This window comes from Dermacentor silvarum, chromosome 10 (assembly GCF_013339745.2).
Source record: "Dermacentor silvarum isolate Dsil-2018 chromosome 10, BIME_Dsil_1.4, whole genome shotgun sequence".
Classification (NCBI taxonomy): domain Eukaryota; kingdom Metazoa; phylum Arthropoda; class Arachnida; order Ixodida; family Ixodidae; genus Dermacentor; species Dermacentor silvarum.
In genome coordinates, this window is record NC_051163.1 from 12,498,735 (window position 1) to 12,570,823 (window position 72,089).

Genomic DNA, 72,089 nt, shown 5'->3' on the forward strand with positions numbered 1-72,089 from the left:
CTGATCTCGCTTCGAAAAGTAAAGAGCTTCCCTGTGAGTAATCACAACTTGTTTCTTTCCTGATTGCGTTTTTACCTCTTCGGTAGTTACACATAGCCGGTTTCTTTTCCATTGACTGAAGTTATTATAAAATTTGCTATCGCAGGGCAAAGCTGGGGGATGATGATGATTTATTGGCATCCCCTTTGAAACGCGGCGGTGACAAATAGTCACATAGCTTGTGTCAGTTATTCATCTATGCTATGCATGCTTTTCATTCTATCAGTATTGTATGCATCTCCGTAATATATTTTCTCTCCCTCAATATTTCTCTATATGCGCACGTTGTACCGCTACCTATGCGTGTAACAAATCCGATCGGATCAATTTCCTCCCTGCTTTTTTCCCCCCAATACTCTAAACGTCTCTTGCTTATCTCGACTGCTGACCGGTTGATGCTTCCGTCCACTTTAAATCCAAGCGCTTCTGGAAGGTGTGCGCTACCTACGGGTATCACTGGGTGAATAAGACAACGACACTTGGTCTCTGGAGACACAGCTGGACAATACCCGATGGTGGCAGGCGGACTTGGTCAGGCCGTACCCGCTTCACCTAGTGCGTTGTCTCATCAGGGCGTGTTGCGTGTCCCATGAAGAGACGAGTAAGTACATGGTTTCGATTTAACAGCAAGTCAAGTCAGGCAATATAAATATCTCGGCGTATACATAAATGAAGGAAATACTTTTTCAGGCATCCATAAAGATAATCTCAAACTAAAGGGGAAACGCAATTCAGCCAAATGAGCACTTTGGGGCAACAATAAATATGAAGTGGTGCCTGGAATCTGGAAAGAAGTAATGGTGCCAGCGCTAACGTTCGCAAATGCCATTATACGCTTAAAATCGGATATCTTGTCGGGGTTGGAACTTAAAGATCGGTAGGCCGGTTCACTGTGGGAGCCAACCGTAAATCCACAAATGAGGCAGTGCACGGTGACAGAAAAGCGTAGAGTAAAAGTAGTTTTGAAAAAAAAAAAACTCAGACACATGGATGAAAATAAAGGGGCGGCTAAGTACCTGTACCTGAAAAGCGTGGACACAGAATGGAGGAAGAGGTCAAAAAAGTTGGCAACCAAATACAGGATAACGCAAACTGTAAATAGACAACGAGGAGTCATCAGAAAGAAAGTGCGAGAAATGGAGACAGTGAATGCGATGCAAAGAAGGGAAACAAAAAAGAAGAAAGAAATTGGAATAGAAGGGAAAATCTGTACGATGACACAAAGGGCAGTGCCTTGCTATTTGAGGCTCGAGCTGGTTGCCTAAGGACAAAAAATACCGGAGCAAATATTAGCAACTAGATGAGGCATGTGTATGCTGTATCAAAAATCCGGAGAGCACTGAGCACGTCCTAATGAAATGAAAAGGGATATACAAATAAGAATTATGCCTTAACGGCAAGTCTTTATCGCAATAAAAAAGGAAAAGAAAAAGGGATTCGACAAGTGAGAACCGTAGGTAACGTACACCTTGCAGACGAGCTTGGATTTAAAGTGGATGGAAGCATCAAGCGGTCAGCAGTCGAAATAAGCAAGAGGCGGTTAGTGTATTGGTGGAAAAAGAGCAGGGAAGAGATTGATATGACCGGATCTGTTACAGTCATAGGTAGCGCGGTAAGGTAGATTACGAAAAAAATGTAAGGAGCTGTATACAAAAGTGCTAGAGAAAAAAAAAACACCTACAGCATACCTGATTAAATCAAGCAGGCAATAGTGACTATTTGTCATCGCTCCGTTTCAAAGGGGATGTCATTAAATCATCATCGTCATGCTTGTCTTAAGTTTCGCTTCGCCTATGGAGGATTTTATATATTGTGCCTCCATTTATATATATACGAGAGGTTGGCAAAGGAAATGATCGTTGTCGTCATCAACGTCACTGCCATCGTCTGTTATGTCGCACTACAGCACGAATGCTTCTCCATTCGGTCTCCAGTTACACTTAGTCCTGCAACAGCCTACTTTATTGCCACGATAACAAATGTCACAATTTCTCCGGACTATCTAATCCGCTCTCGCTTTCGATTGCCTCACCCTTCTCTTGCCACCCGTTCTGCTGCTTTCACAGGCCCCTGGTTGCCTGCTCTACGCAAATAATGACATTCAACTTCGCCTTTTTGTTCTTCATCCCAAATTTCGCGTGTCCTGTTTAATGTACACGTTTCTCTCCTAATGTTAAGAGACAAACTCCCTGCCTCTTAGTATTAAGAATATGATTTCCCACTCGATCGTTCATCAGAAGACATTATCACCATCATTCATTTTGTTAGTTACATCAACACCTAGTAGTGTCATACATATGTGATTTCACGCCCCGTTGCCAATGATCGAAAGTCAACCCGCGTTGATGGTACCTTTAACGGGGGAAACATTTCGACCTGACTATGAGTGAGGGATCTCGACAACATAAAACACAGCAGCTACACTTTTTCGGTATGCAAGACACTTGTCTGGGCGACTGAGATACAATGAGACGACGTCCTTCGACGTGACTGCCAAAAGAAGTTTGTTCGAAATCTTGACAATTTCTCGGACTCCTTTCTTCCGCAGGAAGCATACATGTCACGTATTTCGGTGATCCTTCTTCTTTTAGAGATAGGAATAAAAACAGGCCGAAATTTTGATTTTGCGAAACCAGAGTAACTTACGGCTGCAGCGTACAAATGAGCTTGTGAAATGATTCACGCTTGAAGAAATCGAAGACCTTACGCAAGACTGAATTTCAGGTTCTTTTAACATTCGTGAGTTCAGCTTTGTTTATCGCCTTCGATATTTTACTAGCAGACGCAAAAACGATTTGTAGGTTGTATCGAATTTATCGAGGAGCTTGCGTTTTGAAAGCGTCGATGTTGACTTGAAGTATTTCATTGGTTTGAATTCTTAATTCTTTCGAATTGATTGAAGTGGATTCATCGACGATATAAAGCTTGATGGTAGTATTAGAACATGGGACAATTGTTACAACGAAAAAAAAAGTCGCAGTTGGGCCCAAAAGGCGAAGCATCAATTCCGATTGCAAACTAGTTGACAGCTATATGAAGTAAGGATAGTAGTTTTGTCGGCCGTACAAACTCGTAAACATAGGCATACTAACTAAATTAACAAGCATGGTGTCACGCGCGCACAAGCAAGCAAGAACGCGTCTCACTCGATGACCGCGGAATCTCGCTGTCAAAACGCTGTAGTGAGTAAGCGCGGCAGCAGCAGCTATCGAATTGACCCTCGTCCCACCGCTCGCATCAACGCGAACAAAGCCGCGAAAACACAGCGCAGGGAGGAAGTACTCTACCCCCGCCGCAGATGGCTTTCAAGATACAGCTGCCCGGGTGGAAGCGCGCGGCGTATAGTACGCAGCCTCCCCCCCTCCCTGCTCTCACCCCGGAGCCTTGCAGCCCGGCGGGTGCGCTCGGTCGCTTAGGCGGCGCGCAGTAATCCCCCCACCCACACACCCTGCGGAGCGTTGCGCGCGACTGGAAGACGGCGCGCTTCCTTTCCGCCTCGCTCTCTTGCGTGCGTGACAGAGACGCGATCGCCGGCTCACCCTCGCAAGCTATCACTCGTACATACAGAATACGGCGCACGGCGACGATTCTATCGCCCTTGGACTTTATACGGAACCTCACGGCGATGGCGACGGCAGAAATGAGCTCGGAGTGTCCTTATAATTGCTATCGCAATAATAAGCGGTAGAGTTCTGACAAAGGCTTGCCGCGAAGGTAGAAGCAGCTAAGAATTGAAAACAATAACTGTCATGTATGACAACCAGACTCCTAGAGGATGACCGGAAAATAATTATTACATCCTATTTGAATGAGGATCTAATAACGCAAATGTTTTTCCAGCAGCTTCTTTGCATGAGAAACACGGGAAAACAAGTACATTGGAACTCAGATGTTCATCCACAATTTCTGAATTTATAAAGATCATTGAGCAATGTACCGATTAACAAGCAATAAAATGTCGTGTCAGGTATCCTAGTAAATATGAGCACTTTCTCGTAAAATGGCTATGGTGCGGGACCTAAGGTTGCTGGTGGGAGAAGGAAAATTAATATGCTGGTTTACTTTATTTAACGCCGCTTACACTTGATATGAAACTGAAGCCTTTTCATAAATAGTTCTTGCCCCTAGGTACCTGGTTATGCAGATTACGTAATGCATACCATCCTGTGTGTGGCGTGTCCTGTTACACATTGATATAATTTGTTTTTGTAAATACAAATGAAAAACTTGTATTAATAATCATGTTTCAGCATGAAATGTTATTCCGCCATATTTACTTACGTGCGGTTTCATAGGGACCATTCGAAAACACAGAAAGCTACTTTAAATCCGGAGGGATTGAAAAGGGCAAGCCAGTGAATCCAATTAAACTTGCTGCAGCTCGCATCTTCGATAGAAATCATGTAACACGCACATAACGGCAGCGCTTATGCGCCTCGACTACGTCATGAACGGGGCCACGTGGGAAGAAATAGATATGGACATAGATGTCTGTTTTGCGATAAGCAGCGCTCGTTTGTGGTGGATGTACACAAAGAGTAGGAACAAAGCCTAGTACAAATGGGGCCACAGTTGGTTTGGTCTGACTTCTCATAAAAGAACGTAACAGCACGTAAAAACGGTAAGCAACGGTCATCTGTAGCAGACAAGATTAGAGTTGTAATATACGATTGGACCTAGTTAGTCTGACTTCTTAGAAGAAAATGACAACGTAAAGAAAGAACAAATGGTAAAAAGACAAACGCAAGCGCATCGTTTGCGTTTGTCTTACGATCGAGAGTCTTGTTAGGTTGTGTGTAGGTAGGAGGATCCCAGCTGGGTGTCGGTTACAAGCATTTGTTTCTTTCGAGTGATACGGTAGCTTAGGGAAGGAACGTCGTTAATGTGTGGTCTTGCAAGCCACGCGCCATTGCACGACCTGGATATTTGAGTGAGTAACAAGTCGACCCTGCAGGGAAGCAGCCTGTGTGCCTGGTATCCGGGAACACTAGGGGAGTGGCAAGAAAACAGGATCTTTCTTTCGTTCTTTCTTTCTCTCTTTCTATATTTCATTATTTCTCTCTCTTGCTCTTGTATTCTTTTTTTCTTTTCCTACATTCCTTATTTCTTTCCTTTTCTCTTTCTTTTTTCATTATTTTCAGTGACGCACACATAAACTATAGAGCAAGATGTGCTTGGCTGTGTTTACAGGACACCACCCCGCATTCAAAAGCCTCGTTAGAGTTAAAACCGGATTATATGCACTTCTATGTGGTGAAACAATCAAATATAAAAACTGGTAGCCAAAGGTAGAAAATGACCATGGTTAATAAACAAGAAAAGGGTAGTAAAAATAAAATTCACAAGCCGTTTAGGGCTCAGATGGAGGGACCGGAACGGCTTGGGAGGATTTTTTTTCTTTTTAATCTCTTATGTGGTCGACGTTCAGTTTTGCCTTTGGCTAGCTATGTTAACCTTGACAAGTTGAGCTATCGTGACGTTCTCGACTATAAAATATGATGCTAAATTGCTCCGCAGCAAGCTACAGCTTTTCATGCTTTAGATATAAATGGTAGCCAGTGCACGCACTAATTGTGTTATTCATTGGAACGGTGTGGTGAAACCATGGTAATGGCTCACATTGCTTACTCCATCATCATTGTTAAGTTGTAGATTTTTTCATCATTTTTTTTTGCTTTCTTTCTTTTATTGGTGGCACAACTAACCAGGCCGTTCTGAATATGCTAAGAAAATGTATTTCTTGATTGACATATCTGTCTCTTCATTATAGACGTCTTAACCATATCAGTGAAAAAATACGTGAATGCATGTAGGAGTGCATAATCGGGACTGGTGCTTCTCTTCGCTATATCCATTAGTTCACTTTTATTGCGACAGCAATTATATGGACACTTTAACCGGATTTCTGCCGTCGCCGTCGCCGTCGCCGTGAGGTTCCCTATAGATAAAATCTTCGCCGCGCGCCGTATGCCCGAGCCGAAGCGTGCGGGGACGCGCGCTATCACGGAGAGCGAACGCACTCAATCTCCCACGCGCAAGCAAGGAAGCGGGAAGCCAGCGCCGGAGGGAGCGGAGGGGGGGGGGGGGGGGGGGCGGGGGCGCACTTCCACTCTGCCAACAACCGCACTCGTCGCGCGCTCGCACCGTCGCTTATCTCCACACGGCTCTGACCTTTATGCGCCGTGCATTCGCCGCTCAGTTTCCGTTGAAGCGATAGACCGCACGTACCTTCGCCCGTTGGTGCGGCGTATGCGCTTGCTGCCAGCGTTTTGACAGTCGTTGTCTGCAGTCATTCAGTGTGATCTATTCAAGTTTGTTTGTGCGCGCTCACACCACGCTTGTTCAATCAGTTAGTAATAGTCGGGCCACATTTTCCAATGCACGCTACACATGCAATGCTGCCCGGGTCGGCAGTGCAGCGCTACAGGTGTGTCCCTTCGCACGCGCTGCCCACGGGAAGCGCTTCTCATCAACACCACCGTTTCACACGCGCCTTCTCGTGGTCATCGAGTCTCTCTTCATGTCGGTCTACTTACGTCGCAGCACACCTGCTTACTCAATCAGCTCATGTTTACTACAATTCATATTGCTACCAAAGCCGCTCACCTTACTTCGTATGACATTGCTGTGTTGCTATCGCATTCATTGCTTCGCCCTTAGGGCGAAACTGTGACATTTTTTTTCTTGGTTCACTATAGAGAGGGTCTACTCTGCATTATTCATGAAGAACAACTAATGTGATCTTTATGTCAGTGATCGCAATCTCGAAAACTCTCAGACGGTGATTCATAGAAAGCGATCATTTTACGCAGCGTCATTTTTTAATTACTTTGCCTTTCAGAGGTCGGATCTACAAAGGACTTCGAGTGCGCCTACCAGTCTTTGGCCGCTACGTGTACATCCATATGGTCGGCGGAGAAGGAACATCGTCACTCTGCGCAGTCATGGTTTTCACAGTGCAAAGTAAGGATTTGCTAACAACTTGCTTGATCGATTTGTTTTCTTTCCCAGAGCACCTCACTGTGTTTCGATGAAAATAAAAAAAGGAGATCTGTGTTTCCCCACGCGATGGCAGACATTCGCAATTGCGAACCACCTGACTACATCTGATCTTTTCTGATCGGAGGAAGTCGCGTTGGTGAGTATCACACTTGTATGATTTGCTCAGCTGGGCACGCATTAACAAGGGGCCGACCTTTAACCCGAGTGATCGATTTTGTTATGACCGCTATTAATTAAGGCGAAAGCATTATATGCCCCGTTACACGAAACTTTTGTACATTTCGGTCTGTGCGGGAATCTAACCCGGGCCTCCGGGGTGCGAGACGCTTCCCCGAAGCTACGGCGGCTCCACAGTTCTGGCTGACTAAAGGTGTGCCTAGTGCGTGCGTCACTGCACACGTCACGTCGTAGCCATCTGGCTGACTAAAGGTTTCACCAAAGGGACTGTAATGCTTTCGAATTCCCACACGTAAGCAGTGTTGTTTCTCTGGCGAATTTTTATTTATTTATTTATTTATTTATTTATTTATTTATTTATTTATTTATTTATTTATTTATTTATTTATTTATTTATTTATTTATTTATTTATTTATTTATATTAAACGTTAGTGCGCACGTACCACTTGAGTTCAAAGTGGTGAACCCCGCTCCTGAATCTTCGCATTATGCGCTTTAGTATTACTTCCATTTTTTTATACTGAATTATTTTAGGCACGCGTTTGCACAATTGTACACTTCGAAGCTGCTTGTACGGTGCACGCATCTGCGCTCAGCTGCTGTGCTCCGCCGCTCCAACCAACTGCGCGCGACTTCACCTCACTGGGTGAGCACCACGCACAGCCAATCTAGAGGAGGGTATGCGATCTACGCTGACCCAAAATTATCGCCCTTAGTCACTCAGCAGGCGCGACCCTTCGTAGACATGTTAAATCAGGCTATGTTACTGGCCAGACCATGAGACGAACTTTTCGTGGATAATGCCACGTGAAAGGGGCTATTACAAGTATGACTGCGTCAGCGGGACAGGGCCAATAGTACAATGCGAGTACAGCAGGACCAACGCGACGAGACCAATAGTACAGAACAAGTGCAGCAGGACCCGCGCACGTATTGTGGTGCGGGTTTTCAGTCTTGTACTCCGCGTTCCTTTCGCGCTGCTTCACGATGCCGTCAAAGTGAACTATCGTGCCTGTTATCACTATTGTAGAGGAAGTCTTGAGCTGCTACAGCGGTTACGGGCTACCTTTCGGCATCACTGAAACGCTGCTTTTGTGCCGCGACTCTCTTTGACTTTAACGCTCTAATGTACACGCGCAATTCAAGAAGGAAAATTACCACAACCTTTTGACTTTCATTTCTGGCCGTGGAGAGTGCACTTATAGCATAAAAGAAGCAAATGATACTTGAACTCAAACTTTATTAGCATAGTAATTTATTGCTAGTAGTTAGTTTACTGAACTATCTACAACTGAGAACTCTCTTCAGATTATCAAAAACACATCTATGGGCTATGCGTTAAAATGTCTGTGCGTGAATCAGATTTTTCAGCTGTGAAACTCAGCGTAGGATCACTTTGTACAAACTGCGCGACACGACGGCAGACAAAGTAAAATAGGGAACACCTTGCATACATTTCTTACCTTGTATCCCGTCTAATCGCGTAGCTTGTATCAATGCACACGTACCAACTAGTCCAGCTATATCAACCCTACTAACGTAGCATTTAGTATAACACCTTGGGCATTAGAGGGCTAAGAGCAGTCGGGACACGCATGCGGGCTGCTCTGTCCTCAGTGGCGGTGCGGTGCCACACAACACACAGTGATTTGCGATAGCGTGCGAGCTAAGGTAAAATTTGACTTAGCCGTGCAACATTTCTGTTATTTAAATAGACTTTCGCACTCTTAGTAATGTTTCTTCTCTGATCAATGCCTTCTCCTTCTCAGTTGTCTTCCCAATTCCTCCCATTCCCCGTGCTGTGGCTTTAGATAAACATTAACTCTTAAGAGAACGAAGCGAGTGTTTCATTTGCGTATATAGTTATGTGACATGTGTTGTAGCCGTAGCTGGCATGTCGGCATATGTGCCTGTAGCAGACGTGCCACTACCGTCCTGTTGCTAATGGAATCCTAGGAAACGGATTGAGCGCTTGCGTGGGATTGGTTTGGTACCTATTTATAGCTTATTGAGGGCCACGGTTTTTTTTTTTCGGCGTTTCTGTGATGGGAGGTCGGCGCAACAACGTATTCGGATTTCTCTAGGGAGCATCGTGGATTGTATTTATAGTACCGAGGACATGTTCCAAGGTAGACTTCTGTTCACCGGTGGTATACGTGTAGTGCACCAGAGAAAAATGTCGTCCACATAAATGGCGCGATTAAGGTAGGAAGTTTTGTCGAGCTCACGCGGTAATTCTCGCATAGCGAAGTATAAAAATCGTAGGTGAAAGTATTGTACCTTGCGGAGTTTCACGCAGAATCACAAATGCGTCGGAAGGTGCTCCATCTGGCTGAAGCATGAGAATGGTGTGCTCTGAAAGAAAATTCTCTACGTAACGGAGCATGCGAGTACGTGGTTTTGTTTGCCGCGGCGTGAAGGCTGCTGCAACACTGTTCACTGTTTCCCCACAGCCGTGAAACGCCCCGTCCCGTCACCGTCACGGCACCGGCGTCTATCAAGAGAAAGCGTTTCCTCGCCGGTTTCTCTTAAAAAATAGCACGCCGGTGATATGGAGCGATGCTCTTAATTAAAGATGCTCTTAGTTTGTGCAAAGAAACCGGCGAACGTACGCGGTATCATGAGAGACGCCGGTGCCGTGAAGGTGACATGATGCGGTATTTGACGGCTGTCTAAATCAAGCTTAAATGCCCTTGCAAATGTTGTGCGCACCAGTATCTAGTAAGGCTGGTGCGCACTTGTGTGCGCAAATTCTCAGAACTCGCCTTCCAAATGATTTGTGAAGCAACTCACAACTTGCAGGACCTAATAAATGTTTTCCTTCCTTCCTTCCAAATGATTGACCACTGGGCGGAACGTGAGTTAATTAAGGTAGCCGATGTTCAAAATCTTCACGTTACTTTTTTTTGCGCTCACATTTTTTTCTGAATTATCCCTGCGTGACACACTTTCGTTGTTGGTTGCTTCTTCACAACAGAAAAGCTATTATTCGGCAACAATGTTGAGTTATTCATTTGCTTGAAATGAGTGACAGTGTCCCATGATGTGCGTTGGGTAAGAGTATCGTCACATAAAACGTCGTACACATGCGTGTGTTGAGAGCCAACAGTACACATAATCGTTTGTCTAATTATTCTTTCACGCTTTCGTTTTTTTTATTATGAATATGGAGCATCTCGGAATTTCATTCAGAAACACTGTGCAAAAATAAGCGAGAAAAAAGAACGGGGGATAGGCTCAAGTAAAGAAGGGCAACAAACACTGGACTGGAACTAAGCTGTCTAACCAGAAGAGCACGCAGTTAGCCTTTAGCTAAAGGCTCTTTTATTGCGCACACAGAAAGCTGTGGAGAGCATGAAAAGGTGCGAAATATTAAAGGGACAATCGATAACCATGAAGAGAAAACGCATATAGTCCCGGGATTCAGCGCCATTTCAATCTCACCTCAGTATAAAATGTGTGTTGGACTTCTGGCAAAAGTGAACTCGGCAGTAGAAAGCAGGATATATAGATAGATTTTATTGATAGGAAAGGCGGAGAGGTCGACCTGAGCTAGTGCGCTCTAGTCTGCTGCTCTGTGCTGGGGAAAAGAGAAGAGGAGTTAAAACAAGAAGACTCAGAGAATTGAACGAGCTGTCACGGACGCAGCAATAAACGATTTATGAAGAATTCCACGGTTCCTTGAAAAGTACACCAGCCTGCACTTTGGCTGTGAGTGCGAAAAGATGTGCGCCTCAGCGTGTCTGCTGCTGACGGCCTGCCCTCCCACCCCTATGCTTTTAGGGCCAAGGGCGACCGATGACACCGGTCGCCCTTGGCAATTCACGTCGTTTTCAATACCTGACTACAACAGATGCCTTGTGTACTGCGAGGAAGTGCTAGAAAGCACAGAACATATCGAGGCCCAAGAATAGAAGAGAAGAAAACTCAAAGAGAACTGCAGAAATGCGAGAACATTTTTGAAAATGTTCGAATATAGGCGTACATTTTTTACGCAATGTGTTAGAAAAAACATACGGTCCACTTAGACTCTTGGAATCTAAACCGAATTTGACGAGTCTGTGTGAGGATGCGCTTTGGGAATTTATGAACCAGCGAGACAGCGTGAATGCCTAATGGCATCTGAAGAGGTTAGCCTAGCAGCAGGCTTGGTATATGTTACTGCAGGTGAGAGTGTGAGGGAGTGAGATAAAGATCAAAACAAAGTACATGCACTCTCTTTGTCACGTCTAGAATGCCATGTCCTGTCGGAAGTCAACTCGCGAAACACGCCAGGTTGCGGTTTCCTTCGTCCACCCACAGTTGAGTATTACTCAGAATCATACTTCTTGCCGGTGTCCTCGTCATGTGACATTAAAACCATGTGTCCCTCTTAGCTTGCTTCCAGGCACGCGCCGGCCTGATGGTACACAGCGTGGACGACCTTACGCTTCCTTTCATCTCGGCTGAGCTAGAGAGATGTCGGCAGAAACCGAAGACCAATTTGGTCTGGATGGGCGCGCAGCGACGCACCGGCATTGCGCAAGGAAAGAGAGGCTGGTTCAGGTTCAGCGGTGAGCAACTTCGTGTCCTTCTTTCTTCCCCTCAATTAGGTGTCTTTACGAAACGGTAACAACAGCTCTAAAAACTAAGTCACGAGGAAAGAAACAGGCACGGCAGAAGCAAGCGCTGAGAAGCGGTTGAGTTTCTATTTCTCGCAAGAGAACCATCATAAGGAGAACAGTATGCTTAGCCGCGCGTGCTTTACACCGGTGTTAAACAAGAAACGACAATAAAAGCACTACGGCCGCTACTTTTTATTGCGGTAGCAACTATATGAAGACTCCAAACGGATTTCTGCCGTCGCCGTCGCCGTGAGGTTCGGTATAAAGCCCAAGGGCGATAAAATCGTCGCCGCGCACCGTATGCTGTATACGTGCGAGTGAAATCGTGCGAGGGACGTGCCCTTACACGGAGAGCGAACGCGCGGCGGAGAGCGAACGCCACTGTCGCGCGAAAGGCTGCGGGAGGGGGGGGGGCGACGTCGTGCTGCGGCACCAACGGCGCAAGGGGAACTGGCGAGTCAGTCTCGCACGCTAAATGAGGAAAGCGGGAAGGCAACGCGGGAGGGAGGGGGTGCGGCTTGTACTTTGCGCGGCTGCGGCCGGTCGCCCGCACCGTATCTTGAAAGCGATCTGCAGAAGGTTCATAGCTTTGTATGCGCTGTGCTTTCGCCGCTGAATTTCCGTTAAAGCGATAGACAGCACGAACCTTCGCTCGCTGCTGCTGCTGCGCTTGCTCACCCCAGCGTTTTTACAGCGGTTGTCTGCGGTCGTCGAGTGGGATCTATTCATGTTTGCTTGTGCGCGCTGACACCATGCTTGTTAATTCAGTTAGTAAGCGAATGGTTCCAAGTTTATACAGCCGATAAAACTACTATCCTTATTCCGTATAGCTCTCTACTAATTTGCTATCACAATTGATGCTTCGCCTTTCGGGCGAAACTGCGACCTTTTTCTTTGTCACAGAACATAAACAGGGCATGCGATGTGAGCGGGCAATGGTAGAAAGTACCATTTTTATGAGAATCCTGTTCCGTGAATGCCTTTTTTTTATCATGCACAAAAACGATAACTTTTGATTTGCTCGGTAAAAACAATGATCTCGGCACATTCTGCCCATTATATCACCTCAACTTTACTTATAATTGGGTTTAATGTTGATTTATATATTTATAACTGATTTCCAGGAAAGATGCATCTACCAATTATTTATTTTTAGTTAGCGAGTTCCAAGAAGCTTTGTGGCTGATAAAACAGATTCCATCGTGTTCCTCCACTTTATATTACATGCGTCTTTACAGGTGGTCCTGCGCGAGAGTTCCTGTGGGCTGAGGACCAGCCCAACAATTACAACAGCCAGCAAAACTGTGTTGTCAACGATAGAATGACGTAACTTGTGATGTGGACTAACTGCCTTGGATCTGCCAGAACATTATGTTGTTCTCATCAGGGTTCCCAATGGTTCGGGGTTATAAGTGAAGCAGAGCGTGGAAGCTTTTTCTTATCGGTATGATCAATATGTGCACAGGAATAAAGAAAGACACGGCGCTTACTACTGTGACAAATAGTTGCGGTTTTCTAGCAAGCACGTTTTGCCGTGTGTGTAAGAACAGCTTAAGCCGGGCGTACTAGCCTGGGCGGTGCTAATGAGCTAATTAGCCATGCTTTGAGCGTATTTCATGAGAATAATATCCGAGCAGCTACTGCGCCTGCGTACACTGATTTTATAAGTTTATTTGTCAAGTAAATTTTGTTTCTTGGAGCCACTTGTGCATTTTTAGAGAGCTGTTAGTGTTATTTGATGGTCTTCAGTGGTTCTTATGACTGTCCTACGGGATTTATAACGTCCAGCTTAATTTTTGGTGCTTTCATATTTACAAGAAGGTCTTGGTGCAAGGACACAACTTTTCCTTGTGTTTCCTTGTGTTGTGCCCTTCTCGCGCCGACAATTATGCTAACAAATCTTCTGCGATGAACGATATTTGTCGTAACGACGATGACTCAGCCACTTGTTTCCATGCTCATAGATGCAAACGCTTTGCCCAGCTGAGCGGAACATGATGACCGCCCAACTTTCTGTATTTAGCCGCGCGCAAAGCGACAATGCAGTCATGAGTGCAGCGCAGATTCTTTGGGAATATGTTTCTGCTTACGCCCGATCGTGCAGACCTTTCGAATTGCGGAAGCCCGGACCGGGAAGAAAACTCCACCACGACGGGTCGGGACCACCGGGTGGGACAGGAAGTGGTCTACGATTGCCCCACCGGAAACCTGCTGGTCGGAAGTGGCTCCCGGAAGTGCGCCACATCTGGCCTTTGGACCGGTAGTGCTCCGTCGTGCAAGTCTGAGTCGGCGGCAGCGTTCTCACGTTTATCTCCAAGCAAGTATCGACGGCGAGTTTCCTCTTGCTTATTCTTAGGATTGCAGCTACAACACCATGTGCTCATTAAGTTCTTGCGATGGCTGATATAGGGTGATAGATTTGTTTCATGGCTGGTTACAAGAACCATTTGCAATGTGTTTGGTTAGTAAACATTGCGTTACGAGACAGTGACTGCAAGCGATTTGCGCCCGCAGGTTGGGCAAACCTGCGTCAGTGGGTCAGTTCCCGGCAGCGAGAATACAAAATGCGAGAAAACGAGATGGAAACCTGAACATAACAAAGAAAAAAGCGCTGATGATTTGCGTAGGACGCACTTGTGTCTAGAGAAAAGACCAGAATTCAGTCGTAATTACCAAAGTTATAATTTACAACCGTATAGCTGGTTGAATCAGAGCTCAGCCGGCCATTATCGGGTTGCTGGCTTTCAAAGAGTAGCCGTTATAGAAAGTCGCGGAAATAAGAGTGCTACATATCTAAATAAGAAAGAAAAAGACAATATTTAAGAACGTTTGTCTTTAAAGGAGCTTGTGTTCACTGAAAATGGGCACGTATGGCTAAATGTATATTCATACGTAACGATATACCTATACATTACACACTATAGTGCGATAATCAATAAGCATCAATAGATTTTGCTTAATTCGGAATGTTAACAAAAAGAATTGCGAACCTTGAACCATGAACCTTGAATGAAAATTTATAGTTGTTTGTGCTTATGATGACACAATAGTTAGCACGCGACTGGATACAAAAAAAAACCCAGTATGTGTCCTAATTCGGCTGCAGTTGTACTACTGAATTTGCTGTTATCGCTGTTCAAGTAACACACACACCGCGAACGTGTTTACACGGACGACTGCATAAACTTATGATCTCTATATGTGCAACGCGTAAGGCTATATAATTGAGAGCTGATAACTAGACCATCTGTTACGCCAATGCTAGCATAATAAGCTACAAAAAAATAACACAGGAACTCCTCTGGGAGTTCTCTAATTAAGCGTAAACATTGTGCCACCTGCTCATCTCAACGCAGTCCTGTGTCGTTATCAATGTTACCCGCCGTGGTGGCTCAGCTAGCTAAGGCGTGGCGCTGCTGAGCACGAGGTCGCGGGATCGAATCCCGGCCGCGGCGGCCGCATTTCAATGGAAGCGAAATGCAAAAATGTTCGTGTGCTTGCGTTGTAGTGCGCGTTAAAGAACTCCAGGTGGTCAAAATTAATTCGGAGCCCTCCACTACGGCGTGCCTCATAATCACAACTGGTTTTGGCACGTAAAACCACAGAAAGAAGAAGTTATGAAACTTGATCCGACCAGTATAAACAACAACGCTGCGGTTACATGAATTGCTGCGGACAGCGGCGCATGGTGAATTGATCACGCAAGCAAACTACTACAGGTGGCGGCGCCAGGTGTGCTGATGACGTTCCGATCATTATACCCCATTATCGTTGTTTAGAGCTTTATCCATCCGCGTCGAACCATTATGAACCGTGATCAACCCTATTCCGGCGTCGACTGCATATGGCGTGGCCGCGTGGGCCCTATCTTGAAAGCGATCTGCGATGGAGATAGAGTGCGCCAGTGCTGATAACTTCGTGTGCGCTGAGTTCTCGCCCCTTAGTCCGCGTTGAAGCGAGAGGCAGGACGAAGGTCAGTTCGCTCACTGCTGCTGCCCTATCTTGAAAGCGATCATCTTACGTGATGGACGGACGGACGGATTTCCTCGTTAGGTAGGCACAGAAATGCTTACGCATTTAAAAATTTGGGCATCCAATCCACGCGGTGAAGGTGGTTGGTCAGCGAAGCTGCGGTATCACTTGATCCGATAAACCAATGTGACGTATAGGCTTGAACTGGGTGCTGCCTAGCCTGAGCCACGACGCCGTTGTGCATACTGACGTTGCGGTTCCCGTCGCCGCTCATCGTGTTCACGCTGCTCTTCGGGAGTACAAACTATGCGTGGCCTTTCCATAACGCTATCACAACACAAATAAAATCCGTTGTTGGGCAGCTTCTTTTTTTTTTTTACAAATGAAAGTGTATTAACGTCACTCCCTGCTTCGTATGCTACAGTTGCCGCTTCCCGGCAACTGCAGCATATACAATCGTAATATTTATTTACCGGTAAACACTTGCGGCGAACACTGTGCGCGCGAAGGCAAGCTTTCTTGCAATTTTTTTTCTTTTTTTCCCGCGGGGCCGGCGCCGCCGCTGCCGTGGATGCGCGGAGGCAAGCGCCATCTGGAGGTGCAGGCAAGGAACCCAGCGGCGCACGTGGCGCGTGCCTTCCGTTGTGTTTGGTTGAATTGACTGTCGACGGAGACGAAGAAATCCCGGGATCCTAGTCATACACAGATTCGCGCTCAAAGAAAGTGAGGGAGAGTAAACAGGACCCATAGAATTGGAAATATTGTTCACCATTTCTACCCGTCCGCTATCTCAGACTTTTGCAACGCCGCACGTTTTTCAAGCGAATAGCTTTCTTTGGCTCGTTTGCCCGTTTTCGTGGGCGCTGGTCGGAGGTCGGTGGCGCATGGATAGACTTTCACCGCTGATACAAAGGCGCCGACGCAAAAGGTGCCTGCTATCCCGTAACTAAGTGGCGGGGCCGAACACCAACTATTTTAGCGCTTTGAGACGCACGTGCTGTCACGCGAGATTATTTATTTGCAATGCCTAAAATACCCCCGTTGGACAGTTTTTACATCAACTGTGGGCGCGTACACAAATTAGGGGCAACACGCAGTAACCTACGTAACGCAGAAATCAAGGAAATCAGTTACAAAAACAGCAAGAGAAATAAAAAGAAAACACAAATGCTCAAATACAAAGCTTGTACATAAAAAAAGACAAGGTATGAAATCTACAAGTCGGCAAACAATGAATTGAACTTGTAGTAAAGGAGCGGTAAATATCCATAGGTATAGAGAACCTCGTTAGTAAAAAGGCGCAGAAATTATTCTGTGGCAGAAATTATTCTATGGCAGACTAAAAGTGCGCACGATCAGCATGAACAATGACGCTGACTGGACGATAATTAAATTCTATGGTTGCTTAAGAGGGAATGAATATGCGCTGTTGTCCATGCATGTGGTGATTAATCAGCTTTATGATGGCTCATACGGCTTGAAAGACGGTATGCTGGTTTGATAAAAGGTATGTCTGGTAAGAGGCTTTGGTACACTTTGTGATAAAGGGAAAACCTGAATGTTTTATAACGCCTATCTAGTGACCTGGGAAGGTCAGCTTTCGATTTTATTTGAGTGACACTTGTATGATATTAGTGGTCTGAAAAGATTAATGCAACCTCACGGTTTCGTGCCACTCGAGGTTGTTGCTAAGTTTACGTTAATAAGGGTGCCAGACCACGCTGTAATATTCTAGATTTAGTCTTGTAAGACTTTGATAGCCTAATAACTTCATGAATGCCCGAAAAATGGCGATATTACACGCTTATTACCTCGTACGCATACGACTAATTGTCTCATATGTATAGCCACCTCTACTTCCACTGCAGGTGTGTTGGTTAGCGGCTCTATTGTTTACGGAATTGTGAAATGAAACAACAAAATATCCGTAAATACTAACTGCAACAAATTAGGCCTTCAAGCGCATCACGCTTTTAAAACGCGAATAGCTTACTAGAAGGATTTGACCTTTCGTTTACACCGACAGCCATCATCGATGGTTTCTGTCGAATTTGTTTTTATGCAGTAGTCTGTAAAGGTCAAGCATTAGATTGTCGACTGTAATAAAATTTAAGATCTTTGTAGATCATATTGAGAAATTGCCAAAGTAAAAAAGTTGTGGAAATCGGGCTGTTCTATATCGACCTGCGCGTGAGACTAGCATGGATTTCCGCGGAATTACAGAGCTATTTACTCCGAAAACCGAAGCTCAAACATACACAAATGACCACGCTACGGACCATCTACCACAACTCAAAGAACGAACCTATTCCCGGTTGGCTAGCGATAGATAATGTGTACAGAAAAGCCGCTCTTCTTCCCACTTAATTAAAATCAATACTTCCTTGAGTATGCTTCTTCTTGGTATTTCACATCTCGATTTCGGGTGCATCTCGCATCGATAAGCGTAAGCAGGGACGGAATTTTATTCGAGGAAGTGAAATGGGGGTGCATTGCATCGTGAAGTCAGCCCAATGAGAAAGCGAAAAAGACAGCGTAAGTGCACCATCGAACCTTATGAATTCAAAGGAGGTACCGCGAGGCGGCTCTCTTTTGATCGGGAGCTGAATTTTTTCGCCCTCGAGGATGGCTTGACGAACGCGATAGCGGCGTACTGCATTCAAGTTGGGAACTTAATGCTCTACGTAAAGCAAATGCTGAGAGTGCAGCTCTAAAGGGAGGTTCGACTTGAAGATGAATGTGGAATCTGTGCGATAAATTGGGTAAAAAGCACATGTTTTTTATTGTGTGTGTGTGTGAGTAGGGGCCCATTTAAATGTTTTCTGTCTCGCCACATTTTTTCGTGTTGGCATGTTTATTATTAATATTATTGTTATTATTATTATTATTTATATTATTATTACACCCACCTTGATAGAAGGCGTTCCTCATTTTTGTGTACTGTCTTTCATGAGAACATAATGGAAAACTATAAGCTTCTGGAATTTTGTGCAGGCAGAAGAAATAACTATAGCACAACGGGAAAGTGACTTACTAAAATTTTTGGAAGTTTCACAGCTGTTTTTTCTATTTTTCTCATACTATAGAAATAATTTATTGTTGACCGTTCGAATACCGCTCATCAAGCGAATGCGTTTAGAAGAAATCATTTCACAGGGGTATAAACAATAAACTTTCCTTTCACAGAAGTGCGTGTATTCCTTAATTGTGTATTTCCGACTACTTAACATGCCATAAGATTCCTTCTTACGTACAGATTCCGTACAGAAGGATAAAATTTGGTTGGAGTGCAAACGGCAGGCATTGCCGAATACTCACTGGGAGCTTACCACTGTCGTTGAAAAGAAAAGTGTACAATCATTGCATTCTACCAGTGCTAACATAAGGGGCAGAATCTTGGAGGTTAACAAGGAAGTTCGAGAACAAGTTAAGCACAAGAACCGATGGAAGAAACATGTTAGGCCTAACGTTAAGAGACAGGAGGAGAGCGGTGTGGATCAGAGAACAAACTGGGATAGCCGACGTTATAATAGGTCATTAAGAGAAAAAAATGGAGCTGGCCAAGCCACGTAATGCGTAGGATGGATAACCGGTGGATCATTAGAGTTACAGAATGGATACCAAGATAAGGGAAGCGCTGTCGAGGACGGCAGAGAACTAGGTGGGATGATGAAGTTAGGAAATTTGCAGGCGCAAGTTGGAATCGGCTAGCGCAAGACAGGGGTATTTGGAGATCGCAGGGAGAGTCCTTCCTGCAGTGGACATAAATATAGGCTCATGATGATGATGATGATGATGATCAATATTTCTTCTGCTTACTGTGAGTTGTCTAATAATTGGGTCTCACGCTGTCTGTTGGTTGGCCTAAAGCTTATCTGAGTACGAAAGTGTGTCGCTGTACTATAGAGGTATAATGCCTTGCTTGATTCTCAAGCAAGGGCTGATTTTTAGTCAACTGCCAATTTGCATTCCATGAAGCTCACCTGGATTCTTTTCTGTCTAGCTTTTCTCTGCATACAGAATTGACATAAATTATTATTTCGAATGTCGTTACACCCTTCGGCAAAATGTAACTGTTGTTTTCTTGGCGTTTATTTGTCCGCAAAAATGTCAACGTTCACCGGCGTCTGCCTACATATCTTTCTGCTTATCAGAGAAGCCAACGCCACCGAATCGTTCGTAATTTCTTTTAATGTTAAATCACGGGGACGATACAAGTCCCACATAAGCATATTTTTTTCTGTACAGTAGATATCGGTCATTCACAACATTGATAATCAATGGTCTTAAGCACCACGATGCCATTGAAGGAATGGCGTAGCTGGTAATTTGGGAGATCAAATATACTCCCACTGCTACTCTCAATATTGTGTTACTATTATTATCATTCTTGTGCGAGTTGTGTGTCAGACATCCGATGATAAAGAAGAAATTTGGGAAAGCGCTGGCATGCCGTGTTGAGCGCCGCTGATATGCAGCTTATTACTTGCCACTATAGTCTATTAAATTACTTCGCCATGGATCTGGTATTCCTGCATCATCATCATCAACAAGAATTGTTTACTGCTCTTCATTTAGGGTGCATTTTTAGCTGTACCACATTTTAAAAAATACAGGCAAGTTTGCACTCGGTCGTGCAAAGCTTAGGCACAGCGAAAGTGTTAATCCTCAAGTCTTACTGGCTGTTACTGCTAGGTATTAACTTGGTTGCTGCTAGGTCTTAACTTGGTTTAACTTAACTACGCATGTAGGGAAGGTATTCGAGAGCGATCATTTTCGGAGGTACCTTCTCTTTCGCGACATTTCGCGTGACTAGCGCTGGACGCGTCGGCGCCTACAAGCGACAGCGTTCCTGGCATGACACAAACGCCGGCAGGCAGGCAGGAGCCGTGTCTGTGTCGGGCGAAGCGAGCGCGCGCCTGCGCCGGCGGTTACTAGGCAACGCGAGGTGACGTCATCGCTACTGCTTCGGCGCATGCGCGGCTAGGCAACGCGGGTGGCGTCTGCAGCAGCTCTGCGCGTTGCCTCGTTGGTGTTGCTACAATTTCTTTCTCTCTCTATCTCGCTATCATTTTCTCTTTCTCTCTTCCGAGCATTGCGCGCGCCGCGCGCATGCTTTCCCTCCCTCTCCTTAACGGCCCATGTCAATGCAACATGTGGATGGCACGGAGAGGGGCGAGGCACACGCCGCTCCGCGAGGTGCTTGCTAGACAACGTAGAGACGTCATAGCTCGGCGAGGTTTTGCGACAGCAGGCACTGTTAGCGTTGCAAACAATGGCGCTGTTAGTGTTGCGGCTTCCACGGACTTCTCAAGCGTTCTAATATGTCGCAAACTGTAGTAATACGTTGATTTAAAGGCTAAGACTCTCTATTAGGCAATTCCTTGGAAATTTCCTTATTAGTCAAAAAGGCTAGTTTTAAAGGCGACACTGTACTTCCTTTCGCAGACAAATAAACCTTCTCGACAATTATTACACAACTCATTAGGGGAGTGCCAATTAACTTCTGGGTACGATCGAGTCATCGTAGAAGAACCTGATTTTAATTGGACCGATAGGTTTTACCACTGGGAAAGTAAATGTGTACTCTTTAGCAGTAACACAAATAGACTCCCATGACTCGTTGTTTTGACAAAATGTCACCAGTAGGAAATCGTTTCAAGATATATAAAGGATGAAGTATGAGCAAAAGGGCACGTGAAAGAGCCTATGTAGAAACATGAGCTACGCTTCCGTGCCACGTTTCGTCTTCGAATCTCCGGTCTATGCTCATCGGTAACGCGAACGTTTGGCGAATACAGAAGTGGGCAGCGTCTTTTAAAGACGAATTTTCATGGGGCTCACGTTTCTCGTAGGGGGTTCAAATGCTCCAATTTTGAAAATTTTGGTCCTCAAAGCGTCCCGCAAAAGTGAAAGCAATCTTATAATGGACCCAGTCTTCTGACATTTTTTGTTGTCCGTTTTGAGACTGTTGCGCACTGAGAAACGTGAGCCGGCAGAAAACCCTAATTCATATATTGAATTTAGCCGTATGCCAGCGCTGATAATGTTCCACGACGAAGGGCTTCGTTGCACGCTTTTCGCATAAAATGACCTCTTGCGGTCGGCACAGCTGACGTACGTGCTAATGGTGATCAATTTGCAGCTTCACTATGGATTGCTGTAGCATACAGCCTTAATTTACGGACAGGACGCATATATACGTAAACGAGGACTCACGACACATCCGTATGTCGCCTTGCCTTCTTTATGTTTCATTCGTGATTTAAAGCTGTGCGCTATTCATTTGTTTATTCAATCATTTGTTTACTTATTTATTTAGACGATATCATGGTCCTCCCGAAGGGGCTTTCAGTGAAGGGGAATACAAACCAAGAAAGCAAAAATACGTAATCGGAGAATAACTCAACCAAAGCATCAAAATTGCATCAAGATTTTTGTTTTTGCTGGTGTTGTTGCACAACGAATATCCAGAATAGTGCACGAATAGGTGGAGCCTTTGACTTTGCTTCGGTGCGGTATTTGGCATTCATTCGGTGAACGGCTTTTGCCTGAGAAACGCCGAGAATGACTCCAATGTTGATAACCACCCTATGAACGCGAACCAGCTATGTTGTGTGAGCACAGTGCGTTCTGTTGACTCTGAAATACGTGCAGGGATGCCATCAACCTGCGAGTGTGTGCCGCTCACGCTACGAACCAATGGTTTGTGTAACGTTGCTACGAACCCAGCTGTACTCAGTGGATAACGTGTCTTGCTTAGGAAAATCGCCCTTTCTTTTTTTCGTTGTCTGTTATGTCTGTGCTTTCTGGCATGGAATTCTGATAGATTGATTTATGGCATTCGGTATGGTATTGTGGCCTATCTCTATAATATTTTGATTATTTGTAGAACTCGGGAAACGGCGCTTTATGTAGTACAATCAGCCTATTAGTTGTGTATTCCAACGCGGCAACACAGTGCTTGTGCTGCCTTGCTTCCTTCTTGCTGCACCGTTTGACAATTCACGAGCTGTATAATCAAAATTTTTGTGACCCCTTTATTCCAGTATGCAACAGATGCGCCAGGTAAAATAGATATAACGTCCTTAAGTAAAGCGGATTAAAATGCGCAAACAGTGAGGCTCTTTCTGTCTTTCCATGCCTTGTTTTAAATCCCTAAGCATTTCTATGCTTAGCCAATAAGAAAAACCGTCGGTCGTCCGTCCGCCCGTCCCTCTGGCCGTCCGTCCAGTAAGACGACCTATTTCTAAATAGTGCCCTCAGCAGGGAGCAAATTCACCTTCGTACTGCCTCTCGCTTTAATGTTAACTAATCAGCGATAACACCGCGCACAGGAAGCTGACAGCACTCGCCGCAGTGTGCCCCCATCACAGATCTCTTTCAAGATATGGGCCCGCGCGTTTTTCTTCAACGCGAACTTAGCGGCGCGAACACAAAAATCACGAAGCTGTCAGCACTCGGCGCTCTCTGTCGCCATCGCCGATCGCTGTCAAAATACGCACGCGCGATCGCACCAGATGCTGCCACCGCCCCAGTACGGTTTATCACGGTTAGTATTGATTGGTTCGACGCTGATGGAGAATGTCGTGAAGAGTGATATCGGCTTATAATAATCGGAATGTCACCAGCGCACCTGGCGTCGGCACCTGCAGTAGTTTGCTTGCGTCATCAATGCACCTTGCGCCGCCGTCGGCTGCAGTTCGTGTCGCCGCAGCGCTGTCGTTTCTACTGGTCAGATAAAGTTTCATAACATTGATAGTGACACCGGGCTGCGTGGAGATGAGCAAGTGGCATAATGCTTGCGTATACTTAGACAACTCCCAGAGGACTCTCTGCGTACATTTTATTGCGATAGTAACTATATAGACACTCCAAGCTGATTTCTGCCGTCGACATCACCGTGAGGTTCCGTGTAAAGTCCAAGGGCGATAAAATCGTCGCCGCGCGGCATATGCTGTATGTGCGAGGGACGCACCTACAGCGCGCGAGGGACGCGCGCTTTCACCGAGAGCGAACGCACGGCGGAGAGCAAACGCGACGTCTCCGTCGCGCGAAAGGCCGTGGGGGGATGGAAGCGAGGGAGGGAGGGGGGCGCCGTTGTGCTCCAGAACCAAGTGCGCATTTAGCGACCCGGCGCAAGGGGATCTGGCAATTCAAACTCCCGCGCGAAAGGAGCAAAGTGGGAAGGCAGCGTGGAAGCGAGGAGGTACGGCTTCTACTGTGCCGGCAACTGCGCACTTGTACTTTGTCGGGCTGCGAGCGGTCGCGCGCACCGTATCTTGAAAGCGATCTGCACACAGCTCCTACCTTTTTATGCGCTGTACTTTCGCCTCTCATTTTCCGTTGAAGCGATAGACCGCACAAACCTTCGCTCGCTGATGGCGCGCTTGCTCACGCCAGCGTTTTGACAGCAGTTGTCTGCGGTCATCGGGAGTGTGATCTATTTATGTTTGCTTGGACTCGCTGAGAGATAAGAAACAACTTTATTATGTAAATCCGGCTTTGGAGAGGCGTCCTCATTCCAGAATGCCCTGAGCTCGGGCCGCGTCCTGGGCCCTCGCTGACACCATGCTTGCTAATTCAGTTATAAACGAATGTGTCCAAGTTTATACAGCCGATAAAACTACTATCCTTACTAGGTATAGCCCTCTACTAATTTGCTATCGCAATTGATGCTTCGCCTTTCGAGCGAAACTGCGACTTTTTTATTATCGCTGACCTTGACGTCAGAGAGCTACTGCACGGCGCTGTCTCCGGTGCCGAGCTCCAGCCTGGACGTGCAGTGACACCGGTACGATGAGGGGGCGCATTACAAGTGCGACAGCGGGCACGAGCTCATCCGCAACGACAGCCACTACTGCCAGCTCGGAGGGACGTGGAGCGGAGACGAGCCCACCTGCAAATGTGAGCACATGTTCCTGTGGTCCGCACGCGATAATAGTTTAATAGGTTGTAGAATAAGAAGAACCGGGGAACACGATTTTTTATGCTTACAACCAGTATGAAGCAAACAGAAAATGAAGCCAGAGAAATAACACATGAAATTAACGGTGATAAATAATGGAAGTGAAGAAATAGCACGGGAAAGAGAAATGGACGAAAGGACATCCTGCCTCAGGTAGGAGGGAAACCCACGTCTGTCACATTGCGGCTCACTACCTCCTACATTACAAGAGATGATATCGTGCTTTCTAAGAACGTCTGGTTTGTACGGGCGCCTTTGACTCTGTAGTACTGTTCGTGCATGTCTCTATAGCCCTCTCTCTCTCTGCCTTCTTTCTCTTCCCCTTCTCCCTTCCTGCAGCGTAGGGTAGCCAACAGGAGTCTTAACTGGTTAACATCCCTGCATTCCTTACATCCTTTTTTCTGTCTCTCGGCTTCTATGAGCTACTACCGAGGGGGTCCCCCCGTCAACTTTCTAGGATTTTCTGTATGCATGCAAAACAATTCTGATGATGATGTGTATTATTATCATCATGGTTATGATGATGATTATGATTTACTGGCATTTCCTTTTAAACGGGGCGATGACAAATAATCACGTAGACTGCTTGAGGTTATCAGGTATGCTATCCATGCTTTTCATTCTTGCATTTTTGTTCACATCTGCGAAATCTTCTTTCTCTTCCTCAAAACATCTCCACCAGCTTGTACGGCTACATATGCCTGTAATCTATTGGGTTGTATAAATCGTTTCCCTGCTTTCTTTTTCATCAATACTCTAAACGTCTCTTGCTTATCTCGACTGCTGACCAGTTGATGCTTTCGTCCACTTTCAATCTAAGCGTTTCTGGAAGGTGTATGTTACCTACGTGTGTCACTAGGGTGAATACCTTCACACTCCCCGGATTTTTGTTGCAGCAGACACATGCCTTATCTTGTTGCGAATATTTGCTCCAGTATGTATTTGTCCTTAGGCAACCAGCTCCAGCCTCAATAGCAAGGCACTGCAATTTGTGTTATTGTACAGATGTTCCCTTCTAATTTCTTTCTTGCCATTCTTGTAAATCTCCATGGTCTTGTTTTTTTTTCATTCTTTGCATACAGTTCACTGTCTCTGTATTGCTCCCTTTCCTTTTTGATGACTCCTGGTTGTTCATTTACAATTTCAGTTACCCAGTATTTAGTTGCCAACGTTCTTGAAGTCTTCCTACTTTCTATGACCAAGCTTTTCAGGTACAGCTACTTGTGCGCTGGCTAACACCCTTAGAGGTCTTAGCAAGCGTCATTCAAAGCCGTGGCGCCAGATGTGGAACATCCCTTTTAACCACGGGCATTGCGTAGTACGTAGAGGCAGGTAACTGACCAATCGTATACTTCCTCATCGCATCAAGGCGGCCAAATTCGAGACCCTCGAAATATGTGCGAGAGGCTGTCTTTAAGGAACATTGCGTATTTCGTCACTGGTTGTTTCTGGCAGCTGTTGTAGGGTATCGTTAAAACGGTAAGCTTATTTCAACAGGCGTTTTGTTGTAGGCACTTTTGACGCTCTAATTACCATTTAAGTAGAACTAACTCACCATTTACTGAAAATTCGAGCACGTGCGCAGCACGTTATGCTTGTTTGAGAACGAGGAGTGGCATACTGGCGCTCTTTGGCCATACATGGTCCTTGTGCCATAAAACGCTAGATTCATCATGATCAGGAGTGGCATCGCAGCAAAACCAATGAGGGACTTCTGAGGTGGGTGGTGCGTAAAACTATTCAATAGTTTTACTGACCGATCAGTCCGTGTAAAACCGTTCTCACGGGTCTGGCTGAAGCACGTGTAGATCATTTGTCAGGATAAAAGTTGCTTATCAGGCTTGTGTAAACAATAGCAGGTCAACGTGACGTCACGGCACAGTTACTTCTTGGAAAGAAATTGGTTGTAGGAAAGCTATTATAGTGAATTACATAGGATGCTCAGAGGCTTGTCAGTATTTCTTCTCTGGCTTAGAGGTCTAAGACTTTCGTCAAACAAGAAAATAGAGTCACAAATATCTTTTCAGTACGCCTTTAACTTGGTTGTTTGTAGAAAGAAGAACAAGGCGCAAGTCAGAAGACCGCTGTCAGAATAACGACAGCAGGAAACCTCAGAAATAAAATATAATTGTCGCACTGAAAGAAACAAGCACATACAGTCAATAAAAAAACGTTTATGGACAACGGGATCTCAGAAAACGTCCAATTTCCGAGCAGCTCCGGAACGCAGTCTATGGTATTCGCATTTAGAGCTTCTACGAGTATATTTGAACTACTTTGTGATGTTTGGTTTTACTGACTAATATTGTAGGCTGCCTGGAAATCGGACATTTTCTGAGATCCCGTGGTCCGTACACTTTTTTGGTTGACGGTACATATAAGCAGACACGCCCACTATTAACACAGCTTTTCTTGCTGTCAGGTTCAATTCGATTCGAATCAATTCATTTTAGTTCCAAGCAATCATCCGTGTAGTCACATAACCGTAGATGATACCTTGCCCTCGCTACCGCACATCGCCTCAAGCCACTTTTTTAAAGCTCGTGTAGAAAATAGAGTCACACTATTGCTTCGCCTGTGGAGCACGGAGTGTATTGATATATGTGGCCATTTCTTCCTGGACAATTTTGCGGCAGGCTCAATTGCTTTTGCTGCCTTTTGTCGCGCGTCACTGGGTGTTTTTACCTCCACTTCCTGATCTCCTCCTCCTATCCTTACAACCAATCATTTATATATTACAGTCGTCTTACACCTACAACGTGTGTACCAACCTTGCCATGAAACTTTAATTCACGAGACCACCTACCGGCCGCCGCTTACTATGGTGACTTAAGGAACGCCGTTTGTTTATTGAAAGTCAGAGTTGCAGAGCTCTCTCTGAAGCGTTTCATCTTTCGCCAATACTACCGCTGCACGTCGTTCCCGTCCCCCAAGGAGTCGCCCATCAATGCGGCACTTGTGTGGGAAAGCGCTCTTCGCTCGCCGGCTCCTTCGCCCTTTCGAATCCCTTCACCCAGCCTCTCGAAAGACTGACGCGGCCGGAGATATTACGCTGCGATCTCGCGCCGTAGCCCTGGCTGGTCATCCGCGTATGCGTTATTTGCGTCCTTGTGCTGTATACCATGCCTTTATGCCCTCCAAATCTTGCTTGCCTAGCCTGCTTTTCTATATTCCAGTCCGCGAGAAGTGCGCAACACCGCAAACTATTTCGCTATTTCTCCCACTTTTTTTCTCTGTTTCTTTCCCATCAAATTCGTAATCTTTTCTTGGTTGCTTCGCTTCAGCTTTTATATATATATATATATATATATTCTTTTTTTTTGCAGTGACCGCTGACTCGAAATTTCCTTCACGTAACCCGCGATGTTTTCTCCAATCCCCACCTCGGCTTTTTTTTCCTACTGGATGGGTCTCGAGCCTCGACTAACTTTCTTTTTTTTTTCTCAGGCCACTCCATTCACCGAAGACAGCTTGCGTGATCCATTACGTACATCCGGTATTCTGCACCGCGCGCCTGATACGAATGCATAATAAAAAAAAAAGCAGGTGCCAGCCCCACGTTCATATGCACCAGGCGCACCGTGAGATAGTATACAGGGTGTCCCAGCTATCACGCAGCACAATTCAAAAAAAAAAAAAAAAGAGGAACGGCATTACGCGAAGCAAACGTAGTGCGTATTGTTTCCAGTACAGTGGTGTAGCCGCCAGTAATTTTTTCGGTACTGAGATTTAATTACGTATTTGTAATTACTTATCTAGCTCGAGAAGTACAGTCCTAATTATCAAAGTGTCAATGAGAAAAGTGTAGAGCGCCATGAAAAACTACCGATACAGCTTGCTGTTTCTCAATACGTGGTACATAAATGTGTTTTTCCGAACGTGAAAGAAGCCCGCGAATATACGCAGAATTGCCGCGCGACTGGCCGCTCAAAGCACTTTGCCAATAATATATACATATATTGTGAAGACGAAGTGAATTTGGCCTCGGGCGCTGGGGAAGAAGACGAGGAGGACGAGGGGAGAATATAGAATGGCCGGCCCAGGAACGGGTGGTGTCTCTGTGTCTCTCCTTTATAATGGCGCAGTCGACGAACGCCCAGTCTTAAGGCCTTCAGCTCCGTGCTGTGGAGGCCTTTCGTCCTCCGGCATCTCGCCGTCCAGGGTCCGTCTGGCGAGGGAACGCCGTCAACGCTTCCCTTGGCATGGCTGCCGTACCTAGGACTAATACCTTGATCTCCGAGCTGCCAAGGCATGCCGTTCACGCTGCCTTGGACATGAATTCGCGCCGTCCTGGGTGCCTCCTGCGGCTAGGGAATGCCGTCCACGCTTCCCATGCCCTGGATGTCTGCCCCACGACACCATCGACAACTAAGCCAGCAAGGGATGCCGTTCACGCTCCCCTGGCCATGCTTTCGGCTACAGTGAGTACCGCGACCGCCACCAGCCTTGGCTCAACGTATGCCGTGCACGCTCCCTTGGCCACTGTTCTGGCTGGCCCGAGTACTGCGGCCGCTTCCGCCGCCTCAGGGTGCGCGGATTCCGCCCTTGGCTCAACGCACGGCTCAGCCGGCAGCTTTTCCGACGTCATGCGAGCCATCTCGCTGCTGTCACAGCAGCTGGACTACTTAGTTTCAGCCACTTCCGGTTTACCTCCAGCAGCCTCTTCATCACCTGCTGCCTCGGAACTACCGGAGTTCCACGGATTTCCGAGTGACCCTATTCTGTGGGTGCAAGCGACCAACGCGCTCGGGGCACGCCATGCCTGGCCCGACAACACGACATGGCTGGTTGCCGCGGGGCGACTTCGAGGTGCCGCCAGGGCATGGGAGAACTACGAGGGTATGAAACAGCGGTCCTGGCCTAAATGGAGTGCAGCTCTGATCGCTGCTTTCGCCCCGCTCACTTGTGCGTGCGACGAGCGCGTACAGCACTGCTCAGCGACCGGAGCTCGTGAGATACCCCGCTTTGACTTACCAGTCGTACCCAGTAACGCCTCGCCAGGGAGGCCCGCAGGCTGCCCCGCCGCAGAAGCCGGCTGCCCGAGTGTCGTCGTCGGCCCCATCGCAGACGATGGAACCGACGGGAAGCGCACGGCGACTACCGCTCCCGCTTCGAGTCACCACCGAGCGGTAGATCCCAAACCGGTATCATCGGCTCCACCACAGCCCATAAACATAAGGCAGACCACGTCAACTGCGCTGCTGCGACGACAACCCCGCGACGCTCGGAAGCAGCACCATCTCGCAGCTGCAGCTTCACCCGGCAAGGCTTTAGTAGGCGGGTTCCCAGCCTGCTCTGTGGTAGACCGCAGATGCGAGTCAATTTTTCCACCGCGGGTCTCGGTCTCTGCGGCAGCGTCCGGCACTACACCATCACTCCTTAGAGACCGTGACCACTTTGCGTCCACAGCAGTCGGTGAAGCGGCTCCCGAATTCATCAATGCCGGAACACATGGAGGCACCGGCTGCTGTTGTGCTCGAGCAGCTAGCCCTGCAGAAACCCGATATGTCCACGGATTGCAGCAAGCAGAACCGTCCGGACACGCCAGGTGCTCGAATTTCAACGCAGTCATTGGCCGAATGCGTGGCTGTTGGCTCCGCGCTGAGTGAGGCCTCGCTGAAGGGACCGAAGGCGCGTAACACGGCTGACGTCAACCTCATCGAAGAACTACCCGTACGCGAAAAACACGAAAGACGCACACCACACGCAAGAGACCATCGCAAGGTACCATCGCAAGATACCGCAAGGGACACGCAAGGAAGCAGATGCGCAAGCAACCATCGGCTTCAAAGCGCACTACCCTTACACCACCAACAGTGCAAAGACGCACGCAACAGCTGAGCAGAGCTGCTGTGCATTGGACAGAATATCCTTCGATACGTGCCCATCGGCGACGGGATAATCGTCGACAAAACCTGCGACCCTCGCGCATTAGTCAGTGCCGCCCACCAGAACTTGCAGCTGGTTACGCAATGGATGGCTTACCAACGACGACCGCACTCCCTGGACAAGTTTCCTCGATATTAAAGTGCGTGGTTACAAAAGCGCCTTATACTTGCAGCCTGGCCGAGTGTGAAGACGAAGTGAAATTGGCCTCGGGCGCTCGCAAGGCGGGCGCTGGGGAAGAAGACGAGGAGGACGAGGGGAGAATATAGAACAGCCGGCCGAGGAACGGGTGGTGTCTGTGTCTCTCCTTTAGAATATATATATATATATATATATATATATATATATATATATATATATATATAGGAACTTGGAGGTTGAGGACGCACGTACGAAAAAAAAACGATACGTTATTTCCAACGTCACGGCCGGGATCCGGCCTTCGTCAGGGATTCCCTGAATTCCTGACGACCGCACTCCCTGGACAAGTTTCCTCGATATTTCCCCGGCCGAAACTTTGGACATAAAGTATCGTGTTTTTTCTTTCGTACGTGCGTCCTCAACCTCCAAGTTCCTGTTCAACTACCGGATCCCGGCATAACCTCACTTCATATATATATATAAAGACAAAATTGGGAAAATGCCAAGTAAATCATCGAAATAAAGACCAAATCAGAAAAAGCCGAACGCGTTTGTGCGAGTCAGATTTACTGCGATTGTTTATTGTCAAACGTTATCTTGCTATATACTAGGTGTCCTTGCAAACGACAAAAATGTTATTTTCTCTCGCAGGAAGATGGTGACGTGTACCTAGTCAACGGCACCTCGACTTACCAGAGCGTGGCCCGTTACTCGTGCGGCGAGAACTTCACAACGCACGGTGTGGACATGAGGACGTGCCTAGAGACAGGTGTTTGGAGAGAGATAAACAACTTTATTGAAATAAAGATCGTGCTTGGTTACTGTGGGTGGAGCCCCTCTTCCAGGGCCCCACTATAGCTACTGCGGCGCGCCGGGCCTGGTCGAGGGTTGCCAATTGGCTTCCCAAGTCCAGTTCGGAGAGTCGCGACGTGGAGCCCACCTGCGAAAGTGAGCCTCTCTGCCCAATAAGTGACGCGACGACAACCGCTGCGCTCGGGCCCGCGGTCGTCAACGTGACCGAGTCCGTCGGGAACTCCGCTGCGCCTCAGAAGACGCATCTTTAGGATCCCAGCGGTGGCATCGATCGTTGTTTTGTTTGCCAAGCGGTCGCTTGAGACGCAGCTTACGCTTTCAGCGTTTGTGCTCTGCATACGGGCTGTTTTCTTTAGGCTCGCTCAGGCTGATGCTATACGGGTACAGGCCGCCCATTGTTTTTTTGTTTTTTTGTTTTTTGAGGTATTGCTGGTGTGCGTGGAGATGCGCTGTCTGCGATGGACATTATTCTTAAGATCTGCCGTAAACGTACTATGCGTAGCCACCCGAAATGAGGAGGCAGTAATACGTAGTGAAACAACGTTTAGAACAAATAAAATAGAAAACATTGAAAACTTGCTAAGACAAAATACCTCATCTGCGAGATGTCACAGGATTAAAAACCTTTCTTTCGCGGGAGAGAAAAAAACGAAAACTTTCTCTTGTATTATTCGATTCTTTATTTTTTACATACATGGCTGCAGTCTACGATATTTGGGAAAGTTGCCACTCATTAGTAAGCGATGAACAAAACAGAATCAATCAATCAATCAAGTAATGAAAGCTGATGGTCCGAAGTCATTTACATACTTTCACAACGCCATTGTAGACCATAAGCAAGTAGAAGTCTGGGAAATAAAAAGGGCCAATGTGTATGTAGTGCTGTAATAGAAAATGCAACAAATTACAGTATTGATGCAATAGTAGAGGCAATAACACTGTAATAGTATAAAATAGCTAAGGATGCGCCGTGTAATGAAAATTGGCAGCCGATCCACGAAGTGAATGCTGATGATGGAGCGAAGCTCCTTGGACGATTACGGCTGCTGCTCAAGCTTTCGCTTGGGGGTCTTGCTGCCGTTGCCGGCGTGCTGCTGCTTCTCGTGCTCGTAGCTAGCTTCGCGGCGTTGCCGTTGGGCTGCCACGTGTCGTTCTCGAAGTGTAGGATAAGAGTCACGACGTCTGCGCTTACGTTCGCGCTCCTCCACACTGCAGTGCTAAGTGTAGCGACAGCGGCGCGGCGCCGGCGCAACACCTGCGCGCGGTCGGTATGCGCGCTGCGTGCGCTCTGCGAACAGTTCTGCGCGTGACGTCGTGCGCTTGCTCCGAGAGAGGTTTCGGATCTGCGCCGGCGCAGCGCCACACCTGTGCGCGGTCGGTATGCGCGCTGCGTGCGCGACGGGGAGCTACGACGACGACGGCGACAACGGACATCGTGAGAGCCTAAGAAGCTTCGCTCCTAAAAACCTCAGGTAATAAGGTGATGATTGTTGACAACGTTCCGACAAAAGTTTTGCTTTAATGTAATTTGTTGTTGTAGTGCTATCATATTACATCTATTCTCTCGATCATCTCTCCATCGCATGCGGGGAACCGGAGATTCCTTTTGGGGGCTACGTGGTTGAAGAGAACTTCCAGGTCCACGACACAGTGCACTGCAAGTGCTATCCGGGACACGCATCCGGGACACATCACGGGCGCGGCGGAGTCGAAGAAGTGCCTTTGAAATGGATAGAGATGCGACATCGCACCAACTTGCCAGTGAGTTGAACCAGCGTTTGCTGGCAACAAAACAAGTGTCGTCTTTGAGATATTCTGAGACCACACAGGCAGTAACACTCACCGTTCAAAACACTTTTGGCGCACTGCACAGGAACCTTAACTTGCAGCACCAAAACATTCCCACAAATATGGTTCATGTGAAACATAATACATTGCTTTAGTAGTTATCTGTAACTCTTGATGTTCCAAATGTCTTGCATGGTAGCAAATGGCACGCAGAAAATGCACATGATAGTAAAAAATAACTGTACAGTACTCTGCATCCCGCCAGTTTGGTGGTGCTGACTTGTTATTGTGCTAGTCAGCCGAGAAACGAATATTGGAGGTAGATTCGGTTATGCCTGTTTCTTCCTTCGGAGCACATATGAGGGGAGAGTTTCTTTTCTGTGAACAATAATGAAAACGACGCGGATGCACAGGTTACGCAACCATAGTAACATCGCTATAGCAGAACATTTCGGGGAGCTTACTGCGACTTCCATGTTGAAAATAGTGTCATCTCACATGGCACTCATATATGCTAATGTTTGCAGTAATCTTTCTAAGGCAATATTGATTTTGGGGGATAAATTTTGCTAGCCCAGAGTTGTGCAGCTTGCTTATGTACGTCAGCTGCTTCATAGCGACTGTCGTGTCTTTCCTTGACAAACAAAGGCTTTAGTATGTGCACAAATGTATACGGCCTCAGAGGCTTAGGCTCAATCCTGCGTTGGGTGATTTGACGCTGGTCCTGGCCAAGATTGCAGTCCGTATATCCTTGCGCACGTGCCAAATCACACTCGCGCACGACTTTAGCGCTTACTATGTTTCCCGCGGCGGCGGCTGATCCAGAATGAATGCGTCGACGTAAAGGGCGTAACCAATTTCCCCGACGTATCACCACGGTGCACACGCTGGTCGCCCGCTGCAGTCCGCGTGACTAAGCCGGCTTTCGTATGTTTCTGCATTCGACATAAAGCTGAGTTTACTGGTCGATTACCTACAGGGACAGCCACGCCAGAATTAAAAGAGCTGATGAAAGGAGGTGGCCGCTGCCGCTGCATTTCTTTTTCTTTTTTTTTTCCAAGCTGCTACCTTACGACCTTGATACGACTTCTTACGGCTTCTTACAGACACCTATCACCTATTAAGGCCTCTTACGGCCTGGTTCGGCCTTGCAGACTTGAGTGATCGTTGTGACGACTCGAGCATCAGAGAAATGCGTTGGAAGGGCTCACTTTGTGGCATTCTGTTGCTGAGGACGACTCCAAACGTTCGACACCCAGAAGTGGCGGCCGCATTTTGATGCGGGTGAAATGCGAAGACGCTTGTGTACTTGTCTTTTTGACCGTCGACAGTTGATTAAACCTTTAGTTTTCAGATGGCATCACATTTGTAGTGTATTGGTATTTTTGTTCGTAAGCTTATTGCGTTCCATACGCTTAATAACTTTCATTTAAAGTGAACTAGAGGTATATGATGACTGGCTGCTTGTCAGCTATTTCGTGAATTGGTACCGACAACGTTATCCGAGAAAACGTTCAATTTATGAGCACTTTGTAACCACAGCCAGTAAAACCGTACAACACTGTGTTTGCATATATTAGTAGCAACTTGGAAAGACGGATAATAAGTCACGCGCCCCGGCTGTGGTAAATTTTTTTCCCGCCAGTTCCACGATCAGTAGACTTTTGACATCGACTGTACATATGACAAGCAGCCAGTCTGAAAGATGTACTACATAAAGAAGAGGTGTAATTCAGGCTGCACATCTGTTCGACCCTGTTCCAACTCGTGGTGCACACAGAACAAAATGCGCAATTAAACAAAAACGGGGCCTTCGTTTTGCGCTCAGGGGATGGAGGCCGTGTTTGTCCTTGACATTCAAGATATTCAAAGCTTAGCACATGTGAAAGACATAAAACGCGATAATGCTGGCACTAGTAACCTATCGCTCTAATCTCGCATGTTTGCCTGCCACGCGTTTGAGCGCGTGAAGACAGCGTGAATCTCGGGAATAAACATTTGCGCAAGCGCTGCTTATATAATCAGGAACAAAGTCTTATCGAAGTCGGGACAAGCAAATTTTCAGTGAGAAATAAAACGGCACGGCATACATTCGTAAGCACGCGGCTGCACGTATAAATCTGATTGAGAACGGCTGCGCAAAAGTAACTTTTCGAATTGGGAAACAGGCAAAACGTGACGTACTCCATGCCCCCTCTCCTTTACCTAAAGCAAAAATGAAGTGCGCCATCTAATTTCGACAGCTAATTATGTTTACTGAACATGACGTCATGCTCAGGTTAGCTTTGAGTATTTTTTCTATTGAAGATCAATCGCACTTTATTGAAGAAGCTTGTCCTAAAGAGTACACTTGGACTACATCAATGTTTTCAATGCAGAACTCAGAAACAAGTGTCGCGTACTGTGCGTATTGCTTGCCATAGATTCACCATTCGAAGTCGCCTATATCAGTGTTCCGTTGAGACGTGATGGCTGAACCTGGAGTTAGTTGAATGCAGAGTGTGGGTCCCGTGAAGGATTTCACAGTGGACGGATCGATTCCTGGTTGCGTCCTTCTGTGAACGAATCATTACGAAAATGGTTGTGGGCAGCTGTAGTTTCACAATTGCGACAGGACCATTTATTGTAGCACTGACACCATTTACAAACCAATCATGCAAATAAGCTTTGCGGAAACCAGCAATTTGGAGGAAAATCACGGAAAGAAACATTTTACACCCGACCAATGGTAGGCCATGTTACAAAGGAAACCCATGCGGGGTTTCGAGAAAATAAAGCTTCGCAGCTGAAGATAAGATTATAATAGCGACTTGAGCGAGTTGGCACATCATGGCAAAAGGAGCACAGCAAGCGAGGCTGGGACACAGAAGAAAGATACACACAGCCCCGTGTGTGTGTCTTACTTTCCCTGTCCCCATTTTACTCGCAGCGCTTGTCTAGCCCCCCAAAAATAAAAAAATCGCCCTCGTCTGGTGATTGAATCCGGGACCAACACCTTAGCGGGCAGGTCGCTCTACCATCTGAAATAACCAGTAGCATAGCCGATGGCAGAGCAAGGCCGAATTAATCAACAACTCGAAGCTCAGGGACGCATCTTCGGGATGACTAACTTTTCCTTTCACATCCCTGAAGCTCGGTTGCGCTATATTCAGCGACAACCTAAGAATAGTGTGCAAGCTCCGCCCACAAAACCGCACTGCATCTTCCCTCATAGTTGTCGAGAGACGGCAACATTAAAATATTTTATGGCGAGAGCAATTATATGGACACTCCAAGCGCATTTGTGCTGTCGCCGTCGCCGTCGCCGTGAGGTTCCGTATAAAGTCCAATGGCGATAAAATCGTCGCCGCGTGCCGTACGCTGCGTGTGCTAGTGAAAGCGTAGGACGGTGAGCCGGCAATCGCGGGTAAATGGAGCGCACGCGAGGAAGGAAGGCAGGCCGGAAGCGCACGCTCTTTCGCGCGCGAGGCATGAGGGCGAGGTGATGGAGAGATAGGGAGGGGGTGCGTTATGCTCAGTCGGCTGCTGCTCCCAGCGAGGCCGCCCGTCCGTATCTTGAAGGCGATCTGCGACGTGGGCTAAGTTCCCGCTCGCGCGGGCCTCATCTTCAAAGCGATCTGCGGTGGGGACAAAGTGCATTCGCCCAGTGCCGCTAGCTTCGTATGCGCTGCGCTTTCGACGTTCGCGTTAAAGCGAGACGAGAGACCGCGCGAAGGTCAATTTGCCCACTGCTGCTGGCGCACTTTCTCACTCCGGTGTTTTCACAGCGACATTCCGCGGTCGTCGAGGGATATGTGTTCATGTTAACCTGGGCGCGCGTGACACCGTGATTGTCCATTTAGTTAGTAAGTGAATGTTTACAACTTTATACGGCTCATCAAACTATTATCCTTGCTTCGTATAGCTCTCTACTAATTTGCTATCGCAATCGATGCTTTGCCTTTCGGGCGAAATTGCGACTTTTTTAACACCTTTGTGACGTAATGGGGAATAAGCAAATGTTAATTAACTGACGCAACTCTATCAATTCTCTGAGTTCAATAGCGGTGTAATTTCTAGTGTATTGCTGGGTGTTCACTAATTATGGCTGGTCGTCGTCGTCACTGAATACGTTCTATTATACCAGCAGGCAGACAGATGGCACCAGAAGCACACGTATTTTCTGCGTACTCATTGTGCCGCCTACTCACTGCCTAGTCGGAACACTGCCTACTCAAAGACTGCCATGTCATTTTCATCCTTCGTGACTTTTTTGAACTTTTTGGTATACTGTACTTAATCAGATGCTCCTATACACAGTGGAAGAATGATAATAAATAATCCTGATCGCCTAACTCAAGGTGCGGAGCCTCTTAGTACACAGGCATTACAAAGCATGGTTAACACAGACTCTAAAGCCGTTTAAGCATACGTATACAGTGATCTGCACGTACGCAAAAAAAAAAAAAAAAAAAAAAAAACGTAACATGGAAGACAACACCGCCTTTACCGTTGTCTACGCACTTCGGATTTGTTTGTTCCTGGTTCTGCTCCATTCGCGCCCGATGCGTCAATGTGGTACTGTGAGTAATGGTTACTGTAGTTGCGCACATGTGTGTCCGTTTCACTTATTTTGTCGTTTGTGTGAACAGTATACTGCAGTAAACAGAACAATGTCATAACAACTAGCCCCAGTCGAAGCCTCAGGGACTACTTAGTCAATATTGTAATGGGGACAACATGCTGCCCATAACACTATGCTTTAATAGCCATAGGAATCTACATCTTTCAGCACCTTTCGCTACACCTTCCCATTCCCTACTCTATTATATCGCCACGCATTTTTATCTTCTTAATGCGTTTCACAGTTCTGCCCGTAACAGTATGATCTAGTAAATTGTAGCCGTTTATTTTTTTCTATCCTTCCCCGTATATCCTTCCATACTCCTTTTTAAACACACCACTGACAGGTTAAAAAGAAAGGAAAGAAAACTAAAACAAACTAGATGAGGTAGCCTACTAAATTATCGACGCAGCGGCCACCTCCTTTGCATATAAGCGCGCGTGATAATGCGATCAAAAACCAAATGCGTCCCAGACGCCTTCCCAAAGATCGATGCGAAATTCGCCAACTCTGGAGCCATAATACGCACCGCGCGCGTATTTCAAGCACAAGCACGTGGCAATGTGCGCACGAAAAATATTGCACTGAAGACGCGCGGCCGCATAAGCACACTCGTAGGCGCAATAAGCCTTTTGCTGTCACCGTTTGCAATTTCCGCCGCAGCTGAACCAGCAGTTTGTTCAGTAAAGTTCACGAACTCTAACCGCTGTCCTAACGCCTGTACCTACAAAGTGTAACCATCGCATACGTAGAGAAAACGAAAAAAAAATTCACTGATGATTACGATTCTCCCTACTGCGAAATTTGAGCGAATCTCTATACCTGTTTTCAGTTCGCGATATATTGGCTGGCGCCGATAATCTCTCGTGCGGCACGTTGCAAATGAAGCGAAGTTTGGCGCTACTGCCTCGCTAAGCTGGAGATCGCGAAAGGCAGCGCGTGGGTGACGCGGGGGGGACGCGTGGGTGACGCGTGGGCGCGATTCCCAGCAGCCGTCGCAAACAGACATCCACTCATGCAGCGCTTTGTTTGACGACGCGCGCTACTCTGGCGCCATCTCGTAGCCATATTCGCCGCACTACGCTTTTCTTCTCACCCTTTAACCTAACCCTCCTCCTTCACTTTCCACCTCATGATTCCCTTGCACCTTATTCCTCCAATTTTATCCTCGCCATCTCCTCGCTTACCTTGTCTTTCATTCCCCGCTCCGCGTTCACTCTTTCATCCTTCGCTGTGCTCGTTCTCTTGGTTGCAAGGGATGCCGACGCTCGCCACAGGAACGGGCGCCTAAGAGCTGTGCTCTAAAGAAACAAAGCGCTTTCGATAATTCGTCTCCGAGAATTCTTTACCCCGTATTATATATATATATATATATATATATATATATATATATATATATATATGTGGGCGGCCAGATATTGTATCAGCCTAGTCCACCTAAAGCGCTGAGTCGGTTTCCTTCCCGCAAACTTTGTGAATCCCAGTTTTTTCTCACTCTCTCTTCTCCGGTCACTCAGCCATTCTCAAAAAGCCGAACATCATTATTTCGTTCCGATGTTATTGAATAATTTTCAATGCAAAGCATTGCTTGGCGAACATTTGCCACTTTGAGAGTATCTATCTATATAGCCGCCTCCGTCTTGGTGCTCTCGTGGTCGTTTCGTTAATGTGGTCTTTACCAAAATTCGCGTAGTATGACAAGAGTGTAGGACGAACATAAATGATAGCTCATGACATGAGTGTCGTGACATGCATTTCAAGTAGATCATGAAATAGCCGCCTACTTCTTGGTGCTCTCGCGGTAGTTTCGTTAACTTGGTAGGCACACTGCCCCGCAATAACATCGATTCCCACAGCGCGTGGGATGTGGCGGCTTGTTTTTATTTTTTGTATTTTATCTCGCGAGCTTCCAATCGCAAATCCTCATTCTTCGCTCGCATGGAAGGAAGCTAGCGTTTCAGACCATGCTGGCTTTTAAAGCCGTAGGGAATATTTTCTGGAACATGAACGCGCTGAATGAAATGCACGCTCATACGTCATCTCGCTCCGCGCGTTTTCTAATGAATCTGCGCATATTTCCTATGTGACCGGCTCCTCTTGCATATATAAGTATATATATAGATATTTTCTTGCCGAGATTCTCAGGGTCTCTCGTTTCCATGTCCGTCAATGGATTCCTAGAAGCCTTGGAAAGAATACATAGACACCCAGCACCTCCACCACTTGAAATACCACGGTCGAGACGACGCTTTATTCCAAGGAGAAAATATGGCGCCGACGCAAAGCAACACCAGCCAATGATTGATGATGGTTTTGTACAGATGAAGTCCGCATAAATGCTTGCACTACGTATATATATATATATATATATATATATATATATATATATATATATATATATATATATATTGAATTCCCAAAAATGGAGCAATTTGACCACCTTGGTGTTACGTAAGTGGGAAAAACAGAAAGATGTAGCAAAAAGTAGCAAGCAAAGCAAAAATGCAGAAATAAAAAGAGCGGGGAGAGTAATGAGGGCTAAGAGACTAACATCAAACCAAACCTAAAGAAAGACACCGAAAGAAGTTCTAGAAAAATAAAAAAATAATTATTGGTACATAAAGACAAATGGTGCATTGGGCTGTGAGCTGAAAACTTTGTGAACGTGAAGCGAATTTGTGTATACTTTCTTTCTGGAAAACAGAACATTTCTCTTTTTTTCAGCGGTCGTCTCTGGATTCTTTGAAAGGTTGTTTTAACCTTGAACAGGGGGTAATGTGAGACGCCATGACATAACAAGACAGGAGCATGAGTTGGAAATTTCAGAACGTTTGAACGTCTTGAGGAGATTTCGCGTAATCTTCAACTTTTGCACTCATTATCTGTGCAGACCGGGCGCATTTACGGACTTACGGGGCCTTTGTCACCCCGCAATTTCGCAGCAGTATACAGCACAGAAGCCGTGTGCGACACAACCAAAGATCAACTGTAAGCTGATTATCTTTAAATGTATCAATAGAAGAATTTTTACTGGAAAGTCAACATCGGCTATGTACAATAAAGCGACTGCCTTCAAGATGCCCTTGATATAATTTGCGAGATGTATGCATACATATGTACAGCCTATCGCAAAAAAAAAAAAAAAGATGAAGGCATTGCCAAGAACTGCGGACTGGCCCTTACTTTATTTTTACAATATACTGTACTTAAATACCCACTTTTTACATACAACTGCACGTATTACACGAAAGCGCCTTGATGAAATAGCAAAGTTAAGGACACGAAATGAAGTATGTAGTTATGTGCGCTGCATATATTACAGTAAACATCCGCTTACAATGAACTATTGAAACCATTTTTGCCTCTTACAAGGCACGTTGCGGTAGGTGAGTTCCGATCTTACCTCGCTTGGGGCATCTTCAATGAAGTTAAAGGTAAAAAAAAATAAAAATCATCGGCCCTTCCACTCCGTGAAGATGGTTAACCAGCGAAGCTGAAACGGGCAGCCCCGGTGTTGATCACTGGGTTAATCCCGATGGTTTATTAAAGTCTTTTTATATTATTGGTTACGTCTTCGTGTTTCTTAATAAGGTTACGCACACGTTCGGCTGCGACGGAGAGAATGACGTCACTGACGGTATGCCCGCAGTCCGCCGTTGTCGCTTGCGTTCGATGTCTCGAGTTTACTCGGCGGCAGTGGTTAGCAGCATTTGCCCGCCATTGCTGATTGCGATTCATCGAAATTAAATTGCTTCAAAATTAAAGCTGTCCGTTACTTAAGACAATGAATGGCTCATACCCCCTTAAGCAATGGCTCATACCCCCGCAGACGCGGCTACCGCATTACGACGACAGAAGACAAGTGAAATTCTACGCTAGAATGATGAACGGCAACGCAGCGAGCTGTGGAAGAAGACGACGACGATCGCGGAGCAGTGTCACGAGCGCGTGCCGAGCACGAGCACGAGCGCAACCCGCGGGGCGTCAACGAGCCAGCTGCGGAAGAAGACGACGACGTTGGAGCCAATGTTGATGATGATAGTTTTCTGTACACAGGCGATTTCGCCTAGCCATATACGATTTCGCCTAGCCGTATAAAGCTTCCATTTAAAAAGGACACTATGTGCCCTATGATCAGATTTGAACGATGGTCCCATTTGGTCAAAGGCACATGCATGTCATGGAGGAATAACAACCTTACCACTTTCTTTCCCTCGAGCAAGAGATTGAAGGAAATTGGTAAAGTAATTTTTTTGTCTTTTCTTTTTCGTTGTCATCATTGGTCGTAATCGGGTGAGATATCGGTAACTTGAGTGACTTTTTACTTCGCGTGTTCCATTCTAAATATATGAAAATACAGAAATAATTTCCGTCGTTTTCCAATTGAGACGAAAGGCTCAAAGTCAACAAAAGAAAATTTGGTTCGTGGTGCTTCCGGTCGTAATAATCGGCCATAAATGTGCGCTTTCTTTTTCTTTTCTTTTTGTTTTCTTTTTTTTACGAGGAAACTCTACACAAATCTTCACGAGGGTAACAGTACAAATCCATTGTGGATTCCCCTGGTTGAACCCATTAATTGTTCAGCCACTTTGGAACTTTAGGCAGGTTAGAACAAAAAGAAAACGGCACCGCCTTGGGGAATCGTGGATGGTATTGGTCTGAAGTTTCCTGCAATGACCAGGCATTGCGGTTCACTCACCATTTGGCGTTATTGGGCACACTGTGAGGGTGGCGGGGGAAAGAAGGGGTGGGGGGGGGGGGGGGGGGGGTTGTCGACGAGCCATAGTCGCGAGGACGACAAGTCAATGCAGGCAGCTAGACGGAAGATCACCGACGGTGGGCACTGGCGTGATCAGTCAGTACAATGAGAGATGCCGATGCCGAAATTGATGCAATGCGTGCGTCTCTGGAACCATGGTACACAGCGCTATTCGCTGTCTGCCTTTCGTCTTGCTGTACCTCATACGATGCAGGCTCGTTGTTCAATCCCACTTGTTCTGGAAAGGGGAACGCCGATTGTTTGCCTGGACATATTTGTTTCTCATGGGCAACACCATTTACGGCAGCGTTAACGAGGCACCCCTAATGAGAATAGGCAACCACGGCAGCTTAATTGCAAAGTTGGTGCAACGCTTCCGAGTGACTTTCTTCGTTGCTTTCTGAAATCAACCTGTCTTTGTAACTAATTACTGTCGCATGCAATGGTCTTCTGTCATCGGTACTAAATCCACGCGTTTCCGAGCAAACGTTTAAGAAAGATAATGCACTAACGACAAATGTGTTCATTAGGCTGATAGCTCGACCGCACAACCTGCCCTGGTTAAGGTAATACCGCAAACTAGCTGTCGCAAAAGAGGCTAGCGGGCTGTGGTTGCTTTTATGTAAGTTCCAGAGACACCACGTGCTTATCATTGATTCTACGGTCTATTTACACCACTTTTATATTTGATTTTAATATTTTTTTTTATTTATAATGGGTCTGCGTTGCTCTTCAATGAAGCTCTGTGATGCCGACTTGGGTGACTGCTTACGTGCCATTAGTTGTGTGTAACTCTACAATGACGAAAAAAAAATATCCGTTTACTTTATCCGATATCGGGTGGTCACACAGGTTCCCCAAGAAGAGTATAACCCGACACTTTAGTAGGCCGCGCCCTGTGTACGCGCCGCTCTTCAATGAAGCTCTCGCCAACTTGGGTCACTCAGTATATATGTGCAACTGGGTGTGCGGCAAGCGAGGAAACAATTCGCAGCGTTCGCATGCACCGGAGCGCCACGCATTTTGGGCCGTACGCCACGCGCGGACTTCTCGGCAGCGCAACTAGGTGGCGCAACTTATCCAAAAAGAAGCGTGACAAAGGAGCCCGGCTGTCGCATGACGCGTTTCTCAGCGTTCGCATGCGCCAGCGCGCCATGCATTATGGAGGCCACGCGCAGGCTGCGCTGAGGCGTTGTTATGGCGCCGAGTGTTCATAGTTCATAGTCCCCCTGTAGTACACGCCTCATAACTAACTCGTTTCGACCGTGGCAATACGTTGTGCCACTATATATCCTGATGATGATGATCATCATCATCAGCCCATATTCATGTCTACTGATCTCCAAAACCCCTGCCTTGCGCTAGCTGATTCCAACTTGCGCTGCATTCATGCAATGCGAAACGCACACCATCGACAGTCATCGTGAGATGTGTTCTGCCGAATATGTTGTTATAGTCACAACCACACGAAGATGAAGACAGTGAAGACAGAAAAAAAGAAACACGAATTGTTATGTTTAATTGAACTGTAGAAAATAATTAAATGCCTGCCTTAAAACGTATGCACATTTGCTGGCTAAGTTTCTACGGCGCAGATTTAATACGACTGATCATAGAGGTAATATTGCAGAATATTGGCGAATTACGCGCCTTATTGTGATGTTCAAAATAGGTTGCTGACATGAAATATTGAATTATCGTCCGGTTTCGCTTATGTGCATTTGTTTCGAATTGTTGGAGCTTTTCTTACCTAAATACCTAAACGATTTTCTTCATAAAAATTGTGTAATTCCTAAAGTTCAGCAAGGATTTCGGTGGCGACTCTCTACCACCACTCAATTATTAGTTACAATTAATGAACTTGCGAGACAACTTGAGCGCAGTGATCACCCGAATCTGGAGCAATATAATCGCATATATGTTCGAGTGGTCGCTTTCCTGCGTGCTATAGCGCTCTCGCGGTGTGTGTGGTTTGGATTCGACTGGTGGAAATCGACAGCTTGAAACACATTGCCTGGTTCATTCGGAGCGTAGTGCCTCACTTGAAAGCGCTCGGAAGCTTTCTCATGTGCTGTTAAAAAAAAAAAAAAAAAAACACCACCGTCGGACACTCTTTTAACAGCGAAACTGTTCTTGCTAACCGTAAAAAGTGGCGCCGGCTGTCGCAAAACCTCGCCGAGCTATGACGTCACTGCGTTGCCTAGCAACGACCTCGCGGAGCGGCGTGTGCCTCGCCCCTCTCTGTGCCATCCACATGTTGCATTGACATGGGACGTTAAGGAGAGCATGCGCTCGGCGCGCGTAATGCTCGGGAGTAGAGCACTGCACGGGCTCGGGCTTACCCGAAAGCCCGGGCCCGGCCCGGCCCGTGGGCCGAGCCGGGCCGGGTAGAACCGTTTTTTCACGGGCTCGGGCCGGGCTCGGGCACGGCGTGTGCTTTTTGACCCGGGCCCGGGCCGGGCTCGGGTTTTTTGACGCGGGCCCGGGCCGGGCTCGGGCTTCCTGGTGGTGTGCATGTGACGTGCCGCGAGTTATTCTCGGGCGTCTCAACTCTGAAAAACATTATTTTTCGGTCTCGGGCCGGGTTCGGGCTGGTTTCGAGTCGGGCTCGGGCCGGGCTCGGGCCTAAGGTAAAGGGGTGGCGGGCCGGGCCGGGCGGGTAACGTAGATTATTTTCGGGCCCGCGCCGGGCCCGGGCCGGGCCCGGGCCAGGCCCGGGCTGAAAAAATCGGCCCATGCAGTGCTCTACTCGGGAGAGGGAAAGGGAAAGTGAGAGCGAGATAGAGAGAAAGAAATTGTATCTATAAACGTTGGGCGCAGGTGCGCGCTCGCTTCGCCCGACCCAGACACGGCTCCTGGCTGCCTGCCGGCGTTTGTGGCATGCCAGGAACGCTCTCGCTTGTAGGCGCCGACGCGTCCAGAGCTAGTCACGCGGAAGGTCGTGAATGGGAAGGTACCGCCGATAATGATCACTCGAGAATACCTTCCCTACATGCGGAGTTAAGTTAATCCAAGTTAAGACCTAGCAGTAAACAAGTTAATACCTAGCAGTAGCAGCCAGTAAGACTTGAGGATTGATACTTTCGCTGTGCCTAAGCTTTGCACGACCGAGTGCAAACTTGCCCACTTTTTTTTTCTTTTTTTTATTGAGGCTTGAAACGAAGCAAGACACTAACCTACCGCAGAGTGTCTGGAATGAGCCAAAGAACGCTTCACATTAAGGAAAGCCCTGGGAACTCGTACGGAACCCTAGCAGATTTATGTGTCCTTTAAGCTGAATTGACGTGCGGGGCAAAGTAAAACCTGCGACGCGGCCCAAACAGTCATCTGGGCCGCGATTTTGTAGCGGTGCCTTTTTATGGCTGTCTTTTCGCGCTTCGTCAGTTTTCTACCGACGATCCGCCCGCGTTATAAATGGAATCAGCCGACCGTGAACGGTCGATGATAAGAGTGGCGTAGAATCCAGTGGAAGCCATCGCCAGTGAATCGCGGCCCTTATCGCCTCAAACAGGCGCCACTGTACAAGGCTGCCTACACACGGCTGGAGCACGCTAGTGGAACCCACAAGCTTTTCACTTTTGGTTCCAGCGCTTTACGCGGGTTGCCGAAGCACCGGAGGTGAGAACGTTTCTTCTGTGTGCCGCCCTCATGGTGAGTTCCTATAGGACACGCAGTCCGACTGCTGCCCCTGTGTTCATCGCCAACAGACCAACCAAGTGAAACAAATAATTCAGTTGGAATCGGTCTAGGCAAAGCGAAGCTTTGACGAGCCAGCAAGGCCAAACGATGCATCGCGATAAGAAATACGTCCCACAGCGGTCATCAGCCGCGGCGGCGTACTTTGCAGAGGAAAGATTAGTCTTTGCAAGGTCGATATTCTGGAGTGATAACTTGCGGTGACACAATCACCGTCACGACATTTCGCGCGACTTGGCACTGGACGTGAAGAAGCAGACGGCTCATTGCGTTCCTGGTATTATGGTGGCTAGAAGTTGACTGGTATAGTGCGAAGATAGCGAGCTTGGCTTGGCTTGGCACAGTGCCAGGAGCGCTGTCAGCCGTGTATGCCGACGCGTCTGTTGCCGAGTCGTGACGGCGTATCCCCGATAGCGACAGCTTCCGCTCGGCCAGACAGCTGTATACGGTGAGACAGTCGCGGTGACGACGATGCGCCAAATCGTGTGGCGGTTGGCAAAGAAAGCTTGGCTCTAAAACTCACCTTTGCGATCGCGAAGTTTCCACACCGGATAGATAGCCAGACCAATCCAGCCCATGTTGACAGACTTGACGTTCATTAGGCTAGCCAGACGAACGCGATAGGATGGATGGGGCCAACCGGTATTCAAAAATAATTATTCAGAATGTTGCCAAATAAAGTAACAATTAGCTTTGAGGCAACTTTCACACACTCTAAAAACAGTTGCACCCTTTGGGGTCCATTTTTGCCACACAACAATAATCGTCATCTATCTTGCTTGCGTTTCCTATCTTGAAAAATCTGCACTTGCTACTTTCCTGTCGAGAACTTTGTGTCAGGCTGATAACGCTCTTGTCGTTCGCGATGGAGAAGTGCCGGGCGCACAGCGTTAAAGAATGGAAAGCCACGCAAGTGAGATGACGATTATTGTTCTGTGGCAAAAATACGCCCCAAAGGGTGCAACTGTTCTTAGAGTGCATGATAAAGACAGGAAAATGCGTGTTTTTTTTTTTTCTTGAACTTTTCAATGTTTTTGTATGCCCTTGGCGATCCCTACAGGTCAGTGTTTGTGCCATGGGAAATAGCGAACATGTGCAAGTCTATTTGCAGCTATCTTTGTTTCGTGCAGAATGACGTTGCTCACGTGAGCACGCCAGTTCGGTTCGTAGTTCTGTTATGTGTTTGATTAGGCCGCGGCGTGGGCTTCAACCATCTCACCTCAAGTTTTACCTGGCCTAGTACATGGTCTTTATCGGCAAACGAAGGTGTGGTTGCAGACTGTTCGGTATCGTGCATCTGTACACTGTTGCATCCGACGTACTGTGTCCCGCCCTGACGATGAAAGTGGAGGGCTTTGCAAAGAAACGCCGTGCGATTATTATTCACTCTCCTTATTACACAAGTCAGAATATTGCAGGCAGCAAAACAGGTAAGCTAAAATGCTTCTTATTTGATACGGTGCAACAGCGTTGTCTTGTCTGATAGCTGTTATTAATACAGGTTGTTGCCCAGAATTGTAAGCCCTTCAATGATTCTATGAATAGATTTCGAAAAATTTTTTTGTGTGTTTGTGTTGGTCATACTAGACCTCTCATTTATCGGAACGTAATTATTTTGCTATGCCATGTATATGAGGCGTAAGATTTCAGGCGAATAAATGTAAACCGTTTTTTGAAACGCCCAGGGAACTACCTTTCATGCCTGTTTTATTCGCTGGCATTCTTAAGACAACTGCACAAGCAAATTAAGGACACGCTCCCGCGTAAGCTGAGGCGAGGTGCAACCTCAGAGAATAAAAACAACGTTTCGCCTAGTGGTGGAAATGCCGGACCTTGAGAGAATTTATACAGCTACATTCGCTACAAGTAGCATACGATCATGACATAACTTCCAGTTTCGGGTGAGACACCGTACACTTTTCTTTATTTTTTGCTTGATATAAGTTATCCCCTCCAGACACATGTGGCAACGGTTGCAACACACCGACATGTTCAAGACGTGGGCTTCTACGAAAGCTTCACTGCCAGTATTACACATATCTTGCCCGGCCTGCGAGCTGCGAAGTCCGGAGCCGGCAAGGGCTGCGAGTTGTGATGACGCACGCAGCACGTGATACCCTGTCCGCTGCGAAAATTCCTGCTCCGGTCTGTCGCAACGGATGCAGCGAAAACGCACCTTAAACCACCACCGCAATAATATCGTGCCGCAAAATGACAGCTGGCACCGTTGCTTTTGTATAACCATAGGCGCATTGTGAATGTACCTAAGCCTATACCAAATGACCAATGCCAGCTGTCATTTTCCGGCACGATATTTTGGCGAGGTGGTTTGAAGTACCTTTTCGCTTAATCGCGGGCCGTGTTATTTACTGCTATAGGTGGCCTTCGACACCACTGGCAATCTCTTGACATCTGCCAGTTGACGTTCCTTAGGCGTATCTGTACAGTCGGCCACAAAAGCTTACGGGGCACGAGAATTGCTAAGAAGCAAAAATTGCCGCGGCGCGCGTCGTCCGCTGGGATTGGTTGGCCTATTCGGCAAGAGACCAGGCTAAAATCCCTATATAAGAAAAGTACCGCCATCTACTCTTTCCTCCGCCACCTCCTCTCCTAAAGCGCTTGCTTTTTTTCTTTACTTTTGCTTGCGAGAGCCAAGTCGACGGTGGCGCACCTAGAAAGTCCACGTTGAAGCTTTCTGGCCGGGCGCGCACCGCCGCCGCCACCGGCGACTGCGGCTGCGCAGAGGACTTTCAACACGGCTCTGAGACAGAAGAAAAGAAAATATAAAGAAGTGAAAAGCGCGCGCTATCATCGTCCAATCGGAGATACAGGAGAGAGAGAAGCGGCGTTTATCAAAGGATGGCGGTACTTTTCTTATATAAGGACTTTAGACCAGGCAGGCTGCAGGACCCATGGTCACGAAACGCGGTGAGGTTCGGAAAAAAAAAAGAAAAAAAGAAAAAAAAAAGGCGTGACAGTAACACTGCGCACGAACTTGAACATGCGCTGCGTCCATCATCCAACCGTTGTATTTAGACGAAAATTTGGGTTTTCACGTTATTATCATACCAGTCGGCAATACGAACCGAATTGAAAAGTGCATGGTTATGTCCTCGAGATGTCTTCGTGTGTCAGGAGGATATATTGTGCGTCAACCTTTTTTGCAATAAATCGTCCTGTTGCGAGTAAGCGTCTTGTCTTGTGGTGGCACCGGTCCTTAGAGGCACCGGTCCGCTGAAGAAGTACACATGAACCTTTATAACAGCCCAACGAAAACTTTTATATGCCCAGTTACAGCTTTACAGCTGTACAATCTTATTTTTTCGACACACTTGAGGAGTGCAACACAGAGTTTGTTCCTGCTTTTGGGTCAGCCGTGTTGAGGCAAATCGCATTCGAGCACTCGCTCAAATGTGTTCCCGAAAAAGAGACTTGTAGCTGCCGATAACCGCGTTTTGCGGTGAGGCTGAAAAGGCAGAACGCTTCGTTGTCCGGAGCGAAAACACCCAAGGACAGCGACGGGCCTGTTTTGCAGTTGGGTGCGTTGATAAATGCAGACAACAGTCTAATATGCAAGTACGCTACAATCCCAAAATTGATACCGTCTAAATAATTGTTTTGTGGGAGTAGCCTAATTGTTATTACAATGTTTATGCTATAGAATTGTTATAATGTATATGATGAAAGTGTAATGCAATTCTCTGGCTCAAAACTTTGGAGTTTGTTATCCCTCCGGTTTGAAATAACAGGATAACTTCAAGCAAAACTGTAAATTGTTTATTCTCGAAAACCAGAATCTGAAATTGAATTAATCTGTTTCGTTTAGTTCTGTGCCATTTTTTAAAGCTAAACTGCAAATTGCTGAATCGTGTCTACATCTCCTGGTGTCCTTTCTGCAGCTGACTTCTGTATTTTATTTCTTAATGAACTGGAGCATTCCTCAGCTATCGATTGATACTTATCGATTATGTTTCTATATGTTTGAAAATAAGGTGCATTTATTTATTTATTTGGATAACTTCTATGTTCCCGAACGTTACTGAAGGGAATAGTAAAAGCACTAAACATACAAAACATAAAATATGTGCAAACGTGGGGATAAAAAATAAAACAATTAAAAATCTGTGTACGCAAACAGCCACTATGAAAAATGTTGCAGCAATGTTACTGTTTTGCAATTAGCTTCTATTTTTCAAAGCTAAAATTGTGCGCGTTGTAAGGTCTTTGTATGAGAACATATTCCATTTTTTTATTTACGTAATTCTGCTGCGTTGCGCTAGCATTTACATTGTTGTTTTAGGAGACCGGAGCTTTTTGTAGCCGAAGAATATTGAACTTTTTCTTCCCCTCCTCCCTCTTTCACCTTGTATTGTTACTGATTAAAATAAAACAGATTGATTATTTTTAACAGCGGAGTTGCTTAAGCTCTTGGTTAGGCCGCGTAGTGCGAACAAGAAACTGCGCCTGGCGGCAGAACTCTCGTTGACTCTGCGGCAAGTACATGTACCCTTGACTTTGGACAACCAAATAAGATCCGGACACCCGAAGAAGAAGCCGTTCATCTTGAAGCGTGTCATGCGGCCAAGCGAGAATCTGCGCTTCGGCGGCGAGCCGATTCGGAATACCGTGCCAAGCAGCACTTAGCATTTCCTAGCAAAACTTAGTCAAGCCTTGTAAAACCTGCAAGAAGTTAGGTCGATCACCTGCTCCGCTGTTTACTCCAGCCTTGCACCACTAGTGCTAGCTGCCCACGTTTTTATACTGCTTCATGAAAACTACCACCATTGTAAGGTGACAAACCCAGATATTCAAAAATGCGTCGTAACTTCAAGTCCGCGCTTGTTTTGATCTAAGTGACGCCTAACGTGAACGTGCCCCAGACGCTCATTGCGTTTCCTTCGGCACGTTCACGAAAGGCGTCATATAAATCAAGTCAAGCATAAGCTTCAAGTTAAGATCTACTTACGAATACAACGGTAAATCTCCTTCTTCTCTGATTCATAAAAAAATATGCACAACTATCAAAAGGCGAGTTTAATACTTCCTGGCGTAAAAGAGTTATTCACCCTCCACTGCATTTAATAAAGTGCATCATGTTTCACGTCGTAAACAGCCAATGGGCCAGAAAATTGGGCAATTCTCTCTTTTTTGCGCGCTTAGGGCGGTTCTTACTCGCCCACTTTACACTAACTAGTTGGTGTAGGAAATTCTTGTTTCATTCGTAAATATTTTCTTCTTCAGTCATCTTTATTACAGGATAAGCATGGGTACCTGAACTGAATTTTGCCGAGGGTACTGCTTCCAGTATAGCTGGGCATCACTATGGCTAGGACTGACGCGAATAGATCTGCATATTATTTCTTTTTTTTGCGTGGTCTAACTTACAAAAGCTGGGGAATAAGAGCTAGGTGCATACTCGTATCCTGTATATTTCATTCATGTTCCTTGAGGTGCCTCTGAAATTTCACATGAGAATTTTTAATAAGTGTGAGCATTTATTGCTTCTTTACATCCGTTCAATACTCCAGTGATCCGGCTCTAAATTTCTGCATTACGGTATACGTTGCGACCGGTATACTTCTTGAAATAAAATGTTAAAGCATAATAGGACGTAACATGAACAGATATCTAGCGGTAACAAAAAAGTTAAAGATCACGCACAATAGTGGTTTCATCCTATGTGCACTTCACTTTATGTTGCGTTCTAAACATACAGCAGGTAAGTTCCGCTATGTGTTCAATGAAAGCTGTGGCGCAAGAAAAAAAAATGCTAATTTTCATCAAGATCCCTCATACGCGTCGAACGCAGCTTCTCTTCCGCTTCAGTGGAAATCAAATGAAATTAATTAAGGGAGGATTAGCCGTGCGCGGTGCCGTTGTTTAAACATTTCCGAACACGGGAGAAAAAGGATAACGAATTGTTTTCAGTGAAGCTTCTTACAAAGTTTCCACTAGGCCGTTCGGCAGTATTTTCATAGAGAGCGGGAGAGTATACTCATGAGACACACTTAATCCCTGACCCAGAGAAATTCCTAATATTACCGTTATTACTTTAAGTGAAGCATAAAAAAGCAATTCAGAGACCGGCTGGCTGCTGCTTCTGAAAGGGTTACCAAAGCCCGCCTGCCTGATGGCGCTGGAGGGGGGAGAGGTGGTTAGGACGAGTACAAGAAGACAGAGTTGACACAGAGTATAAGATGATTAAAGAGGACCATTAATTAAATTTGCTTTTGGAGATTAAAGACAAGAAAAAAGTGCTCCTGTAAACAGGAAAGTAAGAAATAAGCTGTTTGCATTAATAGCGAAGACGAGTACAACAGTATGTTTCTCTTTTTTTTTTATATTCCTATCGTGGACAAGACGACGCTCGAGCAGCTAGCTCTGAGCACCTCTGGCTCTCACTTTTTGAAATGTTTTCCGCCATTTTTCTGGCTTTTTGTGGGCGAATCCCTGCGCCATTCAAAGCATGAAGTTCTGAGGACTCTGTGGATACCCAATTTTTCACGGTGGGTGGACCTTTTGGACATTTACGAGACTTTTTCTGTGCGGACTACTTGCGTGCGGACTACTCTGCGCCAGCTAAGCCTAATCAGCAGTAGGGCGATGGCGGCCGCTGGCAACTTTCGCCGCCGGATCGGACCAGTGAGGGAGTGTGCGCCATGTATATGCAAGTTTCGGTAGACGGGGAGAATGTCTCTCCTGAAGAATTTTAATCTCCTGGTTGGACCACGGCTGTTAATCGACGGAAAGTCAAAACCGTGCGCGACGGTACGGGCGAGGCGCCCAGCGGGAAGCCCGGCGTGGCGACGCTGTCGCAGCCTCGTCAGTCCCTCACGAAGGTGAAAAAGCAAGTCATAGCGACGTCAAGACTTCCACAACTTCTGAAAGATCATTTGGGGGTGATTGTCCGTCGACGCCATGGCCTCGACATGAGGAATGTTAGTCAAATCAAGTTTGCCTTCGCCCTGGCCAGGGTGGCGGGTCTGGTCGAGGAAGAAATCGCCGACGACGTAGTTTGTCCCAACGTCATGCAGAACATTGTGGTGGTGAGCACGCCGGCGGAGAAGAATGCCAGGATATCTAGTATTGCTATAGGCAAAGTGTAGTACGAAGTCAACGCGTATATGGCTGCCCCGGACGACACGCGCAAGGGGGTCATACGAGGGGTAGACCTCGACATCGACCCGGCGAGACTTCGGGTGCTTATTGTTCATGACAGGAACCCAACGGCTCTTCAATCAAAGCGAATCAAGAACTCGAAAACGGTGGTGATTCTTTTCGACGGACTTAAAGTTCCAAATCACGTTATTTGCGGCGCGAGCATGTTCCGCTGCACACTGTTCAGAAGGCAGACAGATGTTTGCTACGCTTATGGCAAGGTAGGACATCGCCCTGATGTATGCCCTACGCCAGATGACGTCATATGCAGTGGATGCGGCAAGCAGTTGCCATCGGAGGAGCACGATTGCAAGCCGACGTGCAAGTTGTGCGGAGGCGAACACGTCCCAGCAGACAGGAAGTGCAAGCTGTGCTTCCAGATCCCGTATGTGGTGCGTCACCGGAGAAAGGAAAGGCAGAAGCAAGACTCTAATCCGGGTTTTCAACGAGGCCACAACGGGTAAAAAGACTTCCCGCCGCTGCACACGGTTACGCCAGGAAATACCAGAGTGATCCAGCGCGGATGCTCCCGATCCAGCGGTGGCCGATCCCGATCCGGGGGGAGATCAGCCTCCATAGTTAGATCTCGCTCCAGGACTCCTGCGGTTCGCATCGCAGTGCAAGGGGTTGACCAAGGAACGTGGGCCACCAAGGTTAAGAAAATGACTCAGCCACAGGTAAAGGGGGGTGCTGCTTCAGAGCATGTTAGCTTTGAGCTAGTTAGTCGAATCCAAAAGGCGAATGCTACTTTTAGAGGCATCGGGACTGAGAACCTCAGACCCATCTCCCCCAGGTCTTGTTTGGGCAAGGTGGTGGAGCATGTGATAAATGATCGGATCTCTAAACACATTGAGGACGAGGGTCTCTTTGCCAACAACATGATAGGCTTCAGGCCTCACCTCTCCACGCAGGACGTCATGCTACTCATCAAGCACGATATATTAGATAAAGACACCAGGGACACGAGGGTCATTCTCGGTCTCGATCTGGAAAAGGCCTTCGATAACGTGTCGCGTAGGCATATTCTAGACTCGATCTCCCGCCTTGACTTGGGGGAGAGATTTCACAGATTCGTGCATTCTTTTCTCGGAGGTAGGAGAGCCACAATCAAATTGGGTGACCTGAAATTGGAGGCCTATGATCTCGGGAAAAGGAGTACTCCACAGGGGTCGGTTGTCGCGCCGCTCTTGTTTAACATAGCGATGCAGGGCTTGGCCGACGAGCTTGTCCAGATTGTGGGTTTTGGGTCCGCAATCAATGCGGACGACATCGCCCTCTGGTGCTCTGGGGGGTCAGAAGGCCACGTTGAAGACGCTGTGCAAGAGGCGGTGCATTGCGTAGAAAAACACGTCAATCGGATGGGTCTCCGGCTCTCGCCTTCCAAATTGGAGTTATTTCTATATCGTCCCACTAGAAGAGGACCCAAGCCTATAGGGTGGAGGCATCCAGAAGAGATTGATTTGGGGTGCGAACGTCGTCCGCGAGCGATATCTTAAGGGTTCATTCTCTCCGGGTGCTAGGCAGGATAATTGAAGCTAACGGTCAGCACTGGCGTACTGTAGATAAGCTTACAGGGCATGCTGAAGGAATAATCAGACTCATTGCAACGGTTTCGAACAGAAAAGGAGGCCTTAAGGAAGATAACATCCTCAGGCTTTTTCACGCGTTTCTCATGAGCCATGTGAATTATGTCACTCCGATGCACAGAGGGCAGAAACACGAAATGAACAAGCTAAACACGCTCATCAGGAAAAGTATTAAGAGAGTCCTAGGACTCCCAATGCGCACAAGCGCAGAAAACCTAGCAAGCATTGGCGTCCACAACACATTAGAGGAAGTTATCGAAGCGTAGCAATCCGCACAAATTGCTAGACTCTTGTCTACAGAGGCGGGAAGGGGGATCCTGGCTAAGGTCGGGATCAATCCGAAGACGTTAAGGGATAGGAACGTTCAGCTTTCGGATAGAGTGAGGCAGGCTATTAAGGTCTCCCCCATTTCGAGGAACGCATATCCGACTTTCAACACTGGCAGGACGGCTCGCGCCTCGGCACTTCTGTGGTAGGCGCATGCGTACGAGGCAGAGTCATGTTTTGTAGAACCTGCCCAATACGAATGCGACTCCAGCCGTTTTGTTGCTAACGTCGGGGACAGGAAGGGCCGACTATTATCGACCGTGTCAATCAGTCAATCAGGAAGTCGACGGTTTGCAAGTCGGAGCAGCTGGCCATTGCGCTGGCGCTCCTTTGGTCGGACAGGGAAGATATTTATACGGACTCGATATCAGCCCTTCGAGCTTTCTCGACTGGGGCCTTTGTGAGGAGGTTGGTAAGGCACTTGAGGGTAAGGTGTTTACTCATCACGTGATGACATGGTTTCCGGCGCACGAGGGCGCCGAACTAGGGCGGCTAGCTAACGTTAATGAGTTGGCCCATGCCCGGGCGCGAGGTCTTGCCAGCCGCGCGGGGCACTGGCAGGCCGGTGTGCCGGGTGGGATCGGCGACGGGCTTGGTCCGACCTTTTCGGAGGCAGAACCCCCAAGTTTCTGGGACATTCTCTCCACCTTCACTAGCCACTATCAGATGAGTCGCAGGGCTTTCCCCTTGCCACATAGAAATCTCACGAGGTCATCAGCGAGGCTCGCTGCCTTGTGGCTATGGACGCGGAGTCAACTGCGGTGACACCCGGCCAAAGGTCAACCATGGCGAGCTCGTCGAGGAAACGAGGTTCCTGGTCTACCACCAGTGAGGACACCGAACTGTACTCGGTCGCCGGCGACGACTCGTCGGATGACAGCTTTGAGTCTGTGATGAGCAGGAAAGCCAAAAGAAGGTTTCTCAAGGTGTCTTCACCAGCGAGGACATTAACAATGAAGACAAAAATTGAACGCTGGCCGCACTCAGTCCTCTTCGTACCCGAGGACTCCTCCGTCAGCCTCCGAACGCTTAACAGGCAAGCTCTCTCCATGTTCCTCGAGGGGGTGGCGCCGAATGACATAAGGGAAGTTAGAATAAACACGCGAAAGAATATCCTCGCTGTGGACGCGACAAATTGTAGCGCGTTGGACAAGCTTCGGAAAATAACTGATTTGGGAGGCATCAAAGTCCGACCGCGTGTACCATTGGAGGAATCCAGCATGGCGGGCGTCATTTACGACATTGATTTGGCCATAGCGAATTCGGATCTGCCAATCCTCATCAAACCAGTGACCGAAGGAGTTATCATCACACATGTGCTCCGCCTTGGCAACTCCCGCTGCGTGAAGTTGATATTCAAGGGCGATTCCATTCCTTCGCATGTCAAGGTTGGCCACTTCCGACATGCTGTTCGCCCATTCGTGCCCAAGCCACTTCAGTGCCATAACTGTATGAAGATCAGCCATGTCAAGGGCGTCTGTACAAAGAGTACGGTTTGTCCACGCTGCGCTGAGTCGCACACTGTGGACGCTTGCCGCGCAACACATTTAAAGTGCAATAACTGCGATGGATCCCATGATGCCTCATCCAAAGAGTGCCCGAAAATCCGGAGAGAAATTGCCGTGCTTAAACAAATGGTCCGAGACAGCTCATCCCATAGGGAAGCTGCTGAGACTGTACGACGCCGGCGTAATCGTCGACGCAAGCGTACAAGACGTGGTGTTAATCATACGCAGGAGGCACCCAACCCACTACCTTCGAGTGCAAGTAAACATACAAGCACGAAGAGGATTGAGACTGTCAAATCTAAAGCCGCGGAAGACTGGCCTGCGCTTCCGCGCACACAGCCTGCCAAGGAGCCTCCCCGCCTGATGTCTACTTCCACGCACACTTCGGTGGATGAAGTACCAAGGGTTGACCGACAGATCATACCGATGCTGCGGTCCTTAATGAATGTCATTAAAGAGCTACTGACAAGTATTGCAACCCCAGCCGCTCGAAGTGGCCTGCAAGTGCTGGACGCGCTGAGCCCAGTCCTAGCAGCCCTCGAGTAGAACCATGAATGGCAATCACCAATCGTTCCGCCAAGAGGTCAGAGAGGCATCTATTATCCAGTGGAACGCCAGAGGACTTAGATGTCGGATGCCTGATTTTCGTCAGTTTGTACATTCTAACCGTTTCCCAATCATCGTAATCTGTGAACCGAAATTATCAAACCCAATCCGTCTATCCGGCTACGAATCAATCATGTCCTCAACTTGCAGCGAAAGCAGCAAGGTCGTTGTGTTTATTCGTCGGGAGCTTACCTACGTCGTTCAGCAAGTGCCACCTCATGATGAGAATCAGTATGTTTGCCTGACTGTTAAGAAGAAAAAGGTAGCCTTTACACTGGTGGGTACCTACTTATCCCCTTCAACCCGGTTTGATAGCAAGAGACTTGAAGACATCTTGACAGCAACCCCTGGTCCATGGATTATCACAGGAGACTTTAACGCCCACCATCCTATCTGGGGAAGCTCTAAAATTAACGCAACCGGCCGACGATTGGCTTCATTCGCATCTGACCATGGACTGTCCCTTCTTAATGATGGGAGCCCTACCTTTTTACGAGGCTCATCATACAGCAGTTGCTTATATAGACTTGACTTTTGTGTCACGTCGCTTGGCTACTCGTGTAAAGTGGTTTTTAGACATTGAGACACATGGGAGTGATCATATCCCCAGTTACCTTAAGATCGAGGGTTTGGCCAGCTGCCATTCGCCAAAAACAATCCGGCGTATTGACTGGTCTACATTCGAAACCAGCATGGAAGAAGCTTGTCGCAACGGTCTCCCTTCTGGCCTTCAGCAAGCTATCAAGGAGGCAACACAGAATGCGATGTGCACGCTGAAATGCAATCCAAGGTTCTCCGAATCCGACGTGGAGTTAGAGCGACTCCGTGCGATTCGTCGGCGGGCCGAGCGAAGATACCGACGCACTAAGTCCATCCATGATCTTAGAATAGCCAGACGCACGCAAAAGAAAATCCAGCGCCGAATGGCCAAACTGGAATCTCAACGGTGGGCAAAATTTTGTGAATCCCTAGACCCCCGAAAATCTCTTTCTCACATATGGAGAACCGTGCGAGGCCTACGTACGTCTCCCGAACAACGCGTGCCATTCAAAGCCTTGGCACTTTTCCAACGTCGAGAGGACATCGAGGTAGCGGAAGATTTCTGCAGAAAGATTGCAGGTCAATCAAGCAACACAGGCCCCCTTGGTACGGGTAGCATTGAGCCGCATACACGGGACTCACGCATGGACTTGCCTTTCACCACCGAGGAGCTTGATGCGGCTCTTGCTTTGTGTAATCGGCCGTCGTCTCCTGGACCAGATGGCATAGCGTACCGCATCTTGTGCCACCTGGGTGAGCGAGCACGAAATGCCTTGCTGGATATATTCAATGAATCCTGGCAGGATGGAAACGTTCCTCAAGAATGGAAGACAAGCCGCCTGGTGCCACTCCTCAAACCTGGCAAGTCACCACTCGAGCTCGCGTCATACCGCCCAATCGCGCTGGCAAGTTGCGTAGGGAAGGTGATGGAACGCATGATCCTTGCCAGATTGGAGTGGTACCTGGAACGCTACCAAGTTTATCCAAATGCTATGGCCGGCTTTCGACGTCTCCGCTCCTCCATCGATAACGTCATCGATCTGGTCACTTACGTCCAACATCAAAAGAGATGTAAACGATTATCGGTCGCTATGTTTCTGGACGTAAAAGGAGCTTATGACAATGTTGCTCATGATGCCATACTTGATGCTCTGGAATCGGTTGGCCTTGGTGGTCGCGTGTACCGTTGGACCCGCAACTACTTACACATGAGGTCATTCTTTGTGCAGACCGAGTACGGTCCGACGTCTCAACACTGCACATATCGTGGTGTTCCTCAAGGTGGCGTCTTGAGTCCCACACTATTCAACCTTGTTCTTGTCGGTCTCGTGGAACGCATACCAAATGCTGTCCATATATCAATGTATGCCGATGACATCTGCGTGTGGACGTCAGGTGTAACACGTCCTCAGGTGCGCGCGAGACTTCAAAAATCTGCGACATCAATTTCGGCGTATCTCAGCGAACAAGGCCTCCAGATTTCACCTGAGAAATGTGCGCTGGTCGCGTTTACGCGGAAGCCAATGACGCCTTACGCCATATCCATCAATGGGCAAAACATCTGTTACACCAGGACGCATAGATTCTTAGGGGTGATCGTTGATCGAGACCTCAACTGGAGTCCCCATGTGACCTACCTGAAGAAGCGCCTAATGGCCATTTCACACGTTTTCAAGTTTCTTGGAGGGAAAACGTGGGGAGCGTCAGTACACGCAATGTTACAACTATACAGGGCACTGTTTCTCGGATATCTGAGATACAGCTTACCTGTACTGAGCAATACCTGCAGAAGCAACATCCGCACAATCGAAAGTGCTCAGGCGCAGGCACTAAGGGTTTGTCTTGGATTGCCACGATGTACATCGACAACGGAAACAATTGCAATAGCTCAAGATTACCCAGTGACAACTCACATGACATTGGAAGTGCTCAGAGCACACATCAGGCACATTGCCCGCTCCCCTTTCCATCACCTCGCCACTCTGCCGAATGACCGACCCAATGCCTCCTTTTGCCAGGCGATATCGGCGTACCGTGACTGCCTCCCTCGAGATTATACGCCTGCCGAGAGACTGCTATCACCTCCTTGGTGTTTGGCTCGTCCACAAGTTCGACTCTCGGTACCAGGGATTCGAACGAAAGCAGGACTCTCGTCCCCAGCTCTCAAGCAGCTATCTCTCCTCATGCTGCACGAGACATACAAGGACCATTTTCACATTTTCACTGATGGCTCGACAACTCTTGACGGATCTACAGGGGCTGTAATCTTCCCCGCAAAAGCTGTGACCCTTCAGTTTCAAACTTCTCACCAGACAACGTCGACTGCGGCGGAGCTTGCTGCACTTCGCTGCGCACTTCACATAATTCACGAAGACTTACCACGAAGATGGAGCATATTTACAGATTCAAAGGCCGCCCTGCATTGTCTGCTATCCGCTCTACGTCGTGGACAACAAGACCAACTTGTGCTGGAAATAAGGCACCTTTGTCACCAACTGGCAGAAAAAGGACATGACATCACTTTTCAGTGGCTCCCAGGCCACTGCGGCATCATGGGCAACGAACAGGCCGATGAAGCTGCGAGGAGGGCTCACGAAAATGCTGTGAAGGAACCCATCCCGCTATCAAGAGCCGATGCAGTAACAAAGCTTCGCATAATCGCGCGTGATTCCACACGAGCCATGTGGAACACACCTGGTTTCCAACATACTCGACTGCACCGCCTGGACCCATCCCTCCGACTACGCATTCCATCTGGACTTCCTCGAATCGAGACAACTGCTCTCTGCCGACTGTGGCTTGGAGTATCCTTTACGAATGCTTTTGCTTGTCGCATCGGAATGGCCGACAGTGCTGCCTGTGATACTTGCGGCAGCGAGGAAACACTCCAACATATCCTGTGTCATTGTCCCCGCTACAGCTCCCAGAGACAGTCGCTCGTAACGGAGTTGGCACGCCTCGACGACCGGCCGCTTTCTGAGCAGACGATTTTAGAATGCCGACTGATACGGTCTTCACAGCAGAAGGCGACGAGGGCGCTACTGAAGTTCCTCCGGTCAAGCGACCTGTTTGAACGACTGTGACGCTCCTGAGTTCCTTTGTGTGTGTGTGTGTGTGTATGTGTTTTTTTTTTCTTTTCTTTATCTCCCTCTCTAGGTGTGTGCATTTTTCTTTATCTTTCTGTCTCCCCTTACCCCTTCCCCAGTGTAGGGTAGCAAACTGGATATTTACCTTCCGGTTAACCTCCCTGCCTTTCGCATCTCATTTATCTCTCTCTCTCTCTCACGAGGCATCAAGCCGTGACCCTCAGGCTAATACAAACGAACTCGTATCCCACACTCTCTGTCATCAGTAGGTACACGGAGGTCTCCCCTCTGTATCCCGACTGCGGCGGAGTTAGCGATTTGAAACACATGCTCTCCATGGGAGTGCCCCTCTTTACAGCACCACACGGACCACGTATTGATGGCGGAAGCATTTTGTTCATTGGTCAAGAGCCACGAATGGATTGATCAACTTAGGGCTGTCAAGAAGGCCCACGATGCGGCGGTGAGGCTTGGCCTTCCCGTCCCAACGTGGGAGTGGCCCGTAGTCTTGCCCCTATGAAAACGGGGTGAAGATTCTTCCGGACCTCAACAAATTTTACTACCTACTACATATCGTGGACAAATTATTGATGTGCAAGACCCCTAAAGGCACAATTTTTTCTTGACTGTGCCCTGCTTCTCCATTACGTTGTTGCTGGACATGCCGAAGGGGCAAATGACTCGAGTGTGTGTTATTTCGTCTCTTCGATGGCCTTTATCACACCGATTCTGGTTGTATCCAAATATACAACTGCGTAACTCGTCTACCGCTAAAAGTAGATGTTGCACAAATATGTTGTTTTATTGTTCCTTTTTTATTTTTTACTGTGCCTTTCCTTTCTAGTTTCCCCTTCTGCACCTGAACTTGCGTGAAGACATTAACAGGCGGCACACTCAAGTTAACTTCCCAACCTTTATTTTCATCATATTTCTCCCTCTTCCACAGTCGTCGTATCAACAATGTAATGACACGGCGCGCGTCGTGCGACTCCAGATATATTGGTTCAATCGTGGCACATGGCAAACAGAAGACAAGGCCCAGATCGGCCTATGAATTAACAGAAGCTGGATCAATCATTCAAAAAATAAATGTCACAGTTTCGCCCTAAGGGCGAAGCAATGAATGCGATAGCAACACAGCAATGTCATACGAAGTAAGGTGAGCGGCCTTGGTAGCAATATGAATTGTAGTAAACATGAGCTGATTAAGTAAGCAGGTGTGCTGCGGCGTAAGTAGACCGACATGAAGAGAGACTCGATGACCACGAGAAGGCGCGTGTGAAACGGTGGTGTTGATGAGAAGCGCTTACCGTGGGCAGCGCGTGCGAAGGGACACACCTGTAGTGCTGCACTGCCGATCTGGGCAGCATTGCATGTGTAGCGTGCGTTGGAAAATGTGGCCCGACTATTACTAACTGAATGAACAAGCGTGGTGTGAGCGCGCACAAACAAACATGAATAGATCACACTGAATGACTGCAGCCAACGACTGTCAAAACGCTGGCAGCGCAACGTACCTTCGCCCGCTGCGGTCTATCAACGGAAACTGAGCGGCATAAAGGTCAGAGCCGTGTGGAGATAAGAGACGGTGCGGTCGCACGAACGAAGAGCGCGGTTGTTGAAAGCGTAGAAGTGCGCCCCCCCCCCCCCCATGCTCCCTCCGGCGCTGGCTTCCCGCTTCCTGGCTTGCGCGTGGGAGAGATAAGAGACTGTGCGGACGAGCGACGAGCGCGGTTGTTGGCAGAGAAGTGCCCCCCCCCCCCCCTGCTCCCTCCGGCGCTGGCTTTCCGCTTCCTTGCTTGCGCGTGGGAGATTGAGTGCGTTCGCTCTCCGTGACAGCGCGCGTCCCCCCACGCTTCCGCTGGGGCATACGGCGCGCGGCGAAGATTTTATCTATACGGAACCTCACGGCGACGGCGACGGCGACGGCGACGCCGACGGCAGAAATCCGGTTGAAGTGTCCATATAATTGCTATCGCAATAAAACAAACATCAGCGGACTTCAGCCATCTTTCCCGCTCTCAACTCGCTTCCTGCGCCAGCAGAAGGCACTCCCAGCATATGACAATGTCCTAATCATGACCATAATGATGATCATCACCTCAAAACTGTGGCTGTAATATACGCCGTGAACAAGGTGCCAACGCCGGGCGAAATTCCAAAGCCAGCTTATCAGCTTCCGAAAATAACCCCACGAAAGCTAGGACAATTATTAAGGGGCCCTCTGGTGTGCCAGCGAACGCCGATTGTAGTCCAAAGACCGAGTGAAAGCCTAGAGTTGTCAAAAACACAACAAATATATTCTTCAGATAAGGCATTTGCATACGCACATTGCAACAGTGTAGAGGCTTGGGCTATTCGGTACATACTCGACAGGGGAATATAGCTCAGTGGATAGCGCGTGCGACGCCCTATTGCATATTGACAGTAGGAGGACAGTTCGATGCTCCATGGCGGCGTTAGGCAAAACTTTGGTTACGAGCCAGGTGCCAGATGTTCGAATCACATGACCACGAATTTTCCTTTTAACGCGAAAGCGTTAAGGGCCCCGTGTCCCAGAAAATTCGGTGTCGGTGTCGGCGTCAGTGTCGCCGGTGTTGTCCATTAGAGAAAAGCCATTCCGAACCACGCATCCCGAACAACGCGGGCCCTCCGCGTGGCGCGTAGGCGTTACTGAACTAATTGAATTATTCAAAGTAAAATGTGCCAGAAAATTCGTAAAGAGTGACTTGCAACCTACAGTCACGATAGCGTCAGACTGTAATTTGAATATCCGAGAAAACATAATTCTGTTACGGCGGAAACACAAATCCCGTTTCCCGCTCCTATTTGAGGTCTGTCTTAGGGGGCGCGCCGCGCCCCGTTCGGTTCCTTGCAACACCATCCAGATGGCGCTCGCATCCGCGCATCCGCGCCCTATTCCATTACCCCCTTGAAGCGTAGCAAAATGGACGGTCGTCTGATTGACCACCTTACCTTTGCACTCATTGATTTTTTTTCTCTCTCACACCTGCACATAGGAAATTAGGTACATTTCGATGGACAAAGCGCGTTGTTTACATGGTTTTGTTTCCTAAGCGTTTTTTTACATGATTTTGTTGCCTACCTCGGAGTTGTCTATGATTATGGAAGACACTGCGGTAAGGCACATTAGGACTCCATTGCAAGTGCTTGCAATGTGGATCCGTAACTCTAGAAAGACTGGTTTACATGAGAATGCTACATATTTAGATGTTCACATCAGTGTAACAGATATCGTTGCCACGCTGTTCGTCAAATAGTAAACTAAACAAATTTGGTTATACCGTCGTGGATCGGAATGACTGCAGTTATGAAAAGAGAAACTTCATGACTTCCAATTATTATCACCGAGCTCATTATAGTGGCTATCATGAGAGCATCGCGATTCGTCGTACAGCAAGACAGCGTTGCGCATTACGTTTCAAGGGCCCAAAACAGTGTCATAGCGATCACGCACAACCTAATTGTCCGCATCATCGTACGCTTGGAATCTAAGGATCCGCGAATGTTGGCATGTTCACAGCGTCTACTCTGTGCCTTGAGAGCTGGCAGACGTTTCCTCGTTTGCTTTATGTTTTTTTTTTTTTTTTTGCGTGCACCGAGCAAGAAAGAACAAATACAAAAGAAGATAGAAAAAGAAGCTGTGGCTTCTATTTCTGGTACGTGGTGTGCGTGACTGCAGTGTTGTTTATAGTGAGTGCCTCACTTGCCCCGCACGCAAGAGTCTCGGGCCTGGCCAAAACACGGAAGAGACGATCTGTCTTCTGGCAGAGTTGCCAGTTCCACTGCTACTCACGCTGTGTGTACAGAGACAAAAAAGAAAAGGAATCTGGCTCAATTTGTTTGCAACGCCTAGTATTGCGGTGCTTCTGTTTGGGATGCAGGCGGGAGGCAATTATCAGAAAGCAAAGGCTTGCATAGGCACCAGAAATTCCGCGAACAGTGGTGATATTCATATACCGGGTTTTCAAAATTAAGCTTTACGGAATTTTTAGAAATTGCCGGTGGCATGTAGTATTATTCTTATGATTGAGCTGGGTTATTCGATGAGGCGGGCATTAGTAGCGTGAGAAATCGAAACACATATTCAACTAATTAACACAAATTGACTAATGAACTTCTTAGTTAATTACTTTATGACACATTTTGCAATTTACGAATTGTTTCTCCGGTGTTTTCTTTGGCGTTTGTAGCTCCGGTGTTTTCTCACTGCGGCGTTTTCAGAGTTTCAGCGGTCATCGAGCGAGATGTGTTCATTTTTACCTGTGCGCACGTGACACCGTGCTTGTCGATTCAGTTAGTAAGAAATTGTTTACAACTTTATACGGCTCAATAAACTACTAACCTTGCTTCGTATAGCTCTCTACTAATTTGCTATCGCAATCGATGCTTCGCCTTTCTGGCGAAACTGCGTCATTTTTTTTTAATAGCATGAAGCACAACTTGTTGAACTTGTAGTTCTTACGGAACAGTCTGATTTGTTTCTAATTGTAAATTAAAGAAAGTAAAACCAAGTACAGAACAGCAGCTCCTAGTTTGGTTGAAGCCTCTCTGTCTGTAGATCACGGAGAGTCCATCTGTCTGCTTCGTATTTAGTGTCTTCCTGGCATGACTCCACCAGAGCACCCTATATTGCTATAACCAGAACGTCTCTGTCATCATATCTCGGTTTCTCGTTCGTTCAGTTCACTGACCACGCAGCAGGGTCTTCTGACCCGTTCATTTGTTGGCAGAAGGACGCGTCGCGATATTGTGGGCGTAACGCACCGTGCTATTACTTGCTTGCAAGCCCTTTCCTCTGGGCAGGGTCCCACTACGTGACCTGCCTGCTATACATCTCCACCACACCACAACATAAGCGAAACAAAAGAAAGAAAAATAATAGGCATAACCTTATAAAATAGGAAGAGATTAGCATAAATAATACATCAAACTCGCATTAATTACGTTCGAGTTAAAATTAAGAGAAATTGCGTGTGTTAGTATATGCTGTACACAGCTAAAGAGGGAACAAAGCAGTCTGTGGCCATCTTAATTATTGTTGCTATTGTGACAAAGACAGCTACGACGACAGGTTCGCTAAGACAGCAGCAAAACCAAGAGTGTAGCATCCAGAATGTGTGGGTTCAAGAGGCAAGAAAATTTCAAGAGGCAAGAAGTGCGCTGCTGCCGAAACGCCGAAATGCTCACACTTTTCCGTCGAACGTTGTAGAAGTTTTTGTAAAAGACGCTCGTGCTCTTGTAGATACTGGCGCTGCCGTATTGACGCAACCCTTTGCCATAAGCTCCGAAAAGTGACAACGTCTCTTAGTGGACTTTCCCTGCGCATAGAAAATGGAGAACCCGTTCAGCCCTTAGCCGCTTGCCCTGCCCGTGTCATTATTGAGCGCGTCGACCACATCGTTGAATTAATCGTCCTTGCATCCTGCTCTCACGATATCATGCTTGGCTGGTACTTTCTCTCGCGTAACAACGCCGTCATCGACTGCGCCCGCGCTGAACTAGAGCTTTTTCCACTGTATGACGAGCCCATCAACACCACCCATCCGTCTCGAAGCAAACTCGTCGTGAAGGAAGACATGGATATTCTTCCAACTACGTCAGTTTTTCTACCCGTACTCTGCAGAGACCTTTCCGACGAAGTCGTAATCTTTGAGCCATCGAACTTTTTTCTGATTCGGAAAGCTATTCTGCCTTATACGACTCTCGCCGTTTCGATCGGCTCCAGCACCCTCTTTATCACCCATCCCCTTCCTTTTCCCGTCAAGCTGCTTCGAGGTGAATGTCTTGGATGCGTGCAACCAATTGATTCCTGGGAGATTTTCAACGTGCCAGATGAGTCGTCTACAGCCGAATTCGATGGGCTGCATGCCCTCAACTTTTCTCACTCCTCAGCTAAAGACCTGTTCAGTTCGTGTATCGCGGACGGACTCTCACCTCTTCAACGCTTCCAGCTTCTCTATATGCTGTGCCAGTTCCGCAATTCTTTCGACGTTTCCCAGCGTGCACTTGAATGCACCTCAACTGTTCGTCCCCACATCGACACTGGCTCGAATTCAACGCTGCGTCAACGACCATATCGTGTATCCGCCTCAGAACACCGAATTATTATTTTCGATTACCACAGCATTAACACGTATTGGCATACGCGCAGTCTTCAAAGCACTCCGCCTTTGTGGTTCTGTTGCCATGACGGCGTTGCTTAGAGCGCATTTTCATAGCGAAAGCAATTAAACCCACGCTTGAGGTGCGTCCTCGCCATCGCCGCCGCCGTCGTGCTCTCTCGCTATCGACGGTTGATCCGCGGCTCACGCGTGGAAGACTAGATGATCATGAGAAACGTGGAGTGCGTTTAGAAGCAAAAATGTAGCGAAGTGGATGCTCCGTGAAGGCTCCGCTCTCGGTGGCGGAGCCAGGACAGCGTTCCGCATGCCTTTGGCGTTTTTTTCTGAGCTGCTAATAAATTAATTGAAATATGGGGTATTACGGGCCAAAACCACGATCTGATTATGAGGCACGCCATAGAGGGGGGCTACGGAAAACTTGAACCCCCTGGGGTTCTTTACCGTGCACCTAACTCTAAGTACACGGGTGTTTTCGCATTTCGCCCTCATCGATATGCGGCCGCCGTGGCCGGAATTTGATCCCGCGACCTTGTGCTCAGCAGCCCAACACCATAGCCACTAAGCAACCACGGCTGGTTTCTGAGCTGCTGTTTTTTTTTTTATCATTATATGTGTGCGCAGGAGAGGTTGGCATAATGGGTGTACCCAATACTTCATTTCTCTTAGACAGTCAAATAAGACATAGAAAGTGCGTAACAATTATAGGCCGGCCAAACAGACCCAAGAAACAGAAGCAATATCAACACAAAAGGTAAATATAGGTCACAAAGCACTAACGCAGAGTTCAGATGAAGTGTTTATGAACTAGTCTCAGCGGAACGATCAGTAAAGGTCAAGCTAACGTTATGAAACGTTTCCCTGGGTGCTGACTGACACCGACGGTTTCCAGTCGGTGTGATCTCGAGCGGCATCGAGGTGCGCCACCTTCAGCGCCACTGGTAGCGCTCCTAATCCTTCCAGCATTGTGAGACGCCTGGTAGCTGACAGGCCTTCCACCCAGCAGCAGTTGCCTTGCGTGTAGCGTCACACCATGTCGCAACCGCGTGTACTTAGAACACTTTCCGAGAAGTGCACTCCATGCTAAACCTTGCTATCGGTGTCACTACTTCGCCCTTCGGGCGAAACTTCCGAATAGTTTTACAGCGAAAGCTGTGTATGGCTAGGCGAAACGAAAAAGCGTTCGTCCCATGTTTCGCTAAACGTCTCCATTCGCTACGCCGTCAGTTACGTCGTTATCTACGTTGCACCCAAGCGCGCGCGCCATTGGCAGCGCCGTTAGTGACGTCGTTCTCTGCGTCGTACCTGCTCTGGCCGCAACGCCGGCTCCTCGGCTCGCCGTTGTCGCATGCGTTCGATATCTCGAGCTAGCTCGGCGTCGTGGTTAGCAGCGTCCGCCCGCCATTGGTGTTTGCGTTCCACTAGAAACACAAACATGTAACCAATAATTGAGAAACGCTTCAATACAGCGTCGGGATTAACCCACTGCTAAACACCGGCTACCGCACGTTACAGATGGTAAACACCGCTGGTTTACCATCTGTACAGACTGCTTGGGTGGTGTTTTTTGTTGGATTGCTGGCCTCAAAGACGGAATATAGGCGAAATACAAAAAGCGCTTCTGTGCTCATCTTTCATACAAAACATAAAAGTTCATATGATCGAAATTATTCTGAAGATTGTCAGTGCTGTACCGCTCACAACCCGCTACACATTTCTCGAACATGAAAGTTCATCGGTTAAGTATTGAAGTATCTTTCAAATCTAAATGCTGCAACTTTTCTCGTGCGTAAATTTTTCAGACGTGTCTGCATTAAAAATTTTGGAAAGATCTGTGGGCGTGCAATAAAATAATTCTGCAGTAGCGGAAGGTGGCGCACCTTCACCGCTGAACGTAAGCAAACCAGAAATAGGCACGAAGGTAAAAAAAAAAAGCTTGATGACAGGTGTGCACACATATGATAAAAGTAAGCAAGAACAGGCCAAACTAAACAAACTCGCATCGCAAGAAGCAGACACCGAACTACGACCTGTAGCGTAAACACTTCTTTAGATTTCAATCAGATATCTTCGTTTTCAGTTAGAGACATGGAAATTGCGGGAAAACTTTCTCTGCTGCATGATCGAGCACCTTGGTGCAGTTTCGCGGAATGAAATTCGTGACATACTTGCCCTTGGAAGCAAGTAACCTGCCTTTGAAAAACAGGTGGTAGTGACGTATAAGGACTGCAACGAGTATTTCCCAGTTGTTTAGGAGCCTGCGTATAGCATTCCGTCGTGCTTCAATTCCGTAACAGATTTTACATTGTCGCATCCACGTTAAACTTGCTGATTGGAAACCACTTTTCAAACGTGGCGCAAAAAAGTTTGGTATGCCAATGATTGGCGCTTCAAAGAACAGCTGCTGCAGATATAAATGTGCAAAATGAATTGTAGGTTTTGCTGTATGAAAAAGCCTTATGGTTGCTCCTGAAAAAAAAAAACGATCAAAATAGCCTGTTCATTGCAAACTGGCATTTACGTTTTCTGCATATTATTATTTCAGGAACAAAATGAACAGCGTGAGAAAAAGGACAAAGAAGGCGCTTGTGTGATTGATGATGATTATCAGTCTTCTCTTGTGTCCTTTGTTGCCTGTGTTTAATTTTGCACTTAAAATAGCGCTGAAAAAGACGCTTTACCTCGGGCCAACAGTATCACGTCCGGGTCACCAACTTGTGAGAACAGAAGACTCGGAACAAGCAAATATTTATTCGTCGGGCAACTAAGCTGATGTTCTTGTTGTTGTTGTTGCCTCAAAACATGGTACGGCCATTATGTCGAGCTTTTCTTCTTTTGCGGACGCGAAGCACACTCTCCACTGCAATCATAAAAGCTACTTGAATATAAACACTTGTACGACCCAAACTTGAGTATGTGTCATCCATTCGGGACCCCCGTATTAACACGCTCATCCTTAACCTAGAAGCCATTCGACGTCGTTCTGCTCACTTCACATTATGTCACTATTTTCGCACTGCTTGCGTTAGTTAAATAAAAGTAAAACGTAACCTGTCTAATCTATCACTGCGGCACGAAATATAACATCTTTGTCTTTCTCAAGGAATTTATAACTTTCACCTAAGCCTGCCTAATTGTACTTTTTGGGTTGCACCATATAAGCCATTTATGTAATTTTAGAACCCCCCTTTCTGTAATTCTGCGGCCTTGTAAGTAAATAAATGAAATGAAATGAAAGAGCACCCGCACGGCAGAACATCAACCACAAGTACATTTTTGTGGGTGTTCTCTCTAGCGCCCATGATTTCGTTTGTGACCATGGTCTCCTGCACCATCGAGACAGATTGCGAATTCAACCGCTTCATGTTACCGTTGGGTACCACAGGCATAAATAGGATGGCGTTGGCATCGGGGCTCCGCGTGGATCCAACACTTTGTGCACTGGAGGACGGCGAGGTCCTGGTGTTCCTTCTCTTCCCCTTGTGGGTCCGCACAAGTTCGAAGTCATCGTCGGAAGGGTCCTCACTACTTAGCGGGTATATATGGCTGTCTTGGCTGCCGCTGTCAGTCTGTTGCCCGGGCCATTTCCTGAAGGCGGCCGTCGCTGACGCCACTGTTTCCGGCAGATGCCCGGGGTGGTCCACTTCCATCGACACCGACTATTATATTCACTAGAGGTATCACACAAATAACCAGAGGTAGAAAAAAAAAACACTTCGCCAATAAACATTTCGTCGTCTTGCTACTAGAGGAACCCAAATTACCTACGGACCGGTAAACAAGCCCGACACTGTTAACCACGTCAGTGTGCCACAGTCGTCGCTACTTCGGCAAATGAATGTTTCAGCGCCATGTCCGAAGAGCTATAGCTTGTGTGAGACGAAACAAAAAGCGCTTATGCGAGGCGTAGACGGGAGAATAGCCGGCAAAACAAGGCTCTCGAGGGGAAATTAACAGGAAGTACAGAGACCGGAGGCTGTACCAAACATGGTGGGAAGAACAGAGGCAGGCGGTTAGGGTTCCAATATCTAGATTGCTTTGCTCAGAAAAAGAAAGTGCATGCCTGTAGTAAAAAAAATCTGTGACTACGACGCAGTGTGGCACAGAGTAATGGGCGATGCATGTGATTTTGCTTGGGCAAGGCTAGTCTTCTTATGATTGCGCCACGGTAGACGAAGTGATCGCGCTTGCACCAAATGGAAATCCATATTTGTGTGTGACGACTTTCCTTTAGACATTCTGACCCTCTTCGCGTGATTGGAGCGATGCCGTGCTACTGAAATTCGGTAAGCGTTCTCCAGATTCGGCTCTTTAGATTTGCAGATCATTATCTTTAGTGCTTACCTCGAGTCATAACATAGTCTTAGCTTATTGGCTGGACAAAGTGTCATTTCATCTGCATGCGACGAAACAAATGTATTGAATAGCTGTGACCAGGAGCGCGCATTAAAGTGAGAAATTCTCATTCACCAAGTAGTACAGTACGAACCTACAAAACTGTGCAAATCTCACCAAGGACACAAAACTGGGCTAGTGTAAACTTCGCGAAAGTTTTTTCTCTTTTATGAAATTTCTTCTGGCCCTGTGCGGGGTTCCACAGGACCATATTAAATCCAAAGGCAACGTGTATAATATGCCAGACAGGTTAAACATACTTGTTACTGATGTCAACCTTCTTCACTGAGA

The 72,089-nt window shown here is 47.3% G+C and overlaps 1 long non-coding RNA gene across 1 annotated transcript; it reads left to right on the forward strand.

Moving 5' to 3' along the window:
• The first annotated feature begins 13,994 nt into the window (after positions 1-13,994).
• LOC125940647 (uncharacterized) lies at positions 13,995-31,577 on the forward strand. The gene is made up of 3 exons (XR_007463843.1): positions 13,995-14,108; positions 24,533-24,702; positions 31,442-31,577. It is a non-coding gene; the product is annotated as an uncharacterized LOC125940647 (long non-coding RNA).
• Positions 31,578-72,089: the final 40,512 nt, after the last annotated feature.